The 69,888-nt window shown below is 54.4% G+C and overlaps 1 protein-coding gene across 6 annotated transcripts; it reads left to right on the plus strand.

The window, feature by feature from the left end:
* The first annotated feature begins 25,820 nt into the window (after nt 1–25,820).
* On the plus strand, nt 25,821–50,059 carry CDK18 (cyclin dependent kinase 18). Of its 6 annotated transcripts, none has more exons than XM_045536532.1 (17): nt 26,007–26,051; nt 30,808–30,935; nt 40,498–40,648; nt 40,807–40,949; nt 41,866–41,991; nt 42,826–42,882; nt 43,700–43,814; nt 44,004–44,098; nt 44,401–44,463; nt 45,108–45,231; nt 45,345–45,465; nt 46,239–46,336; nt 46,512–46,617; nt 46,734–46,776; nt 47,319–47,481; nt 47,823–47,900; nt 48,531–50,059. In XM_045536532.1, the coding sequence occupies exons 3-17, from the start codon at nt 40,525–40,527 to the stop codon at nt 48,563–48,565; spliced, it is 1,491 nt and encodes a 496-aa protein (XP_045392488.1). In that variant the 5' UTR covers nt 26,007–26,051; nt 30,808–30,935; nt 40,498–40,524; the 3' UTR covers nt 48,566–50,059. The 6 variants fall into 6 exon arrangements, 5 of the variants coding, with proteins under 5 accessions (XP_045392486.1, XP_045392488.1, XP_045392487.1 ...); XR_006731139.1 differs by lacking the exons at nt 26,007–26,051; nt 30,808–30,935 and adding an exon at nt 31,744–31,827 and having other exon boundaries at nt 48,531–48,815; nt 49,923–50,059; XM_045536530.1 differs by lacking the exon at nt 30,808–30,935 and having other exon boundaries at nt 25,821–26,051.
* Nucleotides 50,060–69,888: the final 19,829 nt, after the last annotated feature.

Here is a 69,888-nt window from a genome sequence, read left to right on the forward strand (position 1 = left end):
TTCTTAGAAGAGGTGCGCAATTAGCCAAGCTCATGAATTCTGCATGTCTAACTGACTTTCATCCACCTCCCCCTGCTCCCCTCAGACGGAGCCCTCTGCTCCCTGGGACATAATTACAATATCTGGCCTGCTTTAATGAAGGTGAAAATATTCAGTATTTGTATGTGGCTTCTCCTGTGTTGGAGAGGGCTGGAGGGGGCAGGGCGGGAGGCGGTGCTTTGGGAGGATGAGAGACTCATACCCTCACCTCACACTTCTACCAAGCCTCTCAGCTCACAGAGCCCGTTCACACACATTTTTTCTTTGCCTCTCCAGCCCTCTCACGGTGGCCATGTGTTTTAGAACCACTTCTGCCAGCAAGGGGGGCCTGCAAGGTTTTTAAAATGATGTTGACATCACGTCAGCTCAAGTAAATCAGTATTTCCATCTCAACCGACTCATTTAGCTGCGGGTTCACATACCAGGATCTGGGTTAACTTACACGATTCCACCATCCAAAATGCTTCATCGGGGAGTCAGTGTTTATTTCTTATTGTTCATAGTGATAGTCACTGACCTATGCCTAGCACATTATACTAACCTTGAACCCCTTGAACCCCAATTATTTTATAAATCATTAAGAAAATAAAGAGCGTTGCCAATTACCATACAACCATGGGTTGTAAGGTACCAGTTTCAAAGACACTGAAATTTGAAAAAAAAATGCACGTTAAGATCAGTAAAATGTTCTAAATGACAAAGGACACAACAAATAGACATTAGTCCACCTGACTGTGGCATATGAATCTTTTTATTGAACATTGATCCCAAATCCAATAGCAAATGGGAAGGAGGGACAGAAAGAGAGATGAGAGGCCATTTCTGCTTCATCAACTAGAGAGGACTGTGGATCATTTCTCTTATGCTCTAAAAGACACTAGAGATTTAAAATTTTACAGATGAAAGTGTCAAGGCTCAAACACATACCTGGCTGCTCAAGGCCACACGGGTAGGAGTGGCGTAGAACTCAACCCCAGGGCTTCTGTTTCAAAATTCAGTGTCCTAGGCAACCCGAATGTCCTTCAACTAATGAATGAATTGATGCACAACACATGGTATAACCCGACAGTGGAATATTATTCAGCTGGAAAGGGCAATGGAGTGCTGACACACGCTGCGACACGGAGGATCCTTGACGACATTCTGCGAAGTGTAAGAAGCCAGACATAAAAAGCCACATGTATGATTCCGTCCATGTGAAATATCCAGGCTAGGCAAGTCCACGACACAGAAGGCAGATGACCGGTTGCCAGGGCCTGAGAGGAACGGGACACGGGGAGTGACTGCTGATGGGGATGAGGTTTCCTTCTGGGGTAATGAATTGTCCTGGAACGAGATGGTAGTGATGATGCACAACATTGTGAATGCACTAAGTGTCGCTAATGGTGAATTTTATGTCATGTGTATTTCACCACAATTGAAGGAAAGAACAAAGGAAGGAAGGGAGAGAGGGAAGGAAGGAAGGGAGAGAGGGAAGGAAGGAAGGAAAGGAAAGGAAGGACAGAAGAAAGAAAAAATCAGGGAAAATGAAAAATTCCACGTCCTCTCTCCCCCCTGGTACTGCCGCAGGCACAGTCTGCAGCTGGCACGGGGAGTGCCCACCGTAGAGTGAGTCCTCAACAGACTGTGGACAGAACGGTGGGGCGATGGGGCGGCTGCTGTTCAGAGAGTTGTCAGGGGGCAGGAAATCCCCAGAGAAGAGGCCACGTGTTGCTCTGGAGGTCGGTCAGGAAGCTGGGGCAGGGGTGGCCAGAGAAGGAGAGAAATGAGAATGGGAGCTTGGGCCGGGCGCGGTGGCTCACGCTTGTAATCCTAGCACTCTGGGAGGCCGAGGCGGGTGGATCATTTGAGGTCAGGAGATCGAGACCAACCTGAGCAAGAGCAAGACCCCATCTCTACTAAAAATAGGAAGAAATTATATGGACAACTAAAAATATATATATAGAAAAAATTAGCCAGGCATGGTGGTGCATGCCTGTAGTCCCAGCTACTCGGAAGGCTGAGGCAGGAGGATCGCTTGAGCCCAGGAGTCTGACGTTGTTGTGAGCCAGGCTGACGCCATGGCACTCTAGCCCGGGCAACAGAGTGAGACTCTGTCTCAAAAAAAAAAAAGAAAAAAAAGAAAGAAAGAAAGTAAAGGGAGAATGGGAGCTTGGGAAAGCCAGCCAACAGAGAGAGATGGGGAAGAGAGAAGAAAGAAGACAGAAAAGTGGGGAAAGGGGAAAGCAGGGCAGGAAGGAGAGATGAGGGTGGACTAAGGTGAGAGGAGGGAGGAGGGACAGCCGGGGAGAAGCTGGGGGCAGCAGGACAGCCAAGATGCCAGAGGAGAGGGCACAGCAGGCACTTGGCAAGCCCACCTCCCCGCCCCTGGCCCGGGTTGTGACTCCTCTCCTCCCGCAGGAGATGAGCAGAGCTGGCCTGGACTCATCTGTCTTCATTACACCAGCCCCACCAGCCCCGTCACTTCTTGCCAGAAAACTCATCAATATTCCCCTGTGGCTTGGCAGACCCACCCCTCTCCTCCCCTACCCCCACCCAGCCCCTCCTCCCCCTCCCAGGCTGTGTGCCTGGACCAGCTGATGAGCACACCCCGTCCTTGTCCTCCGCTCTGGGGCTCCTGCTCTCCTCTCCCGCCACGGGAGATCCATCCATGGTCCTCTTCCCTTGGCTGCAGAGTCCCTGCTAGGGAAGTGGGGAGGGGGCTTCCCGGGAGCCAGCCAGGCTGAGAGGTGCTGCCTCAGTGTTGTCAGCCCCTTGGGGAAACCATCCCTGACCCCTGTGTTTGAAATTTCAAAGCACCCCCCAGCACTCTGTATCCCTTGTGTCTGTTCATTTTTCTCCAGTCTAAAGCCATGATCATTTTCTAATATGGGCTCTATGTTTATAACCTACAGTACATAATTAGGTTGTTTATTCATCTCCTCCTGTCTGAATGCTCCATGAGGACAGGGCTTATGTCAGACGTGTTCACGGCTGCATACCCAGCGCCTGGAACAGTGCCTGGAACATAACAAGTGGAATAAATGAATGCTGGGGTGTCAGTGTTAGCACCTTCTGGGGGCCTACCAGGCTCGCCAAAGGTTGGAGCAGGGAAGTTTCAGTACTTCTGAAATCCAGTGGCTTCAATAGCAAGAAACAGAAGCAGAAACCAGCCTGGAAACTCCCCTGCTCTCACCAACCCAGTGGCAGCTGTTACCTTTAGAAGAAAATTCAAACCATTTCCCAACTTGGTGGAACGTGACAAGGCCCCTGGCTGCGTCTCTGATCTCATTTCCTAGGATACTCTGCCTTGTTCACTCTGCATGAGCCACCTGGACCTCTTGCAGTTGCTCCAACCCGCCAAGAGTATTCTCTGCTCAGTGCCTTACACTTGCTGTTCCCACAGCCCAGATTGTAATACAGACACGCAACTGGCTTCAGACAGCCTGTCCCCATCTCACTTAGGTCTCAGCTGGGATCTCCTCTCCTCAGAGATGCCTGCCATGACCACGTAAGCTAATGGGGCATCCCACATCCCCCTCCATCCCCTGATCCTGCCTGTTTCCCTAATGGTGCTGTCTGTATAGTCCATGTTTGTTTACAGCTCTCTCGTTAGAATGTAAGCTCCCTGAGGGCAGGAACTTTGTGGCAGGTGCTGTTGGTGCCCGCTCCCCTCCTCTGCCCTGGCCACAGAGCACAGCAGCTGAACTGCTTCTGCAAGCATCTGCATCCCTTCGCCAGATGGCTTTCGCCTGCTGCGCCTGCTTCTCTCGCCTTGGCATCAGTGGAAAAGGAATTGACAGGAAATTAACACACGAGCCCAGGAGCCCTCAATCGGTGGCTGCCCCCTTGCTCCTCAGGTGGAAGAACGCTGAAGGGCAAGTTCTCTGCTGGCTCCCAGAGGTGCTCGGTGGCCCTGAGCTTCGATTACCTTCAGTGGTAACTCGCCTGATAATGATCCTTCTTTGGCTTCCTTCCCTTCCCTGTCTCCCTGCCCTACTTCCCTGCTGGTGTTTCCTGCGATCACTTCCTAAACACAATTCTGCAGTTAAAACCTTATCTCAAACTGGAACGCTTCAGGCATTGCTGGTTGGAATGTGAAATGGTGCAGTTTCTTTGGAACATTGTTTGGCAGGTTCTCAAAATGTGAAATTACCATATGACCCAATATTTCTATACCGAGGTATATACCTGAAAGAATTGAAAACATATGTCCACACAAAAACTTGTACATAAATGTTTATGGCAGCATAATCCATAATAGCCAACAACCCAAATGTCCATCAAATGATGAATGGACAAGCTGAATGTGGGACATCCCCCAGTGGAATAGTATTCAGCCATAAAAAGGAATGAAAAACTGACATGTGACCACATGGATGACCCTTGAAAACATTACGCCAGGTAAAAGAAGCCAGTCACAAAGGGTCATATGAGTCCATTGACATGAAATGTCTAGAATAAGTAAATTTATAGAGATGAAAAGCAGGTTCTTGATTGCCAGGGGTCGGGGACTAGGAGAATGGGAATGACTACTAATCGGTACGGGGTTTCTTTAAAGGGTGATGAAAATATTCTAAAATTGTGGTAACGGTTGCACAACTCTGTTAATAAGCTAAAAATCACCAAAGTACATAGTTAAAGGGGTAAATCACATAGTATGCGAATTATAAATAATCACAAAGCTTTTAAAATTTTTCTGCTTCTTAGGAACCGCAAACTAAGATCCCCAGGACTTAGACTTGTGCCTAGCACATAGTAGGGGCTCAGTCAACACGGGAACGCATGTTGAATGACGAGATGGATGGTGAACACCTGCAAGCACAGGCTTAATGACAGTCACACAAACAGCTTCAAACAGAACTACAATCCCCAGCCGCGAGGCGCTGAGCAGGCCCCTTCCCACCTGGGCCCCCGTTTCCTCCCCGTGGGGTGAGGGCAGGGGCTGGGCATCTGCTGGCATTCCGTCCTGGCCTGGCCAGCCACCCCATCCATTCTGCAGGGCCATGTGGACGCTCCCTCTAGCTGTCCCCAGTCCAGGCGCTCAGTGGCAGAAGAGTAAATCCTCTAGGCTGGCTCTGGACTCTGCCTCCCTGGGCACCTGCCTCGGAGGACGTGCCTGCCGTTTGTGGCCCCGGCAGATGGCCACTGCACCCTTGGGACCTGCGAGGAGGAAAAGAAACAAGGCACCTGGACCCAGCATCCCCTGACCCAGTCTCCTGCAACCCCGGCGTCCTCCCTCGGACCCCTTTGCAAACAGAGGAGCCCCACCCACCCAGGTAGCGTTGGCTCTGGCCCCAGCCCATCCTGGTGCTCACTTTGACTGTTTAGTCAGCTGTCACTCAGCAAACATTTTTGGCCTGCCTGCTCTGAGCCAGGCACTGGGCCAGGCCCTGGGGATGCCAAGATGAATGAGGAAGTTGGAGGGTCCCTGCCCGTAAGGATGTTGGGAGAGGAAGACAACAAAGAATGCAATGTGGTCAAAGCAAGCACAGTGCTCACAAGACGCAGAGCACTAACTGTGCTCAAGCACTGTTGTGAGCACTTTACAGATACTGGCGTGGAATCCACAGCCCCGTAATGTGGATATTGTCACAAACTTGGGAAATGAGGCTCAGAGAGGTTAGGCAACTTGTTCAAAGTCACCCAGCTAGAAAAAGATTGAGTGGGATTCAAACCCAGGCTGTCTAGCTCCAGAGTGGAGCTTTTAGACAACGTGAAATAAACAGGGGAGAGGCCTTGTCAGCCTCCCCACCCCAGGACTGCCCTCTGCTCATGTGGGTGATGCTGGTGCCAAAGACATGGTGTCTCGTAGTCTCTCGTGGGCATAGATTCCTGGCACCCCCATTTGTTCAATTCATTCCCATTATACTCTGTACTGTCTTGATCAGAACTCACCACACTTCAGCTGCCCGTTTCACTGCCTGTCTGTCTCACAACTCTCCACGTTCCCCGGGAGCAGGGGCTGCGTGTGTCCTAACCAAGGTCGTGTTCCTTGCAACTAGTGCCATGCCTGGCACGGAAGACAACAACTTAACAAAGTTATTGAAAGAATGGATGGTGGGTGAAGAACGTGAGTGGGTGAATGTGAGCCTGAAGCCACCCGGGGAGTAGGGCAGCAACTATCCCATGGGATGGGCTCTGGGCAATGGCACGGCAGAGCGGTGGGACCAGGCCCTTGTTCCGACTCCAGCCCAGGGAACACTGTTGGGTCACACTAGGGGCAGGTCCCCAGGGTCATAAGAACACTGAAAGCCCAAGGAAAGTTGGGGACAGCAGACATCTCGCTACGCCAGATCCGAATTCCTTCTCCTTCGCCTCCTCCCTTTGCTGTCCCCCAGGGAGCCGTGGTCCCTTCCCCTGGCCTGGCCCATCATTGTGTGCTTGATGCCCATAGCAGTGGAGCACACGTGGCCTGGGGGAGGGACAAGAATGTTAAGGTGTATCCCCAAGACTTTGGTGACACCCGCAAAATCCTCTTACATTGCATCGGAGATCCAAACCCGGAACTCTCAGTGAGTAATATTTCATTCACTCATTGCACACTTATTTATTGAGGGGCTACTGTATGCCATGCAGAATTTAGGCACCAGGGACCCAGACCGGCCCTCAGGGAGCTGTCGGTCCAGCAGGGGAGACAGATGAGAAGCGGCAGCCACAATCTGGGGAGACAGAGCTGGGGTACGAGACACCAGGGCTCTATGCGTGTGCGCTGAGGAGGGTGGGAGGAAGGCATCCCTCTGAGGGGCCCAGGCCCGGAGCTGAGAAATGGCATAATTTGTAGAGAGAGGATTACAAGAAAAGCTGGGCAGCTGAAGTAACCAGGGAGGGGCAGGAAAGAAAGCTGGGAGTGGGGGTAGTCACGATCCCAGTTCTAACTGCTTTTACCCCCCAAAATTCATTTAATATTCACAACAAGCTATGAGGCAGGTACTCTTAAAATTCTGGCTTCATAGATGAGAAAACAGTGGCACAGAGAGGGCCAGTAACTTCCCCTCTGGACACAGCTAGAAAGGAGCAGGCAGGATTCGAACCCAGGAGATCCAGTCCAGCACCTGTGCTTCTAACCACTGTACTGCACAGCCGTCATAAGCAAGAGTCACACCACCCTTCGACCATAGTAAGGAGCCTCTTCATCACATGCTCCCCCAGGAAATGGGACAGAGAGCTGGTCAGACTGGCCCTGGGGGGCACAGCCTGGGGGCTGCGTGGAGGACAGGTTTTGGGTTTCGGGAGCAAGGCAGGAGAGCTGCCAGGAGGCGGTGGCTGCAACCGGGTGAGAAGAGGGCCAAGGGAGCTGGTGGGAGGGGAGGGTATGGATTTGAGAACAGCTGAGAAGGGGAACTTGGCAAAAGGTGAGACAGCAGGCGATGCAGGGTTGGGAGGAGGGAGGGACAAAGAGGGGCTTCCCGGTTTCTGGCTGGGTGCTGGGGGGAGGGTGCACCACCAGCCAGGCCACAGAACCCAGGGGAGTAGGCTGTGGGGAGCGACAGTGAGCTCAGGTTGGGACATGCTGCCTCAGAGGCCCCTGTGGGATGCACAGCAGTTACTAAGAGCCCCCCAGCCCACCGCCTCTCAGGTCCCACCTTCTCCCTGCCCTCCTGCCCCCTCCCCAGCCCCATCTTCCTCAGTCCCCTTGCAGCTCCACCCAGAGCCACCAGAGCTAGATTCCCAAAGCCCTGCAGTCCCCAACCCCTGCCCCCTACATGGCACAGGGCCTCCGCCCTATAGCAGCAGGGCATCTCCTGCAGAGGGGGCATGGCAGTCCACGCCCACTTCCTGCCTGCCCCTAAGGTCCTCAGACGGTGGAAAGGGACTTTTCCACTCTGTTTTCCCCTGGCAGCTGTGGGGACATTATCTCCCTCCATGTGATGTGACCTTGGCCTGTGAGTCCACATGGAGGAAGACCCCGTGCCAGTCTGCACATGGGGTTGCAAGTTCCCCCATCAGGGCTCCTAGCGGGCAGCACCTTGTCTGTGGGGGGGGAGGGAGGAAGAACCGAGCGTGTAGGGGAAGGAGGAGGGGGACACGTGGCAGGCCGCAGTGTGCTTGGGATGGGATGGGACCCAAGGTTCTTGGGAGAGACCTCTCTCTGGGGGTCAGAAAACCCTGACGCTACTCCTGGCCCTGTAGCCCACCTGCCGTGTGACCCTGGGCTTGTCGTGCACCTGCACGGGTCTCCTCTGTGACATTTAGGCTGCAGGACACCACCTGTCAGCCGTATACTCCGGCTCTCCACCTCCCTGCTCCTGTCCCACCCCTCCCGCCACCAGGGGAGGGGATGCGCCAGAGCTGAGGGCTCAGCTCCGGAGGGGGAGGGCTCGTGGCAGAGAGCAAGGTGTTGTAGCAACAAGCGGGACAATGGGGCGGCTTAGCGCTGGGAGCGCATTCTGCTTATTTTCCCGTCTGTGTGTCGGGACATGCCAGGCTGGGCGTCTGCATTTCAGTAAGCCTCTTGCTACAATAGCATTCTCGGCAGCTTCAGTCACTTAGACCACAGCGGTAATCCGCTCAGGAAGGGGCCGGCCCTCGCCGCAGCCCAGGGGCCCCGCCCGCCTCTGCAGCTTCAGCCTCTCCTGCGTCTGCCTCCCTCCCTGCCCCTGCCCAGAGTGTCACCTTCACACGCCCTAGAGCCCCACCAACCAGGACGGGTCAGGGCAGGGCTGCAGGGAATTGAGTTAGACACTAGGGAAGAACTGTCCCAGCGTTAGGGTGCTGAGTGGAGGCATGTGGTTTCTTTTTGCCTAAATAGTTTTAAAAACATGAGATATTTTCTTATCTGCCATAGAAATTAGGTGAGTTTGGCATGGGAGCAGGGAGGTGGCCACTGAAACCTCCGGAATTTTCTGGAAAGGAGTTGAGTGGGGAACTGCACCAAAGACGTAAGCAAGGAAGACCCCGGGAAATAGCTCCCCAAGACACAGCTCCCCTTTCCCCCTCCAGGTACCGGATCAGACTGTGAGTTTGGAGTCCTGAGTGTAGGGGCTGCCTGATTCTAGAAGCCCTTCTGGCCTCCAGATTCCTCTTCTGTCACAGTTTTTGGACTATAAAATGTCTCTGACCTGACACTCTCAGCATTTGATACCATTCACCCCTCCTTCCATTCTGAAATGTTCTCCCTAAATACTGAAAAGAGACATTCTCCATATGAGTCTGGAACCTGCCATTTGCAGGGAACAGAAAACTCTACCTGACTGGCTTAAACACTAAAGGACATCTGTTCACTCAGCAAAGGTCCAGGCAACGGCTGATGGTGCAACTCAGGGATGTCCCCAAGGGCCAGGTTTCTTCCCATCCACCCCCCTCTGTCTTCCCAGGCTGGCTCCCCTGTGGTCCCAGGGGGGTCAGCTGCTCTTGCTCCTGCTCCTTCAGGTGCTGACGGCAAGAGCTTCTTCATCCCAGCATGTCCACCAGAAGTCCTGCGGTGCTCTGATGGGCAGGTCCTGGGAGAAGTGTCCCCTTGACCCAACATGGCGCCATGTGCTCTACTCCAGAGCCAGAGGTGCCTTCACTCCCCAGATTTGCCAGGGCCTTCCAAGTGGAGATGGCAGCTGTTGGCATGAAGGGGATTAGCTACTGGGGGGACCCCTCCTTGCCACTGGGACCTCCCGCCTCTAGTCCTCTTCCTGCCGGTCTCGGCCTCTGTCTCACACGGTTCACTTGGCGTCCATATTCCCTCTCGCGGCTACATGACCACGCCACATGGTTGGTTCCTTCCTCATCCACATCTTCAGTCCTGACTCTTCCAACATCCCGCCTGTATTTTGATCTGTTCACAGAGCGTTTCTACTTGATGTCCTCAAATCTACCCTCATATAACAAGAACTAATCACCCTATCCCTGACATTACACCCCTGCCCCCACACATACACACACACTGCTCCAGTCTCCAGTCATCACCACCTTGGACTTGTCCTTCTCCGTCACCCCATGTCACACCAGACTGGACACCCTGGCAGCTCCCCACTGTGTCTACAGTGACCGTAAACCTGGACCATTCAGACCTCCTCCTCTGCTTCCTTCCCACGCACCCGGTCTCCTCCTCACTTGCACAGCTGCCTTCCCGAAACGCCACTGCTTCCTGTCCCCCTTCCCTAAAAAACCTTCAATGACTCCCCATTGTCCACGTGACCAAATCCTCCTCCCATCACCTGGCATTCCAGGCCCTTTGAGAACCAGCGTCCTCTGACTTTATGGGCTCCCATTTTGCCCTCCACTCTGCTGTCTGTTACAGATGCGTGTCTGGTCCACTGTGCACCCTGAAAGACCCTGAGCACCCCGGCCGCCCCATGCCCCTGTGGCTTCCCAAGGGCCCCCATCCTCCTGGCAGCCTTCCCTGTCCACTTCAGCCCCACAGCCTCTCTGTCACCAGGCGAGCCGTCTGGCCCTCACACCCACTGCCTAGCGTCCCACCTGTGTGTATGTGCCCGTCACCTGACTGTGCTCCCAGCTGCATCCAGAGCCCCTTGAGACAACAGTTGCTGTCCTCAACTCACCTGAGGGAGACTGTTCTTGGGGAAACGAGCTCACGTGCATGGAAGCATCTTACAACACTGCGAGTTCTATTGGGGTAGAAGGGGCGGTTTGATGTGGCAGTCGGGAGCAGGAGCACTGACAGAAACTGCAGAAGTTGGAGCCTCCTCAGGGCCATGTGGTCATTAACAGCAGCCTGCTGTGCAGGAGAGAGCTGCAGTCTGGCTCCAGAAGACACCACCCTGCTCACCAGCTGTGGGACCTTGGCCAAGTCACTTAACCTCTCTGAGCTCTGGATTCCTCACCTGGAAGAGAGGCGTCATCCCACCTGGTCTGCCTGTATCCCAGGGTCGCTGGAGGATGCATGAGGCGATGTGCAGGGAAGGGCTTTGCAAAACTGTGCAAACAGACTGGCCAAGGAGTGTTTGCCCGGTGACCTGGCCTCAGTCGGCCCTGCCCAGGGGGGAGGGAGAAAGGGCAAGAAGGAAGCCTGGCCCGTCCCCAGCGGGAAGCTCTGCACCAGGCTGGCCCTCAGCAGGCCATGAGCAGAACAAGAGCTGATCAAAGGCCAGGGCTGTAAACAGCAGGGGAGGGCACCTCTCCCCAGGCGCGGGGACCTGCAGGCCAGCTCCATCTGACACCCTGCGGGCCGCCAGCGGGGCCTTCCCGCCCTCTAGTGGACACACTTGGGAGGTGCACTCATTTCCGTAGCGCGCTGCCGCCGGGGCTGCCTAGCCTGTTGGGCAGCGAGGTCTGCGGGTTGCAGCACGCCTCTTTGCACAGCTGCCGTGTGACCTTTGTTATCTTACGGAATTGTCAACAGCCCTTGAAGGATCGCATTATTACCCTCGTCTTACAGGCGGAGAGCCTAAGGCTGAGAGGTTACGGACCTGCTCACAGCCACACAGTTCATCACGGTGGAGCTGGGATTCCTCTCCAGGCCAGCAGGTGTGTGGAGGGGTCTGGGCCCCTCCAGGTTCCCCACTGGGGAGCCAGGCCCGGTTTCCTGCAGCCAGGCTGGGAGGACGCAGGTTCGTCGTCAGGGAGTTTTGTCACGGGAAAACCAGGGCAGTGGGTTCTGGCAAAGGCCTCAGAGAGCCCACCCCCTTCTGCTCCTTTGTCCCTGGCTGCAGCTTGGACTCACCCAGGTGGCTCCCCTGAGAACCGAGTAAGGAGCAGGAGACCCGGGGTCGGGCTCCAGCTCTGCACTTCGCAGCCCTGCGACTGGCGGGCAGTTACAGGGGGTGGAGGGCTCGAGCCGTTTGCATCAGATAGAGCTGGATTTCAAAAGAGAGAAAGATTTGGGAGTCAACAGCATATAGATGGTGACATGGCCATGGGTGAGGATGACATCTCCCGGGCAGTGAGAAGGGCAGGATCCTGAAATACACCCACAGGGCCGGTCTTAACCTCTGTGGCCACGAGGTGGCAGCATAGGCCATTAAGGGGTGTTCTGAGGGGCAGGAGAGCGAAGCAGCTCTCCCAAGCTTAATTTCTTACTTTTTCTTTTCTTTCTTTTCTTTTCTTTTCTTTTTTGAGAGACAGGGTCTCACTTTGCCACCCAGGCTGGAGCACAGTGCTGTGATCATAGTTCACTGCAGCCTTGAACTTCTGGGCTTAAGTGATTCTCCCACCTCTGACTTCCAAAGCACTAGGATTGCAGGCATGAGATCCCACACCGGGCCCTCTCAAGCTTTAGATTTATCTCCTGGTTGGGCAACAGGGCCTGGGACCCAGCCGTGTGTGTGTGTGTGTGTGTGTGTGTGTGTGTGTGTGTGTGTGTGTGTGTGTTGGCAGGAGCTAAATCAGAGAGGAGTAGAAGTGTATGTAGCTTTTTCCATCTAAAAACTCCCTGGATGGGGATCAGGAAGATATTATATTGCCAAAAGCACTTAACTAGGAGCCCAAAGGGTAGCACTCCTTTGGGAGGGGAGGGGCCGGAGGAACATAGACTACCCACTCTCAGGGTGTCTAGGTTCAAATCCCAATTCTATTTACTAGCTGTGTGGCCTTGGGCAAGTGACTTGACCTCTCTGTGTTTCAGTTTCTTCAACTATAAACTAGGGACAATGATAGTATCTATCTCTATTGGGTTGTGTGAGTATTAGATGAATGAATGAACAAGAAAAGTTTTTAGAACAGCATTTGGCACGTAGAAAGTGTTTATTAATATTAGCAATTAATATTATTATCTTTAAAATCATTCCTGAATGGGAAACCCTCCAGGTCCCTCCTTCCCATGAGTTCCCTTAGGGTCCCAAGAGCTAAGCCTGGGACTCAGAAAGGTAGCAGTCATGTCAGATCAGCCACTGGGAAAAGGGTCCCGGAGGAAGCATGCCACATCGTGTCACCCCAAGAGCCTCAGATTCCAGAGGCCATCCCAGCGGAATGGGAGGATCAGAGAGCACATGCCTCCTTACCTTGATGCCCTTTTTACCTGGCCGGGGATTACCGCCTCCCTTTCACCAGTCTCCAGGAGGACTTAGGGCCAGAATAGACAGGTGTGTGTGTGTGTGTGTGTGTGTGTGTGTGTGTGTGTGTGTGTTGCAGGGGGAGGGGGACTGGGGCGGGGAAAGAAGACTTTTCCCCTCACTACCGCGGCTCGTCTCTGGTTGTGAAGTCAAATGCGGAAGTGAAAGACCCCTGGGCTGGGCATTAGGTGACCCAGGTTCCAGTCCTGGCTCTGTGACTTTGGGTGATGTACTTTCCCTCTCCCAGTTCCCTTCTAGCTCAGCTGTTTCGTGACTTTTGGGTTGGCTTACGATTCTTCTCCCCAGCCCTGCAGCTCACCTCGCACCCCTCCTCCACCCACACTCCCCACTTCCCATCCCATGTCCTCATGAAAGGCTCCTAGATCTAGGATTGGCTTAAATCTTCTTTGAGAGAGAGAGAGCGGGCGGAGACAGAGAGCCTCTTGGCCTCTGAGTTTCTACTTCCCCTGCAGCGATGCTCCTCAGGGGTCAGCAGATGGGCTGGGACAGCCCAACAGTGGACTGAGCTACACCTGGGGCCCTGGGAACAGAGGTGGGAAAACAGCTAAGGGGCAGACGCTGTGGAGGTCGGATGCTGTCGAGCAGTCTGCACTGGAGGGAGATGTCGGGTTTGGCCCCAGCTCCTGGAATGCCTGCCCAGGGGTCATTGCCTGACCTTCCTGCCCAGTGCTCTGTGTCTGCCCTGGCCTGCAGCCCTCACCCCAGTGGCCGGGGAGGGGGCCACACCACACTGCTGGGCCCCAGCGGAGGAAGTGAGTCCCCGGTAAGGAGGCTCCCAGCCCTGTGAGGCGTTTATTATAACACCTAACTGGGCTGGCGGCATCAACGAAACCTCCCTGCGTTGCCAGGAACCAAGGCTCAAGATTCTCTCCCAAAAGTCCCTCTGCTCAGAACAAGCAGGGGTGTGATGCTCTGTTGCCACCCTGGAGATGCTGGAAGCCAAAGGAGAGACGTGGTTCTGTCTGGCTCACTCGGATTTCTTGTGAGCAACAGCAAGATGCTTGGAGGATGAGCAGAGACGCATTTCCTGGGCAATGAATCTCAGGAAATGATGAAATAAATGGTGGCTTGTTTCAGAGTGTGGGGCACAGTGAATTCTTTCTGGATCTGGGGAACTGAACTCAAACCCATAACCGGAATTGGCTAGATAATACGCAGGGCCCAGCGCACAATGAAAACGCAGGGCTTAATACCTTGTTCAAAAGGTATTAAGAATTTTAAGAAGGCAATAGTGAGCACTAAAGCCAGCACGGGGCCTTCCGAGCATGGGGCCCTTCTGGGCACAGGCCCTGGAGACTGCACGGTGACACAGCTGTGCGCCAGCCCTGCCGAGAACGATCACTTCTTAGGCATCTCCTGTGTGCTAGATGTGTTACATGCATCGTCTCATCTAATCATGAGACAGCCCTGTGCAGTAGGCATGATTAGGTTCTCTTTATGGATGAGGAAACTTAAACTCAGAGAAATGCAACTGCTTGCCCAAGGTCACATTTGCTAGGAGTGGCATCTGAGTCCAGGTTCTTCTGAGGTCAGAGCCTGTGTTCCCTTGAGTGGTGCGCAGGGTCTCTGGGGGACGCCAGGGAGCTTGGCCTCTGGGTGGGCACTGTGAGGTGTGGCAGGGACTCCCTCCCAAGTTTAACCTACCGTGTGCCGGGCCGCTGGGGTCTGGAGAGGACCAGGAGCCTGTCTTGAGCATTGAGACGTTACAGAAGGCACACGCGACCTAGACCCAGACAGACCTGGGTTTGGATTAGCTTTGCCTCACACTGAGTGACCAGGAAAGTCACTCAGACAGTTGGGGCTTTCCTGTCTTAGGGGGTGGTTTGGGTTCCGGACACTCCTGGCTGAGGCTCTTCATCTACTGGGCTTTCTCCCCTCCCAGGGACAGTCCCCCTGGAATAAAGTCCCCTTCCAGTCCCTCCCGTGCCAGGAAGAGGGGGTAGATGATGGGTGGGGGACATCTAAGGTCTGAGAATCCCCGTGGTGCCAAAGAAAAGAGCAAATTCTCCCTTCCCCTCCCCCAGGACCCAGCCAACTGCGGCTTCAGGCCTGCCCGGCTGACGCCTGCCCCTTTGCCCTCTCTCCAGGAGTAAATATTGGATCAGGTTCAGTCACCAGCTGTTTAGCTAAGAGCGAAGTCGGTCGCGGGTTGGTGAATGGCTGGGATGCTGGGGAAGACATGCCCAGTGACATCAATGCCCGGGGGTGCCCGGGCAAGCTCCCTGGGGCACACAGTAGGCCTGGAAGTACCCACTCCAGGTGACACAGCCCCTCCTTCCCCAGCCACACTGGGCACTGCAGATACCAACATGTGGAGCTAGGCCGGCCCCTGGCGGAGCTGGCCCCGTGGAACGGGTCTTTCTTGCCAGGCCATTTGGCACACTGGTCTGATGTGGCATATTGAGGTATCGTACCTGGTCACACCTGTTCACTCAGGTAGACTTACCACCACTGCCTGGCCACTCATGTGTATCTTCACCTGGCAGTAACTGACACATTCAGATGCATTTTGATTGGACACACCTGTTCACTCGGGTGTAGGGTCCTGGACCAAGCTGATCATTCAGGTGTGTCCGAGCTGAGCAGGCCTGGTGTCCGCCCCATGGCTCAGTCGGGCTGTGTTCCTGGAGGCCCTGCTAACCCACACCATCCCGGTCACGGGGCTCACCCTAGAGGGAAAGGGATTGGGAGTCTAACTCACTACCTCTCCACCCCTCCAGAGGTGCTCCCCACCCCGTCCTGGTCCAGACTGCTCTCAGTTCCTGATCCCTTCTGACCTCCCTGTTCTCCCAGGCCCACTCCCATCCCTCAGGCCACACCTGGCTGCTCTGGGGCCCCAGCCCTCCCCAGGCTGCAGAGAAAGGGGAAGCTGGTCTGGGAGGAAATTAGGGAAATTAGCTGTGACTCCAGGGAACAACATCCCTTGGGCTGGGTTCACTGGGTGTGGTGGCAAAGGACGCCCTACTGGTTCCAGGGACTTGGTTCCTCTTGGGTAAGGTGGGGGTGTGACAGCTGCTTCCCCTCCGCCCTGGGCACATGCCCCCAGCCTGGCCAACGGCAGCTCCATGAGCTGAGATTTTGAGCAAGGGGTGCGAGGAGCACAGCCTGCCCGGGCATTTCTCTGGGCTCTGCTAACCTCAGAGGACAGCACCATGAGTCACCACTGCAAGGCTGTCCTCATCCCTCCCTCCCCAGATTGGGGGGTGGGGGTGGCGGGCAAGATCTGGGGCCAAAAATCACAGTGCTGGCCTGGGGCCAATCGGAGCCAGAATAACCCCCGGGGACAGGGGCAGGGGCTGGAGGGAGCTCTGTGCGCTTGCTTTTCTGACTCTGTCAGCAGAGTCCATTCCCTGGGCTGCAGCTGGATGCTGGCCACCAATCCAGCAGCTCAGTTTTAGCATGAAACTCGATTCGCATGTCTGCCAAACAGCATCCCCATCTTCCACCCGTGCCCTGGCCTCTGCACCTCCCCTGTCTGTCTCCAGTAAACTCGCCTTCTTGTCTGTGCAGAACGATTTGCTACGTGGCACTGTCCCTCCCCAGCAGGCCCCAGCTGCAGGAGCTGGCGCATGGCATCGTCCAGGCCCAAGCCTCGCAGGCTGGGGGACTAGGAAACTCGGGGACGGGGGGTGCCCCCCTCCCCAGGCCGCAGGCAGCTGTCCTCTCTCCTGCTCCCATCCTCACACTTGGCCCGGGCAGCAGCAGCTGGGTAGGGTTTAGAAGCCCTTAAGTACCTTCTCTATCCTCCAACTATCAGTCGTGGCTGGCTGGAGACGTGTGGCCAGGGGTGGTGGGGTGGGCAGAGACCTGCCAGGGCCAGCCTTGTTTAGCCAGCCCCACTATCTTGTCACTAAAGTCTTAACAGTAAAGGAGCTCACCTGTGGCCCGAGGTGAGCCACGAGGCTCGTCAGATGCTTTCTCCTATCACGCATCTTGCTACATTCCCAGAGGCGCTCTGTGCACCTGCCAGCTGGCCCGCCGCTTACCCCAGTTCTGGCTACAAGGACCTCTGGGGGGTGTCTTGTCCAGCCCTCTGACACCCCCCAGCACCCACCTGTCAGCCTGGTCTGGTTCCGCAGCACTGGAACCTGTGTGTGTGCGGTAGGTGGCGGGATGCTCAAATCATAACCCCTCTCTTTCTAGGACCTCACTTCCCAAAGTCAAACCTCAGAATCTCCTGCAGAAGCCAGTGCGGCCCATGTGCTCACCTTTGGTCCCAGGTGTCCAGCTGGGAAGGAGGTGGGTCCTCTCCTTTCACTCCAAGCTCTTCCACTTCCTTTCCCAAGTCTCCGGGGTCTGGGTCGGGAGGGCCCTGGAGGCGCTGCTCCCAACTCACCCCTCTCTACTTCCCTTTCCCCGAGCAGGGCCTGAGCCAGGCTTCACCTTTGCTCTGTCCTCCCCGCCCCCACCGCCACCCTGTCCCCCGCAGGCGGGGCGGGGGGCGGGTGCCTCGTGAGGTTGGGATTTTGCGTTTAATTATGGAGCAGGAACTTGGCAATGAGTCGGCTCCCAGCAGGGCATGCGGTGTCTCTCGGCATCCCGGCTAATGAGACAGCGCAGAGCGGCTGACAGAGGCAGGCTCTGTAATTTGCGGGCGTCTAATTGCTGTGGGGGCTACTGCTTTTAATGCGATCAAGAGCAAAGGCCTTCTTTTTTTTTTTTTTTCCAACCCGTCCAGTTGGAGGAAATGGAGGTCTGGTCTCTCTCCTAACATGTGCCAAGCTGAGACCCTACTCGGGGGCACAGGGCGTCAATTCGAACGGTTTTTGCTCCCCAGTGGCTGTTTAGAGCAGGGTTCTGAGCCCCTTGGGCCTCTGGAGATGCAGGGAGGACGGTCAAGGTGCGTCAGCTGCACGTCTGACCAACCCCCCTGAGCCCCTGTCGCAGTGCGGTGCCACGGACGCAGACGGGTCTGTCCCACCCGCTGGGCCCGTGGCCATCTGAGCAACTCACAAAAGCTCCTCTCTTTTACTCTCTCAAAAAGAACAACAGCCAACATTACTTGTCCTCTTAGTGTGTTCCAAGAGCTACGTTATGATGTTAAGTTATATACATATGTGTGTATATATATCTCTACGTGTGTGTGTGTATATGTTTATATATCCTATCTAACCCTCACCATGACCCTGAGAAGGGTGCTCTGTTATTCCCATTTTACAAATTAGGAAATCGAGGTATAGAGTGGTAAATAATTTCCCCATATTACACAGATGTGATTGATTCCACTTGAACATGTCAATTTGTAGCAACTCTGTAGAAACACAGTCTGTGTCTCTCGCGTGTCACACACACACTTGCGGTCAATGCTGGCTGTCCTGTTATGATATGCCCGACCCCCGAAGGCCTGCCCGCCCTCTCCTGCCGCTCTGGGGTACAAACTCCCCAGCTTAGGAGGCCCAAACCCAGAGCAGGAGATGCCTGAGGGCGGGAACTGCCGCTGTCAACTCCACCACTGAATAAGCAGCACTTAATTAGTGTTTACCGAAGGAACACAGGGGGAGAGAGGGGGAGAGGGAGGCGGGGAGGGAGGGCAGGATCTCTGCTTCTAACAAGTTCGGAATTGGATTAGTCGGACAATCTATACAACGTGAAATGAGACTTTTAAATAACAGTTCAAACGAAGGGAGGAGCTGCCCCCAGTCCAAGCAGGATCCACCGCGCCAACTGGATCAAACACACGGATACTCGCCGCAGGTCAGGGCTGCGGTCCGCTGGGCCCAGGGCTGGCAGGAGGACTAGCTGAGTGACCCAGGTGGCGGGCTTGGAGCCCTTCAGGAAGAAGTCATTAAAGGTGAACGCAGTGTTCCTGACGTTGGCTTTGTTTGCTTTCTCTCCAGCGGGAGGGGTGGGGGCAGGAGAGATGGGCCAGGAGCCTGGCACAGTCCTTAGCCTCCTTGGGCACAGCCCAGCAGCTCAGCAGTCACCAGTATTCCCCGTCTGCCTCCCTCCCTTCCAACCGCCCCTCAGCCCACCACATGCAGGCTTCTGCATGCCCTTGTTAAGGTCACAATCTGGGGCGACCAGCCATCTCCGTTTGCCCAGGACTTTCAATGCCAGAACTGGGAGAGTCCCGGGCAAATAGGGTCAGTTGATCACCCTACCAATGGCTTCTCAGTTGCCAAATTCAATGATGGTTTTCTTCAAATTCAGTGATGGTTTCCTTAACAACCTTGACCTCCCCCCACTGCCTCCCCTCTCCTTCTTGATACTCTCCTTGTCCTGGCTCACGCCCTAACTTCTGGTCTGCTTGTTCTCCTCCTCCTTTGTTAGCTCTGCCTCCTCTGCCAGTTCAGTTCTGCCATTTCGGTCCTCTAGACCCTAGTGAGCACCTGTTATTATATATACCAGGTGCTGGGGATATAAAAGCTGCAGACGTGTCTCTGGCCTCAGGAAGCCCACAGCTCAGTGAAGGAGAGACACAGAACCCCCGTGCACTGGGAGACACACAATGAGAGAAGCATGTAGAACAGAAGTGCTTTAGACTGGGGGTGATCAAGCCTGTCTGGACAGCAACAAGGACTATGTGTATCAAGGAGGTAGTTACTCCTAAACTGGGTCTTACTCTGTTACCCTGGGTAGCGTGCCATGGCGTCAGTCTAGCTCACTGCAACCTCAAACTCTTAGGCTCAAGCGATCCTCCTGCTTCAGCCTCCTGAGTAGCTGGGACTACAGGTGTGCACCACCATGCCTGGCTAATTTTTTCTATTTTTAGTAGAGACGGGGGTCTCACTCTTGCTCAGGCTGGTCTTGAACTCCTGACCTCAAGCCATCCTCCCACCTTAGCCTCCCAGAGTGTTAGGATTACAGGCGTGAGCCACCGCGCCCAGCCTCAACAAACACTTTCTGCACCTCTTATGTGCCAAATAGTAGCCAGGGCTCTGGGCACAAAAGATGAATAAAACACAATCCCTACCCTCTGGTGCCTGACTGAAGGGAGAGCTCTGGGGTGTGGAGGCTGGATGCCAGTGTGCCAGTGGGGCCGGCAGGGTTCAGCCTCAGCCTTCTTCCCTGGTCCTTAGCAAAGTCTCTCCCAGGCTGCCACCTGTCTTCAGGCCTATCCAGTAGGCCTCCTGACATGCCCAAAAGTCTCACCAAGGTGTCCTCCTGGCCCCTCACAGTCTACCTGGCCCTAGCTGAAATCAACTCTCTTTTACCCAAAGTCTCAAAAATCTTAAGGTTTTCTGAAAAGAATATCTATGCTTCCTATCCTCATCTATTAGTTGAAAAGTATTAATAGTATAATTGCATGCTCCAAGCACATACTATAATACAGGTAGAAGTCTTTCTTTCTTTCTTTCTTTCTTCTTTTATTTTTTATTTTTATTTTTTTTCAGACAGAGTCTCACTCTGTTGCCCGGGCTAGAGTGCCATGGCATCAACCTAGCTCACAGCAACCTCAAACTCCTGGGCTCGAGCGATCCTCCTGCCTCAGCCTCCCAGAGTGCTAGGATTACAGGCGTGAGCCACCGCACCCAGCCCAAGTAGAAGTCTTTGACCCCATTTCCATGGTGAGCAAACTGAGACCCAGGACTGAAAAGTGGGCATAGAAAGCCCAGGTGAACCAGCTTTCTCTGTCCTCCCTGCACGGGGATCCTCTCAGTGGCTATCCCAGCCAGTGCATTCTCACCCCAGTGATTGCTCCAGTTTGTTGCTAAAGGCCACTTTCCCATCTGCTCCAGCTCCATGTGGTGGTTTTGTTGTCATGGAAATGCATCAACCTGAAGGGTGTGTGTGTGTGGTGTGGTGTGCAGTGTGGTGTGTGTATCTGCGTGCATGTGTGTGTGACAAGTTTGGAAGGCACTGCTGGACGCAGGGGTGGGGTTCTAATTGGTTTGATGGTTGCTAGGGTCAACAGGTCTGTGATTGGAAGACTCTGTTTATGTGCCCACCCTGTCCTAGAACCCTCTGGGGATGCAGCTGTTGCCTCATCTGAAGTCTAGAGTGGTCGTGTGGTGTGTGTGTGTGCACACGTGTGTGCATGTGAGTGCATACATGCCTGTGCATTTATCACAAATGATACAGAGAGGATGTGACTCTTGGTGCAGTGATAATGCAGAAAGTCCCAGGCTCTCTGCTGGAATCACATGCAACCGGGTCAATGACTTTTTCCTAGTCAACCCCACTCCCCATAAATTACTGGCAAACAATGGCTTAGGTTTCGCCAGAGGAGGAGTAAGAATTGGCTCAGTCCAGCCGAGTCCTGCTGTCCCCACTGACTCATAGGCCTCTGACCAGTCAGGCCACAGTGGGTCGGTCCATCCTCAGGTCTCTGCTGCCAATCCCCCTCCTGCCTGCCAAGGACATTCATGCTCTTGGGGTGAGTTTCTCTGTTCTTGGTGAGCTTCCCATTTCTCATGTCTTCACTTGACTCCTAGAACCCTAAGAAGGGCCCTTTGGCCAAACACTAATGATCTCATACACATGCAGATCACGGCACAGTTCACAAAGCACTCTCACACTCACAGTCTCGTTTAATTCTCCATCCCAAGAGGCAGGCATTTGCACTATTCCGATTTTGCTGAAGAGGAAAACTGAGGCCTGATGAATGCGGTAACTTCCACGCCCTAGGGGCAGAGTCAGGTCTCTGGCCTCCCGGTCTTCCCTGCAGTGCTTTCCAAGACTGGCCTGCTGGAGTGTGGGTGGGACCAGTGAGGAGGATGCGCGGAAAGGAGGCTGCTGGCTGAGCTCTCCCAGTCTGGATGCCGGGCCTCCCGGAGGAAAGTGGGGCAGGCTTGAACTCTGGTTTTTCAGAAGCTATTCCAATGTGCTGCCCACACAGTCTGTGAGGCAGTGCTGTTTCCAGCTTCCCCGACCAGCCCTCGGGCGCCCGGGGACGCCTGTCCTATCTGCAGAGCAGTGGCATCTCGCTGGCAGCAGGCAGGAGAGACAGGAGCAGAGCTGGGAGCAGCTGAGCTGCTGCTGGGGCCCCCCGTTGTCACGCTGCTCAGGCCTGCCAGCACCACACTGCTGCACGGCTAGGGCAACCGGGCGCCCAGGGTGCAGGAGGAAGGGGGCTGCAGGCCCGCAGGGGCCAGGGGGCCAGGGGGCCGGAACCCCCAGCTGAGAGTCTCTTGTCTGACCCTCTGTAAGGAGGGAGTTAGTGGGCTGCAGAGAAGGGAAAGGGCATTGATTGGGCGCCAAGTTTACCTCTCACTGAAACCTCGCAATAACCCCATGAGAGAGGGCCTATTACCATCTCCCTGTTACACACAGGACACAAGTCAGAGGTGTGAGTAGCTGCCCAAGGTCATACGGTCTACGTGGCTTGTCGAGAGATGCATGGGAAGGAAGCTGGCATGGGAGGAGGGTAGGGGACACCAAAGGGTCCAGAGGGAATTTTTGGAAGGGCACAGACGGGGAGCAGAGAAATCACGCTGGCCCAAACGGCACAGACACACACAGGCTGCACATCCCGTGCTCCCTGTCTAGCCAGCAAGCCCTGCACACATGCACACACGGCCACTCCCACCTGGTTCCCCGCTCTACCTGCCCATCTGTGGTCGGCCTTCCCGGGGCTGCCAAGGCTCCACGTGCCATCCTCTGGGTTCCATACAGACACCCCTCTGCAGCCCATCCTCTTTCCTGAGCCCAGAGAAGCAAGACAATGCTTCAAAACTAAACGTTTCAGAGATTCTGAAATGTAATCCCGTGTGTGGGGGTGGGGATGATATGACAGTCTCCCAGCAGGTGGCTGGCCCAACATTGTTTAAGCTGTCACCTCTCCCCTGTGAAGTTGTCTCTGATTCTCTTGGGCAGACTTAAGGGCTTCCTCCTCTGCCCCAGCCCATATGGCCTTGGTATGTGACTGTTCCTCTCCACGTCTCTCTCCTACTGGACAGTGAGCTGCACGAGAATAGGGGCTGCGACTTACAGTCATCCATACAGCCCAGCGATCTGGTACAGTCCTTGGCACAAAGCAGGTGCTCCGCAAATGTTTGTTGAATGGACAGATGATGGTAATTATATCTACTATTTATTGAGTCCCTGTTATGAACCAAGCCCTACGCTAGGCTCTTAATACATTATTTCTAATATGCACAACAACCACGCAAGATTGATTTTAGCATCTTTGTTCTATAGATTGCAAAACTAGGCTCAGAAAGGTTAAGTCACTTGCCCTGCCAGGGTCACGTGGCAATACAAGAAGATGCACCTAAGAAGCTCCAAGGCCCCCCTCAGCCTCTCACCCCAGTGTTTCCAACCTCAACACTCCTGGCTCCCTTACCTTCTAGAATCAAACAGGTATAAAGTCCCATGACCCTGTCTCCTAACTCTCTCTCAAATCAGTGCCTTCCTGTCCTCCCTGCTGCCGCTGCTGTCATCTAAGCCTGCAGCAATTTTCCACTAGGATTAGCCTCCAAATTGGGGTTCCTGTCTCCAGCTTTGCCCCCCACCATCAATCCCCCACTCAGCTGCCAGAAGGATCACGCCAAATCACAGGCCTGGTGATATCTCTTTCCTCTTAAATGTCCCATGTTGCCCCATGTTTTCAGGATAGAGTCCTGGCAGGTTAGTCACGGTGTATGCAGAAGGGTCTTTAGGATCCAGCACCTGCCTCCCTCCACAGTGTCATCCCCACCCCAGACTTTAAGCTCTGGCCTCACGGAACTGGGGGGCCGTATTCTCTCACCCTTGTGCTTTGCACGTGGTATTACCCTCCTGGAAAAATGGCGAAACCCTTCCTGCCCTCCCTTGTCCTCTTATCCAGTAACCCTAAACTCAAGCAGAACAACTCCTGCAGGATGGCCACAGCACTAACGTCCGTCCTGTAGCATCCTAACTGCTTACTTACCTGCCCCATTAGTCAGTCCACAGCTCTTTGCGGGTAGGGATTGCGTTTTATTTATCTTTTGTGCCCAGAGCCCTGCCTACTATTTGGCACATAAGAGGTGCAGAAAGTGTTTGTTGAGGCTGGGTGGGGTGGCTCACACCTGTAATCCTAACACTCTGGGAGGCTGAGGTGGGAGGATCGCTTGAGCTCAGGAGTATGAGACCAGCCTGAACAAGAGTGAGACCCCCGTCTCTACTAAAAATAGAACAAATTAGCTGGGCGTGGTGGTGCCCACCTGTAGTCCCAGCTACTCAGGAGGCTGAAGCAGGAGGATTGCTTGAGCCTAAGAGTTTGAGGTTGCAGTGAGCTAGGCTGACACCATGGCACTCTAGCCAGGGTAACAGAGTAAGACTCTGTCTCAAGAAAAAAAAAAAAAAAGAATTGTTTGTTGAGACCTCTTGACCTCATCCCCCTGGTTCCTTGAAACTCTGCCCTTTGGCCCCAGTCTCTCTAATCCTCTAGTAAATAGTTCCTTAGCTGCAGCCCTTTACTCCTGCCCTCCCTCCCCCTTCTCTGCCTCTGCCTGGCCTCCCTGCTCCGCAGTATTCTTACCACACATACAGGGATCATGGAGCCAAGCAGGTTGCCTCCTCTCCCCAGCGCCTGGAGGCTCTGTATCCATCCACTCTTTGTGCCCCTACAATACTTGGCAGTTTCATTTTTATAAAGTGCTTGCACCCAGGAAATCTGCAAGCCCTGGCAGAGAAAACAGAGGTAGCAGAGTTGGCAGGCCCTTTGTGGGATGTCCCTGCGGACTAGCCACAGGTCACTTTGATGCAGGGGCCTGGTGTCTTCCTTCTTTCTCTAGCCAAAGGTGCAACCTCAGGCCAATGTCTTCCAGAAGGAAATTGATCTATTCTCAACAACTCATTCTTCCCAGGGAAAGGGTTCAGGCAGAAGCACATGCACACTGTGGACCACCCGCTCCTCAAGAAACCTTCCCTGTCTGGGCCCCCAGACTGCAGCAGCCAAGCCCACTGGCAGGGCAGAGGACACAGACCTCCTTGATTTGGTGCCCATAGACCTGAGCCCTCAGGAGGAAGCAGAGCTGAGAGGGGCCCAGCTGGGGACACCGTGCCCTTCATTCACCCCACCCCAGATTCTTTCTTTCTTTCTTGTTTTTGTTTGTCTGTTTGTTGTGTTCTGTTTTTTGTTTTTTTTCAATCCTTGAAGTCAGCTGGTGTGGGTAGAATGGCATGGCCTGGGTTCTAATGACAGCTCACCTCTAACGCCTTGTGGGACTTCGGGCCAGTTCAGTCTCCTTTCTGGACCTCAGTCCCCACTTCTGCAAAATGACAGCTGAACTAGCCCTGGCTGTTCTTGGATGATTCTCAGTTGTCCTGTGGGGTTTAAGTCCAAAAGGACAGACAGAATTATCCTTCAGGGAGAGGAGTGAGACGATGGCTGGTAGCAAAGCCTTCACTGGGTCCTGCCCTGACCAGGTGGGAATGTGTCCGGAAAGGTGAGTGAAGCCCCACTGGAGAGGGTGGAGGGAGAGCCCAGGGCCTACTGCTGTCGAGCAAATGACCCGCAGAACCTGTTGCACGCACATCAGCTCCCAGGGTGCCGGGTGCAAGGCCCAGGCTCAGAAGGCAGGAGAGCAGCCTCTAGAGACAGCAGAATCCCGCGCGGTGCCCTGGGCCCTGTCCTGGGGTCATCCGGTCCAGAGGGCCTCATTCCCTAGTCGAGGCTCTCAGGCCAGCCCTAGAAACAAAACAGGAAGAGGCTCTTGGACCCCGGTTCCCAGAGTGGGAGAAAGGGGTGGGCACCGGGCAGAGGGAGCCCTGGGGATTGGCAGCGGCTGTGGGCAGGGCGGCAGGGGCGGGGGCGGAGTCAACTTGTCCATGTGAAAAACTCCGGCGGGGGCCGGGCTTTTCCCTTCCTCCTCCTCCTCCTCCTCCTCTCTCTTCCCCACCTTCCTCCACTCCCTCCCTTCCCCTCCCCTTCTTCCACCTCCTCCTCCTCTTCCTCCCTCCTCCTCCTCCTCCCACCTCCCTCCTCCACCTCTGCCACCTCCTCCTCCTCCTCCTCCTCCTCGGCCAGCTCAGGTTGCAGCCCCTGTGGGGAGCCGCTCACCTTCCCGGAGCCGGCGGGGACCCCGCGGCAGGCCGGCCGTCCGGGCGGGAGCGGGCGCCCCGCGGCCCCCGGGACGCGCGCGGCGAGCCCGCGGGCGGCGCCGGGCGGGAAGGGGGAGGTCGCCGGAGGGGGCACCGCGGCGCCGCGCGAACGGAGCAAAGGTAAGCGGAGCGGCTCTTAAAGGCGCAGTTCTGCGTTTGCCCTGGGGCGAGAGGTTGGAGGGAAATACCGGAGCGACGAGGGGAGATCGGCGATCGCGAGGCGCGTACTGTACGTGTGTTGGGGGGTGGAGGATGCCCTGGAAAGGCCTCTCCTAAGTTCCAGGTGCTGGGGGGGGGGCTATTTTGCATTCCCAGGGCTCCCACCCCGCCCCCAGGGAGTCTCCATCTGGGACTCACTTTGGCCCCCGGGCGCCCGTCTGGGCCCCGCCAGGCAAACTGTTCCACCCAGACACGAGCCAGGCGCTTTCCAGGCGCCCTAATTTATGGGAAGGGCAAGGGTCAGGAGTCCCGGGGGCGAGAGGAACCGACAGTGTGGGGCCGGATCGCCGCCTTGAGCTTTCTGGGCTCCGGTGAACTTTCCAGAGCGGCAGGCTGGGGGGTGGAGGCCAGAGCCCTGGGGAGAACGTGGAGGGACCCGCGAAGCCCTGCCCTGCGGGTCTCGGCGCCGGGGGTGTGTTGGGGGCTCTGGGGAATGCTGTCCCTTCTCTCTGCCCACCCCGGAAGACCGAAGGGGCAGTGGCCCCACCCCTCATCAGCAGGGACAAAGGGTTAACGCAGCGGTGGGAAGGGAGGGTGGGAGGCCGGTTGGGCTAAGGAGATGTGCCCTGAGGATTCCGGTGTTATTGGGGGAGACAATTAGGAATCTGAAATCCGAAAGCGGGTATGGGCCGGAGGCCTCTGTTTTTTCCCTGTTGGGGGCCGGCGGGAGGGGGGTTCCCTGGAGCTGTCTGCAGACCTTGTGCTGAGTGGGAGTTGAGCAGCCAGACAGTGAGGGATTTTCCATCCTGCAGGATCGACACCGTCCTAGGCACCAGCCTCCCCTCTGCCTTCTCTGGGCCCATTCCTGGCAGAAGGGCTGGAGAGTTGAGGCCGTGGGAGTAGAAGGGCAGCTCCCTAGAACATCCGCAGCTCTGGCTCTTGCTGTGCCCCTCGTTCCCCCACCCCCAGCCCTTTGCAGTTCCCCAACTGTGGCCTGGGCCCTGTGACTCACCGACACCACCAGCTTGCCCCTCTGTCAGCACCCTGTGAGATTCAGCATGTCCGTGTGGCATTCCCCACGCGGGCATGGGCATGCAGCTCATTTCTGGACACTGGCCCGAGGGAGCAGAATCCTCGAGGATACCTGGAATGGCTGGCCGACTGGCACATCCTCCAAGGTCCCTTATCTGGCCTGGCCTCCAGAGGAGCCTGGGAAAACCGTGCTTGGGTGCTTTGGGTCCAGGGAATGCAAGGCAATGCTGGCTCCAGGTTTGGGTTTGCATCCTGAAGGTGCTCTCGTGAGAGGGTCACCTTGCCACAGCAAAGCTACTGTCTCAGGTTACCCTGTCCCAGCCACCTCCTGTGCAGCTGATGAGCCTGTGAGGCTGACCTCCCCCCACCCTGGCAACCTGGGAGTGTACCTGATCGTTAGGTTCCTAGGAGAGGTAGCTGCCTTTCTGGCTGCATTTGTTTCCCCTACAGACCCAGACTCTGTCCTCTGCCTACTTGGGCCTTCCAGTGCCCAGGGGACCAGGCCCACGCTGTAGGGCAGATCCTGGCTTGGCTCTTCCCAGCTCCTACCCCAACCAGCCTTCTCCTTTCTGGGGTCACTCTGGGACTTTTGTCCAGCACCTCCCTCTACCTCTCTGATTTCTTCTTTCCTTGCCTAACTGAGCTCAGGACCTACAGGGGAGGGCAAACCTAGGGCCTTGTTGGAATCTAGCTCCAACATATACTAGCCATGTGAGTCCCCTCGCCCCAGCAAAGTCCTGAACTTCTCCTGGCCTCAGTTTCCTCATCTGTAAAATGGGGATCATAATAGGGAGGGTTGTTGTGCGAATTAAATGAAATAATGCGCAGGGCCTGGTGTGTAACAGAGACTGAATAACTGGTGGCTGTAGTGGTTGGTGGTGGTGGTTTGGAGAGGGAATTTCCTAGGGATTGCACCATGGCTGGCTTTGGGGTAGAGACCAAGGTGGGGTTTCCTAACCCCATCAGGCCAGGGCCTTAGAATCTTTTCTTCTCTTCCAAGTTGGGATAAGGGGACTGTGCAGGGGAGTGGTGGTGGTGGCCGGGGCAGGAGGTGGAGGGGAGGGGGTTTGATGGATGAAAACCTTCCAGGAGGGGCCAGGAGTCTGTGCTGTGGGGCTTTACCCTCTAGTTTCCAGGGTAGGAGTGAGGTGGACGCTGGGAGCTGGAGAAGGAACAGCCTCCTGCCCTGAGGGGCCTCTGGCAGAGCCTTCCTTCCCTGGGGCAAGACGACCCTCCCCTGGTACTTAATGCAGCCCAGGTTCTGCTCTGTTGCCCACAAGGGAGTGGCTGGCCTGTAGCCAGGCCTACCTGATTAATTTTCCCCCTTTGGGAATAAGTCGCATTCCTTTTCCTTGGCCCTGTGTCCCTTCATAACCCCTCTCTTCCTGACCCTGGACCCTTTGCCTTTGCCCTCCAGGCATTCGCTGCTGAGTGCACACTTTTCTATCTCCAGGGGGTGGGAACAGACCGGGGTTAATTTCATCCTGGCCCCCACAGCTGCACACGCGCGTGCACGCACACACACACACACGCACACACACACGCACACACGCACATGCAGAACCCAGCTCTCAGGCTGGGCTCACAGCAGCTCAGGAGGAAGATCTGGGACCCAGGATCCCGGAGCTGGTGGCTGGGCCTGGCGGGAGCTGGCCAGCGGTGCCGCGCCAGGTCTGGAAGAGGAAAAGCCGTGGGCGCGTCTCAGCCAGACCTGCTGTCGGAAGGAGAGCCCATCTGCTCCTGAAATCTCCACAGCTCCGTCTGCAGAGGAGGGGGGTAGGGAGGCAAGTGTGAGGTTTGATTTTGAACTAAAAGGAGTCTGGAAGCTTCCAGGCAGCATGAGTGACCCAGGTGAGACAGGACACCCTGCCCTGAGAGACGCTGGCCAGAACTTCTGAAGGGCCCATGGGGACAGCTGCTCCCCTGGAACTCTTGGTGATGGCCCCGCCCTGTGCGCCCCTAGAAATGGAGGGTTGGGGCAGGCAAGACCACCCAGTAACGGCCGGCTGACACGGTCACACGTGATCTATACGTTGAGTGTACATCTCTCGTCCGCCATGGCTGGAGGCCCTTTATGGACTTTGGGGTGAGTTCAAATCCTGCATCTGCCGCTCAATAACCGGTTGCCTTAGGTTAAGTCATTTGCTCCCCCGAGTTTCAGTTTCCTCATTTATAAAATGAGAGGATAACACCTCCTGTGGCTGTGGGGACTCCAGTGAGATAATGTCCATGACAGCTTTTTGCCCCACCTGGTATCATCGTTGAAGGCAGGGGCAGACGGCACTCATGGGCTACCTTTGGCAGTTCTCGGCACCTTTGGCCTCCACTGGATGTTTTTTCCTGAAGTCAGATGCCTGCAGATGTCAGGGCTCTGGCCCCAAATTGCGACGGGAACTCTATTCTTCAAATGTTTCTGCCTTCTCTCACGCTGAACGGCCTCTCCATTGCATCACCCTCCAGGGAAATTCTGACAAAACTCTAGAACGATTTCTGCTCTCACACCTTGTTTCCCTAAAGAAGCCTTCCGTTTTCTGCCTGGGAGTCCCCACAGGAATCAAGCCTTCTTCTCTTCTGTGTCCCTTGCAGGGGTGCCCAGGCCCAGGAGGGGACGTGGCTGGCCTTTCTGTGTCCTGGCAGGTGGGAGGTGTTGTGTTGGAGGGTGTCACTCATGACTGAAGCCGTGCTGGGTCCCCAGACCAACTCTGCCAGGAGCATGGGAAGAGGCCAGGAAAGGGGTCACAGAGCCCCTCCCTGACCCTGGCATGGAGCCCAGCTGGCACCATCCGCTGCCATGGCCGGGCTGGATGCCATGTTCTGTGCTGATGCCAAACCTGACATGGCTCCTTCCCCCATGTGTGGGCTGTGGATTTCCCTGGCTGTGGTGCCCGGTGGAGGGAGTGCCGCCTCTGGACATGCCTTGAAGTCCCTTCCCCAATACTTAAGTCTGCTTCAGGGGGAGCAGAAAGGGCATTGAGCTCAGAGTCACAAGCCCACAGGGTGGTCTCAGCTCTGCCCTGTCACCCTGAGTGGACTGGGGCAAGTCACTCTCCTTTCTGAGTTTTGCCTTCTTTTCCTGAAAAATGAGAGCACAGACCTAGGGATTTCTAAAGCCCCCTCCAGGACTGCTGGTTTGTGGCTCCAACTTTTGCCAGTCCTGCCAACAAGGTGGGCTGCGCTCAGGCCCCAGGAGGGACTCAGCCTTCTGTCCTTCCAAACATCAGAGCCAGGGGCTTCCCCCAGCTCAGGCCTGGGTACCTAGTGGGCAAGGAGACACTAGAAGGCCTCACCTCTCTCAGGTAGGAGGGAAAAAAAGTACCTCCCAAAGACACAGATGCTGGATTCAAATGCCACATAGGTACTGGATGCCCTAGGCGAAGGGTTGGCGAGCCACAGCTCTTGGCCAAACCCTGCCTGTTTTTCTATGGCCCATGAGCTAAGGATGGTTTTTACATTTTTTAAGTGGTTAGAGAAAAGTCAAAAGAAGAAAATAATATTTTTTAACACTTAAAAATTATATAAAAATTCAAATTTTAGTGTCCTTAGTAAAGTTTTACTGGAACACGGCCAGACTCATTTGTGTACCTCTGTCTGTGGGTACCTGTGTACCACAAGGGCAGAGTTAGATAGTTGCAACAGAAACTATGGCCTGCAAAGCCTGAAACATCGGCTGTCTTGCCTCTTACAGAAAAGGTTTGCTGACCCTGGCTCAAGATAATCACAGTTCTCTGAGGCTTTGCACCAAGCCATTCTGGAATCTCAATTTAAAAGTACTCTCTTTTCATTTAAAAAGAAGTGTTGCTGTTTTCTTATTACGTAAGTAATAAATGTTCATTATGGAAATAGAAGATGCAGATAAGCATTAAAACTACCCATAATTTTACCACCTAGGGGTAATTACTGTTAACATTTTCACTTACTGCCTTCTGGATTACCTACGATGCACTTGTGTTTATATGTGTATGTATGCGATATGTATGTATATCTTGTACACACACGGCTTTTACAGATTGTGTGCATCTACTGTCTTCACTTAAAAACACATCTCAGCTGGGCATGGTGACTCATGCCTATAATTCTAACACTTCAGGAGGCCAAGGTGGAAGGATCACTTGAGGCCAGGAGTTTCAGACCAGGCTGGGCAACATAGTGAGATTCTCGTTTCTATAAAAAAAAAAAAAATTAGCCGGGCATGGTGGCACACCTGTAGTCCCAGCTACTCGGGAGGCTGAGCCAGGAGGATCACTTAAGCCCAGGATTTTGAGGTTGCAGGGAGCTATGATTGCACCACTGCACTCTAGCCTGGGCAACAGAGTGAGACGACCTTGTCTCTTAAAAAAAATTAAAAAAATCTCAAAACTGAACCACTGGGGAACGTGCAGGCAGAGGTGCCCGGCAGGCAGTCGGAGCTGTGCATCTGAGGCACAGAGGCTTGGTGGGGCCAGAGCTGTAGATCTGGGAGTCATCAGCATGTGCTGGTGGTTTCTGCCACGTGAGGGGATGAGGTCACCCAGGAAGCATGCAGAGAGGGGAAGAGCGAGCGGCCAGAGAGGGAACTCCGGGAGTGTTGTCATTCAGGGGACAGGTAGAAGAAATGAGTCCACCGGACCCGGGAGGGAGAAGGAGACCCAGGAGGCCAAGTTGTCATGGAGGCTGAGGGGGCAGAGTCTGAGGCACAGAGCCTGGGATGGTGCCTGGTGCTGAGCAGGTGCCTGTCAAATGAGTGAGTGACTGGAAGACACCAGCACCTCCTCATGAGCTTCCTGAGCCCAGCCTGGCGGGAGGGAGCCCATGTGTCGCATGCAGAGGGAGAGGAGGCGCAATCCAATGGCCAGAGGCCGGGGGCTGGTCAGAGGAGTCGGGGGATCGCTGTTGGAGAGAAGACGAAGCTGCTCTTTTGGAGCAGTCACTCCGATGGGAATGAGGAAGGCTGGAGAGGATTGGCCAGGGGTTCCTGTCAGAACACGGGCATGGGGTGGTGCGGGCCAGACGGGGGGATGGAGTATAAATAGGAATATGGTTCAGAGATGCTGGGAAATCCTCCCCCCACCCCCACTCATGAGACTGAGATGTCCCCAGGGATGCCAGGCCTTAAAGGCCCCTGCAGTTCTGCTGCTAAAGTTGGGCATGGAGAGAAAACCAGAGATGTGAATAAAAATCCCATGACAGGCCACCAGGAAAGCTGGCGTCTGATATCTGGCCGAGGGAGGGCTAAAGCCTGGGGGAACTTAATGGTCTTAATGCTCAGCTGTGTTGGGTAAAAGATGGTGGGCATCAGCGTCTGTCCTAAAGCAAACAGAGGGGACAGATGGGAGTCTGTTTCCTTTGGAATTTAAGGAAGAACTAGGGAAAAGTTCCAGACTGTGGGATCTTGAGAATGCTGGGCAAGGTAGAAGGAGGACCTCCGTTGAGGTTCTTTAAAGGGGGCTGCTGACAGGAGGGGAGAGGCTGTCCTCTGGCTGGGAGGGTCAGGCGGCCTTGTCTGGAGGCAGGAGGAGGTGGGGGATGGAGGCCAGGCCTGCCCTGGCCCCTTGCTCCTGCCTCTGGGATGTTCTGAACTCCTAGGAGCAGAGCTGATATCGGGGCACCTTGTCCCTTCTTATCACTTGGAAATCCAGAGCCTCCCCAAAGATTGCAGACCAGCTTTAGCAGGTCCCCAAAAAGGTCAGAAAGAAAACACCAGAAGATGCTATCTGACCTCTATTCCTTGATCCTCAGGAGGCCGGCGAGCAGCAGTGTGGACGTCAGTGGGCTGACGCGGGGCCACACAGAGGGGCGAGAAGCGAGGCAGTGAGTGGTCAGCAGGGGCCGTCTGCAGGGGTCGAGGCCAGAGTCTGAGCCTGGTAGTGCCCCTGCCCTGTGGGGCCCTGGGAATCCACTCTGAGTGAGCCCAGGAGGACAGACCCAGGTCCCCGCTAACCCCTTCCCCACAAGCCCTGGAGGCCCCAGCTCAACACATGAAAACCCTCTCCTTAGGGTTTTTCTCATGTAGCCCAGAGACCTCCGCAGACCTCACTTGGGGAGCTGCTGCTGGGCCGGAAGCTGCCCCCACCGCCCCAGGTCCCCACCCCCACTGATGTCAGGCCGTGAGCTGGCCGGGGAGGAGGGTTGAGTTTCAGCTGAGGCCTTGAGCCCAGCTCTCATGGATTCTTCGCTGGTCATCCCAGGTGCACTCTGTGTCAGGCTCTGGGGGTGTGACAATGAGTCAGACCCGGCCCTTGCCCTTAACAAGCTCACGGGCAAACCAGGGAAACAGACAAGTGAACAATTACAGTGCGGGGAGCGTAGAGCAGCGGCCCTCACCTGGCTGGGGATGGCGGAGTTTCAGGCTGGAGGAGACTTGAGGGGCACGTGGAAGGCATCCGAGAAGAGGTCACAGTCATGCCCAAATTAAGCCTTGGTGATGAGTGGCACTTGTCTGGCTTCCCCCAGTCCCCAGCCCGCTTCCCTGCATTCCAGTTCTCTCTGAGACCCAAGAGAACTGAGGGGGAAAGACGCCCAGGGTGTCTAGGGCTGGGGACTGGACAGCCCAGGCTTGCTCCGGTGTGCCCAGGGCAGGGCCAGGCCCAGCGGCGCGCAAGCCCTAACGAGACTGGAGCCGGCCCAGGGAGGAGAGGATACACCTAGAAACACGGGCCTGGTCCGCCTGGAAGTGGCAGGAAGGGCACCAGCATTTATTGCACATGACAGTGTGTCCTAGATACAGCAGAGGTCTCCAACCTTTCTGGCACCAGGGACCGGTTTCATGGAAGACAGTTTTTTCCATGGCCGGGGGGTGGGGTAGGGGATGGTTTCAGGATGATTCAAGGGCATTACATTTATCATGCACTTTATTTCTATTACATTGTAATATATGATGAAATAATTATACAACTCACCATAATGCAGAATCAGGGGGAGCCTTGAGCTTGTTTTCCTGCAACTAGACGGTCCCTGCCGGGGCTGATGGGAGACAGTGACTGATGTGACGGGAGGCGGAGCTCAGGCGGTGATGGAGTGATGGAACATCTGTAAATGCAGGTGAAGCTGAGCTTTCTCGCCTGCCGCTCCCCTGCTGCTGTGCAGCCTGGCTCCTAACAGCCCACTGACTGGTACCTGTCTGCGGCCTGGGGCTTGGGGACCGCAGTCCCAGAGCTTAAAGGTGACTAAGATACGGTCTTTGTCCTTGAGGGGTCTAATGTTTATTTATCTTTAGAGGAAAGAGGCTCAAATAAGTCATTATGATACAGTGGCTCAAGTTCATTCATTCCACAGACACTGAGTACCTAGCGGGTTCCTTACACTGTGTAAGGCCCCAGGGAAACAAAAATGTTAACACCCCGTTCTTGTCCTGAAGGACATCACAGTCTCGTTATGAGGCTGCTATGGAAATGACAAGGAGGAAGCGTCTAATTTTACCTAGAAGAAGGAGGTGTGGTCATTCATGCATAGCTTCTCAGGGGAAGTGACACTTGAGTTGAGTTTGGGAGTGGTTTTACCCAGGGAAAAAGTGAGGAAGGGCATCCCGGGCCAGATGAATGGCGTGTGCGAAGCCGTGGGGTGTGCATGTGGTTTGCTCTGGGAATGCCAAGTACGTTCGATGAAACCAGACCCTCTGGGGAGGGCGAGAGCTGACACTCAAGAAAAAGTCAGGGACCCAAACACGAGAGTCCCGGTCTGCCCGGCCCTGGAGCTCAGACTTTTTCCTAAGGGCAGTGTTAGCTTTGAGGGATTTTAAACAGGAGAGTGACATCATCAGAAAGCAGCTGAGAAAGTTGAGTCTAGCAGCCTGGTGGCAGCTGGATTGGAGGTTAAGTATCGTTCCCACTTAGCAGCAGGGAAACTGAGGCATGGGGTGTCTTTCCAGGTCACAGTGCTAGCAGATGGGGTTTCTTCCGGATACCAAACGGTAGGGAATTTTGGAGAGCAGGGCTGACAGCATGTGGCCCTCACTGTAGGACGTCTCTGGTCAGAGTGAGACACTGCAGGGGACAATGATGCACTTGTCCACAGCAGGGGTGACCCTGAGCCCCAGACACTGCCCCCTGACCAGGCTTCCTGCAGGTTTACCCAGCTCGCTCCCGGAAGGCCTTCCCCGCCTACTTCCTGCATTCCCAACAGAGGCTGTGGGAATCTTCTCCAAGCTCCGTCACTGTTCGGAGCGTCTGTTCGTTGGCAGGGTGACTGCAGGCCTGGCTATCTTCCTCAGCTCTGGCCACCCTGAGGGTTCCAAGCCCACAGCCTCTCCCATCCAGGCTGGGGCAGGGTGAGGTCAGTGAGGAGGGCTCCAGGCAGCCCAGGGGTGACTGGCCTCCCCTGAGGTTTGTCGGGGGCTCCAAAGCCTCCAGCTGTGCAGAACGGGGTCAGTTAGAGGGTGAAGGCAGCGATGGTATCTGCGAGCCACCTGCAGGCACAGTTCTCCCTGGGGGGAGGGAGTGTCTCCGAGGTCCCAGCTGATGACGTCTGCAGACTTGCTCATCCATGGCCTCTAGTTCTCTGAAACTCACCCAAGGCCCAGAGTGGCTGAGGGACCCAGCTGGGGGCAGGGAGTGGGAGGCAGAGGGTGTCAGCCCTGGCTGGCAGGCAGTCCTTGGGACTGAAGGTCACACCCTCTGGGCTTCAGAAAGTGGGCACTTGCAAGTTATATCTCTCGACCCCTTCCCTTGGGCCTGCAGAGACCAAGATCAAACAGAAGAGAAAACAAAACAAAAAGAGACTTGGGGAGGCATTTAACACGGGCCTGGAACATGGTAGGTGCTCCCCATGTGCTTGCAAAGCAGGTGCCTGCTGGATGCCACCAGCCCCAGGCATAGGAACCAAAGTGCTCCCGGGGAGGCAGACAGGTGCAAAGTGGTGCCCATCAGAGGCGGGGCACCTGGCGGGGAAGCTTCTGTAGACCCAAGAGACCTGAACAGCATGTGAGGGGCTTGCCTGGAACAGAGCCAGTGTGGCGGGGGGTCGGGAGAGGTGCAGCCAGCCAGGAAGGGGCCCCAGATCTTGAAGGGCCTTGGTGCAGGCTGGGGGACTGGGGCTTTGTGCAAGAGGGAGGCACAGGGGCGTCTTGAAGGGGTTTGCGGAGAGGAGTCTCCAAGCCTGGCCCCTGGAGGTTAGGAAGTGAAGCTGCCCCTCCTGCCCTCCGCCCCAGTCTGCAGTCAGAACTCCTGGGAGGTAGAGGCTACTTCCCAGGTCCCCTCGATGCTCTGCCAACCTCCTCACAGTCTGTTCTCAACACGGCAGCCTATTAAAATCTCAGTGGGATCATGTCACTCATCTGCTCAAACCCTCCTGTGCACCACGAGGACCAACGCAGGTGCTCCATGATCCCCTCTGGCCTCCTCTCGGGCCAGCTGCCCTTCCTAGATCATAGCAGACGCACTTCTGCCCCAGGACCTCTGCACCTGCTGCACTCTCACTGCCCTGCTTCCCGCATTCTGCACGGGGGCTCCCTGACTGTGCTGCTCTGGCCTTTCCTGGCTGCCCCATTGAAACTTGCCACGCAGCCCCCTCACACCGTCCCCCTCCCTGCTCGCCATCATTGTGGTTGCCACTGTCAGAGGGCAGGAGTTAACATCTGTTTCACTCACCTGTGGATCGTCAGGGCCGGCAACGGTGCCTGGTAGGTAGCCCGTGTTCAGTAATCGTTGAATGAATTAGAGCCCAGCCTGAGAGGGATTATACACCTTGACTGCAGTCACACAGCCGGCTGGTGGAGCATCGGAGTTTGAACCTGAGTTTGTCAACTTTTACTGTAGTTCAGGGTGGGAGTGGGGGCCCCTGGAGGAGAAAGCACGTAGAGCCCAGGCCACGGAGCGGGCAGGGCTGGGGAGGGCTCCGGTTAGGAGAAGAAGGGAGCGATGTGGGCACAGTTTGTGCACTTGGCAACAACCAGGAAACGGCTGTGTGATTCTGAGCAGTCAGTTCCCCTCTCGGAGCCTCAGCGTCCTCACTGAGCAAGGGATGGAGCGGAGGCTCCGGAAGCGCCTGCCCTTTCTCGCTGGGAGCCCAGCAGCCCCTGGCAAGTGCCGGGTTTCCTCCCGGCCTGGCTCCTCCTTCCTCCTCCTGTGGCACCCGCTTCTCTGGCACCAGGAGGAAGTTCTGGGCTGGCTGGTGTGTGCCCAGGAGGAAGTGACAGGAGGCAGGCTGATGGCCTCTCTGGCCTACGTGGGCAGGGAGGCAGGAGGGGAGGCAGGAGGGAAGGCAGGCCGGGGTCCACCTGCCCACCCCTGGAGCTCCACAGGGGAACTCTGCTCCTTCAACCTCCCCCGCCCGACCCCTGCCAGGCCAGCATCCCTGCGTGCCCACTGCCCTCTTCCCCTGGCACCAGTTGCACGGGGACAGCCCCAGATGGCTCCCTGGCCTGGGGACAAAGGCTGCACTGTGCCCGGCCCTCGGCTGGCCTCAGGCTGGGTCACACTGAGCCCTTCTGTCCATGGTTGGGGGTGAGGGGCAGACAGCACCAAGGTGACAGGCCTCTTTCCTGTCTCCCTTCCCCCTCTACCCCATATCTGAGGAGCTGACTCTCCCAAGGGAAAAGTGACAGAGGCATCTTGTGTCTTGACCTAGGGAACAACAGACTATTCACTGCCCAGTCTGCCCTGTCACACCCAAGACCCTGCTGGGTTCAATGCCCCGATTGTCCCCAGCAGAGAGAGGCATCCACTCTCTGCCGTGGTTACCACCCCCGCCGCCCGCCCCTCTGTCACCATCAGGAAGTCCATCCCTACATCTGACCTCCAAACCTCCTGCTGCAGTGACAGCCACTTCCTCTGGGTCTCTTCTCCTGCGGGCGGACAACAGCTGGTCCCCGTCCCTCTGCATCACTTGGCCCCACATGGTTGCTCAAGTCTGCTCCCCTAGTTTTACCCTCTCTCTGGCTCCCTGTCCCACCGGCCACCCCACCCCAGGCACAAGCTGGTGGTCTTTGCTCCTAATGGAACCATGGAGAGAGCAGGTGTCACTCGGGCTGGTTCTCCTTTGTCTTGCAGAAATTGGGGGCCTCCCTCCCAGAAGGCTTTTAATGAGCTCCCTCCCCCTCCCGCACAAGCAAGAGCAAGGGTGTGAGATTTATGGCAGCTACTGATAGATTCCTGAGCCAGGAACCCAACATGCCATCCCATAAATCCCAGACTGCAGGACAGTTTTATGGGGAAGCCCTGTTTTTAGAAAGGGGTGTGGCTGGTCCCTCCTGCAGAGCTCAAACCCCAGGGAGCCCAGTGCCTGCCTCCCCTGACCCCCACTAGGGTAACCAGGACCAGGCCCTGGGGTAGCAGTTTGTGCCGAGCAGATGAGTCTCTTCCTGTTTCCAGGGCAGAGCCGTGTCCTCTCCTGAAGGGGGTCTCCTGCTTCACTCAGGAGAAGCGAAGCCCCCTCCCCAGCTCCCCACACCAGCACAGCAGGGCCATCTGGAAACCTGGGCGGACAAACATCCCTTACCTGGACCTCTGATGCCTCCAATCATGGCTCCAGGTGCCGATCATTGTGCTTTTTAAAACTGAGTTTTCCCAGGCATCATCCTCAGAGCCTTGGTGACAGAATCTGAGGGTGAGACCAGCCACGAAGGAGTGGCTGAGGTTGGCTGGTGGGGATGAGTTTGGGGACAGAGAATCAGGAAAGACCAAGGCCGGTGGGCTATGCCAGGGAGGCTGGAAGAAGTGCTCTCAGCTACCTGCTCATCAAAGCAGGCGTCCCCAGCCCCTGACTTCCTTGAGAACAGGGACCACACTTGCCTCTGTAGCCCCAGTGCCTAGCACAACGCTGGCACATAGTAGGTGCTCAATTCTTGTTTGTTGAGCTGAACTCAGTGAGACTTCAGGGCCCACTGACAGAGATGGGCCCGGCTGGCAGTGCAGACTGAGGCCTCTACTCTGACACATGCCAGCCGGATGAAGGAGGGCCTGGGCACACCCAGTCTCTGGGCTTGGGAGCTGGGGAGGGCCACAGCCGAGCTGCATTTGGGGTAGCTTGGAGCGTGCAGAGCTGGGGAGATGACCCTTTCCAGGCTGGCTAAGGACAGAAGGAGGTGATCATTTAGTAAAGCAAACATGTTACTGGCCCATAATCCCTTAAACTGGGAGGACTCAGGAGGGGCCTGGTTACCTTGGCAACGAGGTGCTGGCCAGTGGCAGGGCTGAGAGCATCTTCCAGGAGTGGGCTGTGCCTGGTGCGTGGGTAACGGCTGGGAGGGGGTGTAGGGTGCTCCCTTCCCATCACTGGGCTGGCCCTGGTGCCTTCTTGGTGGGTGTGGGTGGGGGCCCCTGAGAGGCCTCTTGGTCCTGGCCCCCGCTGCAGCCAAGGGCAGCGTAGGCAGAGCAGGATGGGGGGCGGCTGCACAGAGCTCCTATGGAAACCCTGGAGGGGCGTGGAGGGAGGGCAGGACCCACTGTGGGTTTTCAGGGCAGGAGGGAGAAGGCAGGGTCTGTGGGAAGAAGCAGTTGCACGTGTTTCCCGGGGCGGGGGGGTGGCCAGCAGGGTGTCCTCTCATTCAGAAGGAAGAGGAGCTGAGTTGCTGGTGGAGAAAACCTTTTCTATCTGGGGAAGGGGCCCTGCGGTGAGCAGAGCAGCTCTGCCCTCCCTTTGGTGTTCTCGGGCAGAGGACACCCTGCCTGTTTGCTTGGAGGGCTCGTGCATGGGAGGGGCTGGCGGGGCTCAGGCCCCCCTTCCCTGGGCCCGTCTCTTTCTGGCAAACTTCCGTGTTTACCCTGAGAAACTTCCACTGCTCCTGACCTCCCACATTTCAGCTGGAGAGGAGATGGGGCTAGGCTAGTTCCTATGCACACTTCCCCTCTCTCATCGTTTTTCTCTTTTCCTGCCTTCTGGGGACCCAGGCCAAGCCAGAAAGGGGACCTCCGGGTGTCAGTATCAGGGTGAAATGGGAGTGGGACCAGACTGTGTCCCAAGGGTGTAATGGGCCTGGATCAGTAAGGCTTACTGGCTGGTGACACATCAAGCTCTCGCACACAAGTTGGTAAAGGGCTGCTTGTCCGAGGACCACCCGGTTCTGGTCCTCCACCCCCACCCTGCCACCCCAGCCCTTCTCCCAGAACTCTCTAGACCTCCAGTAGCTAAAGAGTTAATATGGGGGGGGGGCTCCAGGATCCTCTTTGTACATTGTACCCACCATTATGGTCAGTACTTTGCGGGACTAGTTGTTGCACATTGGGACCATCTCCCCAGGGAAGGGGATTTGGGGGTGGCTCAGTGCTGAGAGTCCATGGGCAGAAGAGGGGCAGGACCTACCCTCAGGGGGCTTGAACTCTGGAGGAGACACAACCCTGGCCCCAGGTGGCATGTAGGGCCACAGAGCTTGATGGGAGACGAGCTGAATTCCCAGTGGGTACACACTGGGACCTGTGGCCTTGTTCTTCTCACCTGCTGTTGTCACACCTCCCGCCCGTCCCAGGACCCAGCCACCTGCTCCCTGACGATCATGAACAAGATGAAGAACTTCAAGCGCCGTTTCTCCCTGTCAGTGCCCCGCACCGAGACCATTGAGGAGTCCCTGGCTGAATTCACAGAGCAGTTCAACCAGCTCCACAACCGGAGGAACGAGGGTGAGGGGTCCGGGCCTGCCCCAGGCCTCTCCCACCCCGACATCCCCCAGGCCCCTTCCCCACTGGCCTTAGGGGAGGGGATGAGTGGGGGAGTGGGCTGCCTGCCTCTCCCTTGGGGCAGAGTGGCAGGGAGGGCAGCTGATGCCTGTCCCTCTCAGACCTGCAGCTCGGTCCTCTTGGCAGAGACCCCCCGCCGGAGCCCGGCACCTTCTCCCCCACAGACAGCGGGGAGGAGCCCGGGCAGCCGTCCCCTGGCATGCAGTACCGGCGACGGCAGAACCAGCGTCGCTTCTCCATGGAGGTGAGGGGCTCCAGAGAGGGTGGCAGGACGCATCCAGGGTGTGTGCACAGGAGGGCAGTCGCCTTGGGGCCAGACTTCATGGGTTCAGACTCCAGCTCTGTGCCTTTGAGCAAGTTACTCAACCTCTGTGGACCACCGTCTCTTTGTCTTTAAAATAGTCATTGAGGCTGTGCTTGGTGACTCACGCCTGCAATCCTAGCCCTCTGGGAGACCAAGGCGGGAGGATCACTTGAGGTCAGGAGTTAGAGACCAGCCTCAGCAAGAGTGAGACACAGTCTCTACTAAAAATAGAAAAAATTAGCCGGACAACTAAAAATAGAAAAAATTAGACAGGTGTGGTGTTGCACACCTATAGTCCCAGCTCCTTGGGATGCTGAGGCAGGAGGATCGCTTGAGCCCAGGAGTTTGAGGCTGTTGTGAGTTAGGCTGACACCACAGCTCTCTAGCCCAGGCAACAGAGCGAGACTCTGTCTCAAATAAAATAAAATATAAATAAAAAAGTAAAACAGTCATTGTGAGGATTAAATGAGTTAGTTTATGCCAAGTGCTTAGAACATTCCTAGAACATAGCAAAGGCTAGACAGCTTGACTGTAATCTTTATGATCCATGTACATGTGCCCAAGTATATTAAAAATACGCTTATAGAATCACAGTGTCTGTAAGGGCATGAGATTTATGTTGCACAGATGGAGACACTGTGGCCCAGAGAGGGGAAGGAACCTCCTAAGGTCACACAGCCACTCCAGGTGTGCATGTGTATGTCTCTGAGCACAACCTTGAAGTGCAGCCTGTGGTTTGGCCCTGCTGGGGTTGTTCTACAGGGAAAGCTAGGTCCAGAGTGAGAGGTGAGGGCCCCACAGCCCTAGCTACCCTGGAGCCAACAATGGTGTCCCCATCTCATCCCGGTCACCCCAGGACATCAGCAAGAGGCTCTCTCTGCCCATGGATATCCGCCTGCCCCAGGAATTCTTGCAGAAACTACAGCTGGAGAGCCCAGACTTCCCCAAGCCACTCAGCCGCATGTCCCGCCGCGCCTCCCTGGTGAGTCCCAAGAGGGTCAGAGGTCGTGAGGGTGGGACGCCCCCTTCCCAGCTTGGACAAATCCGTCCTGGCTTTGCCTGTCCCAGCTGAGGCGTGCAGGGCTTTCCGGGAGGATTCCCGGGCCTCTGGCGCCACCTGGTGGCCTCAGTGAATTCAAATAGCTCCTCCTAGATCAACTTCCATTCCCTAGATGGGTCCCACCTGGGCTGGAGCTGAGCTAAGTCTTGGTCTCCACCCGGTTAAGGTCAATAAACCAGCTGGCATGTGCTTTCCAGTCCTCGCTACCTGTCAGAGTTGCTTGGGAGCATCTTACAAAAGAGACTCTGGGTCCCACTCCAGACACCTACAGAATCAGCCTCTCTGGGTGGGGTCCAGGAATCTGTCTTTTTAAGGATTGGGTACACCTGAGGGAGAAGAAGTGTGCTCATGAGACAGACTGCAGGGAGGTGGGTTCTGAACTGGACCCTCGAGGTACAATGGAGACAAAGACACAGCGCCTGCCCTGGAGGAGCTAGCAGTCTGAGTAAGACCAACGACAGCTTCTTTGTCAAACAAAGATAGTAATTGTCCTACTCACAGGGTAGAACCAAGGTGTGCAGCAGTCCCGGGTGCCACAGCTCTGAGCTGCACACGTTGGCTGCTGTGGGAGGAAGCAGCTCACATGCCCAGGAGCTCCTTCCTTTGCCGCAGGGATAAAGGGGAAAGGAGAGGAGGAAGGACCCCTTTTCAGGGTGGGGGTCTCATTCCCCTCCCCCCTGAGGCTGGAGGGGGAGAGTCGTGTCTGTGGGCTGGTGGGCCTCCAAGCTCACGGCACCCCACGTCTCTCCCTCTCAGTCGGATATCGGCTTTGGGAAACTGGAGACATACGTGAAACTGGACAAACTGGGGGAGGTAAGAGGCTGGGCTTGGTGGGAGGGCAGCCATGCAGGATGGTTCCCAGGAGGCGCAGGGCCTCTGGACCCTCCCCAGTCTGCCCCTCCTGGCCTCTGTCCCACAGAGAGAGGCGCATGGTCTTGCCCGGCCTTGGCGGGTGCTGAGTAGACCCCGACGCTGGGCGAGCGCGTGAGGGTAGTGCAGCCCCTGGGCCCGGGGCAGAATCCAGTCTTTTTTCCTACGAGTACTTCCTGCCTGGGTTTAAATCCCAGCTCCACCCTTTACTAGCTCCGTGACCTTCGGCGAATTACACGACCTTTCTCTGTGCCTCAGTTTCTTCTTTAGTCAAACGAAGATAGTGATTGTTCTCCCTCATTGGGTTGTTGTGCGGATTGAATAGGTTACTAGAATACGCTTATGTACAGCACGTAGACATGCCTGGCACGTGTTGTAGTAGGTGCTGTGTCACCAAGATACTTGCATCGTCACTGTGTCTGGCTTTGTGTTAGAGGCCTGGGGTGGGTGAAGGTTTACAGAGGAAACTCCCTGGAGGAGCTGAAAGGGTAGACCTATGCGTAAACATAGCACAGCATAAGGAAGAAGGAGACTGGTGCTATGACAGAGGGGCGCCCAGCGTGCTGGGGAGAGGGAGGGAGCAGTTCGTTCTCACTTCCCAAGGAGAGCAGTGGGCTTTGGGGAAACACAGCGTTTCAGTGAAGGGAGGAAGGGCACTCAGGCCCAAGTCACAGCCCACACTGAGGCACACAAGGGAGGCACTGGACAGAGGACAGCAGGACCTGAATGTGCCCCGCGCCAATCGGGCTCTTCATCCCAGGGCACCTACGCCACAGTCTTCAAAGGGCGCAGCAAACTGACCGAGAACCTCGTGGCCCTGAAGGAGATCCGGCTGGAGCATGAGGAGGGGGCGCCCTGCACTGCCATCCGAGAGGGTACAGCGTCCTGGGGTCCCACACTCCCCCCGGGGGCATCTGGAGGAGGGGCTCATCGGCCTGGGCCCCAGTGGGAACCTGGGGTGGAGTGTCATTGCTGAAACAGGGACTCCTGGGGGTGACCCCTTGAAGAAAGGGTACAAGGGACATGTGGGGTCCCACGGACCCAGGCGGGCCATCTCCCCACAGTGTCTCTCCTGAAGAACCTGAAGCACGCCAATATCGTGACCCTGCACGACCTCATCCATACCGACCGGTCCCTCACCCTGGTGTTTGAGTACCTGGTAAGCGGGGCTGGGGCTCCCCTGGGGGAGAGCTGGGGTGGGAGGACAGGAGAGTAGGCGGCTGAGGAGTGGGAGAGGTGGGGTGGGGGTGGCCCAGGCCCTGTTCTAGAATCAGGTTCTCAGATGCGCCCATGCAGGATGGGCCAAGAGCTCGGGCTTAGGGGCGGCTCGGAGCCAGGGACCCATCCCACTGGTGGGCTTGGGCCCTGCCCAGGGCAGGGCTTCCTCCTCAGCCTGTGTCTGGGCTTCTCCTCAGCCAGGGGTCAGGCCAGGGTGGGACTGAGCCAGGCTCTGTGTTCCAGGACAGCGACCTGAAGCAGTACCTGGACCACTGTGGAAACCTCATGAGCATGCACAATGTCAAGGTGAGGGCCTCGGCACCAGGGACCCCCAGCCATTGTTGCAGCTCCCTGTCCTGAAGCCCAGCATGGAAACCCACTCTTGCCACCAGGACCCGGCTGCTGGGGCTGCTCAGACTTTGCAGAGTAGGATGGAGGGAAAGGGGACTGCCATTCAGTGAACCCAGGACCTGCACTGAGCACCTCACCCCAGGCAGGCACACACACACACACACACACACACACGCACTCTCTGCCACCATCTAGATGTTGGTATAAACCCCCTCCCTGACTCTGAGCATCAGTTTCCCCATCGGTCAGATGGAAGCACGAGCTGCCAGATTGAAAGGAGCTTCCGGGCCAGCTCGGCGGGATGGGCGGCCTCTTCCGGTGTTTGTTAAAGAATCAGGCACACGTACCCTGCACAGGCAGGCTTCCTGACACTGCCGCCTGCCATGCCTCCTGCACACTCACGCCCCCACATGCCTGCTGTCCTCCCCTCTGGGTGGGACTCCCTGGTGTGACGGGGCCCAGGACGGGGCTGCTGGGTGGGCAGGAGAGTCAGGGACTTGTGCTGATCCCCCAGGTCCCTGCCCCCCTCCATGTCCCAGCCTTGGGGCAGAGGCTCAGGGCCACCCTCCACTTCACCATTCTCTTCCCCCGTCCCCCAGATTTTCATGTTCCAGCTGCTCCGGGGCCTCGCCTACTGCCACCGCCGCAAGATCCTGCACCGGGACCTGAAACCCCAGAACCTGCTCATCAATGAGCGCGGGGAGCTGAAGCTGGCCGACTTCGGTGAGGCCGGGGCTAGAGTGGGGGTCCGACGCTGTTGGGGTGCGGTGGGGTAGGGCTTCTTGGTCAACCCCAAAGCACCTGTGGCAGCGATTCAGTGACACATCTGTCCCTAGGACTGGCCCGGGCCAAGTCAGTGCCCACAAAGACCTACTCTAATGAGGTGGTGACCCTGTGGTACAGGCCCCCAGACGTGCTGCTGGGATCCACCGAGTACTCCACCCCCATTGACATGTGGTGAGTGAGCACTGGACCAATGGGGGGAGAAGGGGCCTGTCCACACTTCCACACTCTTTCGCTGTCCCCAAGGGCCTCCGAGAAGAACCACCTAACCTCTTTTGACTAAAAGCCACGTGGCATCCTGCTGCACTGCATGTTAAAAACTGGGGTTTCTCCAGCTTAGTCAGACCTTCCACGGCTGTGTTTCTCAAGTATCCACCCCAGGAGCCACCCCCAGGGTGGGTACCAGAGCCCCAGAGGGGACAGGGGGGCCCCTACAGTGAATGTGATGAATCTTCCCCAAGCATCAGTTCGAGTGAAAATTTTGGAAGGGAAACATTATTTTTATGTTAAAATTAACAGGTATATGATTTGGTGTGAAATAAAAAAATCAGCCCAAATTTAAAGCTAAAACACAGGTTTCTGATGACGGGCTGCTGTGTCTACACCCCAGTGTTCCCTAGGAGAATGGACCTCTGTACTTCTCTCTTCCAGTGGGGCACACATGGAAAGAGTTTGAGACCACACTGCCGAAAGAATTGCCACCTGGGCGCTGGCTATGCGGAGCCAGACCGCACGCAGTGACAGGGGAGAGGCCATGTCTTCCTAGAGCCCAGGGAAGCCCCCAGAGAAGGGCTGTAGTGGGGGCTGGGCGGTCCTAGGAGCCTCCCACCCCAGGGCCACGACCCCTCCAGCCACCTGTGGCGGACGTCACGGGTGCCCTGGTGGGGCAGGCCCGGGAAGGGCGGCCGCCTCTGCCTGACGCCGCCGCTGCCCCTTGCTCCCTGCAGGGGCGTGGGCTGCATCCACTACGAGATGGCCACGGGGAGGCCCCTGTTCCCCGGCTCCACGGTCAAGGAGGAGCTGCACCTCATCTTCCGCCTCCTCGGTCAGTGTCCTGCCGCCCTCCCGCTCGCCGCCAGGGGCGCCAGAGCTCCGTGCTCAGCAGGGCGGGCCCCCTGCGGCCGGGGCCGGCTCCTGCTCCCGCCTCCTATATGGTACCCCCGCCAAGTCGCCTGGGCCCGGCCCCTCACCGCGCCCTCCCCACCCCTGTCGCCTCCCAGGGACCCCTACAGAAGAGACGTGGCCCGGCGTGACCGCCCTCTCTGAGTTCCGGGCCTACAACTTCCCCCGGTACCTCCCGCAGCCGCTCATCAGCCACGCCCCCAGGTAGCCCCGCTCCTGCTCCTGCTGGGGTCCCCGCCGTCCCCGCTGTCCCCGCTGGAGGTGGCCTCCCTCCCCGCCCCCAATCTGGCCAAGCCCGTGTCAGCGCCTCCTTCTTGCAGGTTGGATCCTGATGGCATCAGCCTCCTGACCGGCCTCCTCCTGGTGAGTATCCTCACACCCTGGGCCCAACTTCCACATGCCCACAAGTCTCTGAGACATCTGCCCTGAGCTCTCTGCACCCCTGAGCCCCGAGAGGAGTGCTGCTGTCCCTATGTAACCTTGGGAGCCCGAGCGGTGTGAGCCCAAACCCCAGTTCAGACCCACTTGCTCGCTGTGCAGCTTTGGCTTAGCTACTCTTCCACGCTTCAGTGTCCTCGGCTCCATGGTGGAATTAATAATTCATATTATATAAGATGGTCACGAGGATAAATTGAGATTGTGAGACATACTTACTGTGGTGTCTGTCTTGAAATTCACACAAAAAGGGTAGTTATTGGCATTATATATTAATATTACTGACATTCATGTTATTAACATGGTGGCTTTAGCATCTGTATTTCCATCCCAAGAGGAAGTGATTTCTGGTTTTTCCCGGTGGGTAGAGACCTGGGAGCATTGACCCTGAGGCTGCCTGGGGTTGGGCTGGAGGTGGGGGCTGGTACCTGTTAAACTCAGGTCCCTCCCACCTTGGCCATCTGACCTAGCAGGGGAGTCGTGCTGTCCAGAGGCATCCCTGGCCCCAGCCAGGGCCCAACAACCCACCTTGTGCCTTTCAGTACGAATCCAAGAGTCGTATGTCGGCAGAGGCTGCCCTGAGTCACCCCTACTTCCGGTCTTTGGGAGAGCGTGTGCATCAGCTTGAAGACAGTGAGTGCTTGGAGGGGTGGGCAGGGCCACCCCAGAACCAAGGAAAGGCAGTGTCAGGTGTGGGTGGAACAGCTGTAATAAAGAGGCCAGAGACCCCGGGTCCAGCTGAGCAGCCTTGGGCACAAGGCTTCCCCTCCTTGAGTTCTTACTCAGAACTAAGGGGGCAGACTCTGCAGAAATGAGGTGCTGCCAGAAAGGCCCAGGTAGGTCCTCCTGGGCCACTGCTTCCTGAAAGGCCCCCCAGCTGTGCAGCTGTGCGTGCAGTGGGCGTGGGGGCAGCAGGCTCCAGGAGCAGGGCCAGCTCCACACAGCCCTCTCTCCACCTTGTTCTCTCACCCCAGCCGCCTCCGTCTTCTCCCTGAAGGAGATCCAGCTCCAGAAGGACCCAGGCTACCGCAGCTTGGCCTTCCAGCAGCCAGGTAGGGACTTGTGCTCCCTGGCTCCCTCCCCTTGTTAGAGGAGCCAGGGCAGACTATTCTTCCCCAGTGGGGACTCCCGTGGTCCCTCACCCATCTCCCCCCTGACACTGGCTTCCCTTCGGGGGGCCCATGGCAGGCAGGGAAGGGGTTAGTTTCTCCTGCCCAGGCCGCCTCTTCCAGTCCCTCCCTCCTTAACCCCCACCCTAGACAGAACAGGACATTTGACATTGGCCTGGCAAAGATGCATGCTCTCTGCAAACCCTGAGCTCTACCCAGTCTCCATCCCGGGAGAATGGTACTTTGTCCCTAGAACAGCTCATGGCCTTGGATGTAACAAGTGCTTTCCATGTTTCATCTCCTTTAATCCTCAAAACGCCCCTTGCAGTTGGTACTGTGAATGTTCTCCATTTCACAGTCAGTGAAACCAAGGCTCTGGGAGTTAAGTCACAGGTCCATACAGCCAGTAGGCAGCAGAGATGGAATTTGACCCCAGGGCTGACTGGCTCCTGAGCACATGCCCTTGCTGGCTCTGTCAGAGTGGCTATGGGGGATAACTGTCCCTGCTGATCTTGGACACCCTTTGGCCCAGCCTCCTCCCTGCAGCCCCACCCCCTCCCCTCCATTCTCCAGGACGAGGGAAGAGCCGGCGGCAGAGCATCTTCTGAGCGGGGGCCACCCTGCTGCAGCCTGAGGGACAAGGGGTCACAACAAGCACAAATTTGGGTAGGATGGGGCCTGTGTGGCCCTCAGAGGACTGAGGCACCGGAGCTGACTGCTGGCCCGGAAGACTGCTCTGCAGCCCTGCTGGCCACGGCTGTTTCTCCTCTCTGCGCCCCACATGCCTCCCCGTGGCCTGTACCTGGAGTCCAACCCCTCCGTCACCGGGCTGGGCACAAGCTGCTTCCCTGGGAGAAGGTGAGGGGGCAGGGAGGGACCTTGGACTCTCGTCCACCCTGAAGTGCCCAGGCACCAGCGCGGGACGCACATGGGCAGGAAAATCCAGGCACCAGGCGGGACGCCGTGCCCTGATACAGGCTCCACCATGCCTCCCTCCAGGGCCTGCCTGCCTCGCTAGTCTGGCAGACCCTCCCCCTTTGGCCCCTTGGAGCCCACACTTCCCCTTTGAGAGCAGGGAGGGATATGGCATTTTCTCTGGGATCCCATAATCCTGTCCCACCTGTGTGACAAAGCCCACCCCCACCTGAGGGGCAGGTGTCCCCAGAGCAAAGGAGGAATAGCAGCCCCGCCTCCTCTTTCCATCAGCCCTAGCCTGCTCCCTTCCCCTCCATGCCAGAGGCCCTGTGCGCCCTCTGGCTTGAGCCAGGCTGAGCGGTGCTGGCGTGCTGCGGACGCCCAGCTGTGTCTCAGCCAGCCCCCACCCGTGTCCCCAGTCTGAATGGAGTTGCCTTAAATTGGCAGGTGGTAGAGTGCCCACTGCCCTTGGAGCTCTGACCCAGCTCCTGCCTGTCCACCCCTCCTGAGAGTGGCTCCTGCTTATCTAATCATCCCTGTGGCTGATTAGCCAGCCCTGGGTCAGGATCCTAAGGACGGCCCTGGATATGATATGCAGGTCACCGTGACACTGGTACCAAGCCAACCTCAGCTCCCTGGGGCAGGCACAGCCTCCCCTGTCCCCTCCTTCCCAGCCCTCGGGTCTGTTCACCTGATCCTGGTACCAGCCTCCCCCTGCCCCCGCCTCCCCAGAGATTGGTCAGGACAGGGAGGTAGAGGAAGGTGGGACAGCAGGCTTTGTTCCTGAGAGCCCCACTCCTGGGGGCTGGGAGCCTGAGGGGCCAGGCTGCTGAAGAAGGCTCCCCTCTGTGTTCCCAAGGTCTCCTCCACACTTAGTGACCTTGAATGGCCAAGGCCAAGGGGAGGCCAGGCCCAGCCCACTCCTTGGCCTGGGAAGTAGCCCTGAAGAGCCTGGGGCTCCCCAGCCCTCCCCTCCTCCCCCACCCCATACTGTGAACGTCCTGTGACTCAGCACAAAGACAGATAATATATTTAATTCATGTTGTACAGAAAGGACCGAGCAGTCTCGTGCAGAAAAGCTGATTTTGATAGATTGATGCCAAAGATGGAGACCAGAGGCCCTACTCCAGGCCTAATGAGCATGGCTGGGCCTGCTTGTACATGTGTACATATATACAGTGACGAGAGAGTTGCCTGTGTGTGTCTCTGGAGCCGCCTGGGCTGCTGCGTTCTGGAGGCTGCTGCGTTCGGGGCCATCAGTCACCCCTGGGGGAGCAGCGCCGATGGTGGTTGTGGGTGGGCGGAGGAGACCCAGGTCCGGAGTCGCGTCTGTGGCCTGGCCTTGGCCCAAGTTGGTGCCTATGGCCAGGAGAGCGGAGGGAGTCCTGGGCAGGGCCTGGGGTCTGGCTGCGGCGACTGACCCCTGTGTTCCCCGCACCAGATGGCTCCCTGACTCCTCGGGAGGGAGGGGGGAGGATCCAAGCAGGGTTGACCTGGCGGACAGCCAAAGCCAGGGCGGCAGCAGCAGGGTGCAGACCTCGCTGTAATTCAGGCCCCACAATAATTGCTTCAGACCTCGAGTCCACCTCCTGCCGCTGCCCAGACTGCCGCTTCCCCGGGGCCTGGGCCTGTCACACACAGCTCCCACGGTCCTCAGAATGTGATCAGGTTTGTTCTCCCCAGCCCACTCGGAGAATGCCAAGCCCCAGGCCACACCTCTGACCTTACCTGTCCAGGGGTCGCAAGCCTGGCCTCAGGAGCTTTGCGACTTGCTGGCATACTCGAGGGGTAGCTGGTCCAGCAGAGGAAGCCAAGGTTGCTCCCAACCTTGCTCCCTCCCAATCTGGAAGAGTCTTCCTGGGGGCAGCTGTCCTTGCTGCCGCAGCTGTGGCCCTGCTGCGGAGCCATCTAGGGGCTCCCAGGGTCCACGTGGAGGCCTCGGGGGCTCGGAGCTTCTGCCCTAGAAAGCTGTCAGGGCCTGGGGTACGGGCCAGGCTGGGTGGGGGGACTCAGCTGGACAGGCTCACACCAGGCCTTGTACATAGTTGGTGCTCAAGGGCTTTTGATGGAAAATGATGGATTTGGGAGTGAAAAGGGGCTGAGCCACTGGGTGGGAGCTGCTGCTGGGCTCCCAAGGGACCACGCTAAGCCACAGCACAGCCCTGTGTCCTGAAGCCCTCGGTTTCCTGGGCACCCCTGCAATCATTTCCTTTCTCCTGTGGCTGTCACAAACAGGAGCCCATCCTGTCCGCTGGAATCCCTGGCGGTAGGTACCCCTGAGCAAGTCATGTCCCCTTTCCGCTGTCTGTCTGCCCCTGGGATGGGTCAGGAAAGCCCAGGGCCCTGACTGCACTTCCCCTTCCTCGGGCCACTTGGCAGGGGCATTGTGGTTCATAGCAGCCCTGCAGCTGCTGACAAAAGTCATATTTGATGACCTCTCCAGGGTGAGGGTGGCACCTGCTCCCATGCTTGGCGCTACTCACATCAGCACCCACCCTGGCAGGACCTGAGCCTGGCTCTTCCCGCCCTTCCTGTGGGCTCCCAGTCACCCTGCCCCTACCGTCTGCGTCCGGTGGTCAGGGCCACCACTCCTGTGCCCTGCGAGTCTCCCTGGGCCAGCTAGTGCCAAGGCACTGAGGCGGACCTGCCTCTTGCCTCCCTGCATGAAGCAGCCTGGCCTCTTTTGGCCCATGTCCCCACCGTCATCTCTGCTTGGACCCTTGCTTCCAGTCGTGACACTCCACAGCACCCCCACGAGCCCCTCTGTCTCCAGAGCAAATCATCAGGACCATGAATTGGTCACAGCCTCCATGCCTGGCCCTGTGCTGGACACTAGGGCACCAAGACGCATGACCCTCCACCCCTGCCTTCCAGAAGCTCAGACCTGCCCGCGGAGGTGGCCTTGCCTGCAACAGATTTTTATCAAGCACCCACTGTGCGCCTGGCACCGTGCCAGGCACTGAGGATACAGCACTGAGCAAGACGGCTGAGCCCCTCCTGGCTCACATTCCGGTGGGCAGGAAAGACGTCACCCAGATGAACCCAAGGCACATCAAGCAGGTCGTAGTGTGATGAAGCTAAATAAAGTAGGTGGGAGATGTGGTGGCACAGGGTTGGAGCTGCCACAGCAGCACGGTCAGGGGCCTCTCTGATAGGACCGCGGTGAGCTATGACATGTAAGGGACAGCCAGGTGGACAGCCAGGGACCCAGTATTCCAGCAAAGACCCTGGAGGGAACGTGCTTGAGGACACTCTAGAGGCTGTGAGGCTGGAGCAGAGTGAGCGGGGCGGGGTGGCAGTAGGGCCGGATCACATGGGGTGGTGGCTCTGCCCATTAGAGCCCCCGGGGAGCGTTTAGGATGCACTGCTGCCTGGCTGCAGCTCAGATCGATTCAATCGGGTTTTCCAGCGGTGGAACCAGGCGTCAGTAGTTTTTTTAAACTCCCCAGACGACCGTAATGTGTAGCCGGGGTTGAGAACCGCTCACTCATGTGGGTCTTGTGGGCCCTGGTAGGGGTTCTGAATTTCGTTCTGAGATGGGAAGCCACTGACCTCGGTTTTCAAAGGCTCAGAGCAAACGGGAGATGCCAGGCCCCAGGAGGAGGGTGCTGTGATGGGAGGGAACGGTCCCCCTCCAAGTGGTGGGGGAGCCTGTGCTTTCCTGTGCGGCTGCAAGACTACGGGACTATGAGACAAAGGGGCTGTCATCCCATTTCCTGGGGACACAGCAGAGGCTCTGGGATTAGGTGACTGGCCTGGTCACAGACAGTAAGGCGGATTGCAGAATTCGAACCCAGCTCTGCCCACCTGAGCAGCACCGTGCTCTGCGCCACACCAGCTGCCTCCTGGGCAGGCACGGGTGCCCACATGGGAGGCTCTGCCTCGCTCTTTTTCATGGAGGACGGGCGTCTGGATTTCTGGGGACAGGGAGTAACACCCTTGGCCTCCGGTCACCTACAAGCATGGCTGACAGGCACCAGAGGATTGGCCAAAGTCACTGTCCCTCCCATACCAAGTGCCCCTGCCATCATCCAGCCCCTCCTCTGCACCTCTGGACCTCCCACCATCTGCCAGTGACAGCAGGGGGCCCTGGCTCCTGCTCCGGTCGCTGTGGCTCTAGTCGCTGTGGCTGGTGCCATTTCTGATGGTCAGTGCCCAGCTCCGGCTGAGTACGTGCCAATTATCCCTGGACAGGACAGACGGGGCTGAGGGCAGCTCTGATGGGACTGCAGACGCCACTCAGCCGCTCTGTTCCACGCCCACCACCGTTTCCTCCTCTCCCTTCTTCCCTTCCTCTTCCCTTCTCTGTTCTCTGCCTCTCTCCTCTCTGGGGTGCTAGGTACTACTCGGTGGGTGGCCCTGCGTAACATTTCAACACAGAGGTCAATACTGTGACCAGGCCTCTTCCCTAAGGAAGAAGGTCCCGCAGCCTTTCCTGTCACCCGAGCCTCAAATCCCTGAGATGCTGTCCTCACATCAAGTGCCAGCCCTTGTTCCTGCACCCTCGTCCCCTTCCTCGATGTCCACATGAGCCACGGGGCGCTGTGGCAGGGGGTGCCCAGCCAGAGCACGGAAGCTAGAATCTGCCCTGCAAGCGGTCAGCACTCCCCCCTGCTCCTTTCTGGGCTAGAACCTTCTAGCCCAGTTCCTCATCTTCCTGTCTTCTCCTGAACTCCTCCCTCCCTAATTCACTCATTATCTGGATGATTCCAGACTATGTGCCTGGCTCTGTTTTCAAATACCCAGGATACAGACTTGACCCTGACTTAGACCCTACTCTCGGGAGCTCAGCGTCTCAGCAATGGCTGGGATGTAGTCTCCGTCTCTTCTCATGAGGTCCCGGCCCCTTGGGGAAGGGGAGTTGGCCATTAGTCATTCTTTTAAAATTTACCATGTTTTTTTGTTTCAGACACAACAGAAATCTTTTATGCCATCTATGTTTTCCTCGGAGGGGGGACTGGCTAGGTCCTGGCTTCCTGGGGAGAAAGAGTCTTATAAACCCAGGAAACAACACGCAGGCTCCAAAATCACGTGGACCTGGATTCAAATCCCAGCTGTACTGCTGGCAGGCTGTGTCACCTTGGGCATGTTCCTTAACCTCTCTGTGCCCCAGTTTCTTTCTCTGTAAAATAGAGGTAGTGATAGCACCTTTTGCACAGGATTCGAGAGAGAATGTTCAAAAGGGGCCTGACAAACAGAGTGGAAGCCCAGTGTCATCACCCTGCTCACTGCGACCCCCCCTCACCCACAGGAATTCCAGCTCCTTCCTCCCCAGGGATCCTAGTCCTGGAATTAAAATTGGAAATCATACTCTTTTTTTTTTGCCCCTTGTATTCTTCAACCTTGATAAGATCTCACTCAGCAAGAATGTATTAAGTACATTCTACTTAAAAGATTTATGCAAGGCTTTTTAAAAAGATGACCTCAGCCCACAGTTTTGTCTCCATATAGCTTTAAATGTAGCTGGGGAAGTAAACATGGAAAGAGAATTTATGATAAAAGGCACTGGGTCACAGGTGTCACTCGAAGTGGATCGGCTGCTTCCTGAGGTAGTGAGCACACCATCCCTGGAAGCATTCAAGCAGAGGCTGGCAGACCACTTGTTGGGAATTCCAGGGGCACCACTGCCTCTGAAAAGTCTCGCCAGGTTGCTGAGGAAGAGGCAGCCGGATCTGCATCTGGTCTGACCCGAACCCACAGGCCTCTCCTCTTAGCCACGCAGGGCAGTGAGGTGTAACTGGTGGATGAAAGGTCCTCAGAGAAGCCGAAAGAAATGTGGCAAACCATGACCCTGGCTTGCAAACACCCTTCCCCCTAGATTCCTGGAGGCCTGGGGCATCCTCTCAGCCATGCCGCTGGCTTCCAGGCCTTTCAGGACCTGGGACTGATTCTGGGGTGTGGGGATGAACTAATCAGGGATTCCTAAAGCGGGGTTGAGGAGGGTACGAGAGCCACCTCAGGGAAGAGCGGAGGGGGCCGGGGGTTAGGGCCCAGCACTGTCTCCTCCTGCCTGGGGCAGATGCCTGTGGTTACCCAGATTCTGCACCTCTGGCCAAGGTTCCACCTGGTCATGGAACTGACTAACCAGCTTCACTGCACAAGGGGAGTGGGGTGGGACAGGGGTGAGGCTGGGACTTGCAAGCAATAGAGGCCCTGCTGCGCCAGGCTGCCTCCACCTGCATCTGACCACCGCATCCCAGTAGTGTGGCCTTAGCCACATAACATGGCTTCCCTGTGGCTCCATTTCCCCAGCTGCAAAATGGGGCGATCACAGGATGAATGTGGGCATTAAATGAATGAGTACATGAAAAGCACTCAGATATTTGCCTAAGATCCAGACCCCCCCCTTCCAAAAAAAAAGCCCTCAGAAGTTCCTGGCCACATAGGAAGCATCACATAAGTGTTACCTGTTACGTCACCTGTCCCTGAGGTGGAAGCAGGTATCACCCAGCTTCTCTGTTTTGCTGTGAGGGCTGTCCCAGAAGCCCAAGGTTTCTCACTAGAAAGAGGAAGGGTTGTATGGGGCGCAGGAGTGGGTAAAAGCCCTTCTGTCCACGGAGAACCACCTGTCTTCCCAAAATGCCACTGCAGTTTGGGAATTCCATGTCCCTTATTCTAACAGAGACGTGCATTAGGCAAAGTGCTATGAACCTAAGCAGACATTACCTAAATTTTAAGTTTTTTTTTTTAATTTAATAGACATTTATTTAAAAATCTCCTTAGCTCACACCAATCTCTGAAACACCAGAGATTCAGTTCTCTCCTCAAGGAACTCACAGTCTGGTCAAGGAGAGAGAAGTAACTGCCTACAGTCCGCACTCCCGTACCTGGGTTGTTGGTGTCTGAGGTCTTTTTCTTGGGTTTAGGCATAAGCTGCCTGGGATGAAGAGGGCCATGCCTTCTAATTTTTGGCTGTGACCTCTCCCAGGTGTGCCCCTGCCCCAGTTGCTTTGTCAGGGTAATGACACCACTTGGCGACCAAGCATTTCATTTATAATTATTGAGGTGCTTTCACGCACAGCAACTCTTGTGGCATCACATTCCGAGAGGTACACAGCACGTGCACATGCAATGGATGTGGAAACTGAGGCTTGGCTGAACACCTTGCACGTGGTCAAGTGTCAGAGCAGGCCGCACACCAGGGACGCCTGCCTGCATCCCTGCGCTGCACACACATGGCTGACTCTGAACTGCTTTATCTGCCAGCTCAGGTTTTAATCCATTCCAGGGTCAGGGCCGTGAGCAGTGGCCCGGGGCTGGCAGGGGAGCCAGAATAAGCAGATTTCACTTCTAATCTGACCCACCCAGCTGGTTCAGAAACCAGCCAAACTGGGGAAATTTGGTTGTGTTCCCCCTCCCACGCCCCCTTGCTTCCAGGGCTGTCCTCCAGCCCCTCTCTGCACCCCTCACCCCTCCCTCCCAGCCTCTGGGAGCCCACAGAGGGGTGGGGTCCCAGGAGGATGTGAGCCTGTGGTCTGGCGGGATGTTTTTCCCACTCAGCATTGTTCTGCCCGTGCCCATTGTACGTGCTGAGAGCAGGATGTCACCTAGTCGCCTGGCAGGCTCTCAGCAGAGCTGGGGAACGTTTCCGGAGGGGCCTGACCCATTATGAACAAGGCTGAAACTGTTCAAAAGCTCTGGCATTTCTTTGGATCACCAGACTGGGCGAGCTAAGAAGGAGGGACTCGGAGCCTCCTGGCCATGAGGCTAAGAGTCCCCCGGACCTGGCAGACCTGTGGTTGCCAAGAGAGGGCCTTTCAGACTGGGCCTGCCGCCCAGAGAGGGGGTTGGGAATGTAAAGCAGAGGGGAAATGGGGGGGCCCTGGGGATGGAGGGCTCAGCTGGGGGCGTGGAGGGAGCCGGTATTGCATTGTATTTTGTTTACAACACCTGACCCCAACTTGCGATGGCTCACACCTGAGTATGGGAAAGGAACCAGTCACCTTTAAAAGCTTCACTGAGCTCACCCCAGAGGAAATGGAAAGTCAGAATTGTTTTGAAGCTGCTCATTGTTTGCCACGGGATGAGTAATGCTCCGTGTTCTTAACTGGCTCATAGCTCTTCTCTCCCAGAGAAGGTATTTATTTAAGCATCTCTGTCTTTACCATGAGGCTGGGTGTGCCCACGTTTCCTAGGTGCCAGGTGCTTTGCATACACTTTCTCACGGTTTGATTGGGCTCCCTGTGAGGATTAACTGCTTTGTGCCAGGGCTGACATTTGAACCCAGGGCTGCGACACTCCAAAGTCCATGTTCTACAACAGGATTTCTCAAACATTGGTGTACATAAGAGATGACTGGGGTGCTGAGTAAGAGTGTAGATTCCTGGACCCTGTCCGCTCTCTGCCATTCTAATTCCATACATCAGAGTGGGGGCAGGGATCTGCACGTTCAACAAATAACACCGGTGATTCTGAAGCCTTCGTGCCACAGGTTGAGGGACACCGCCTTGGGGGCTCTGTTATATGACCTCAGCCGAGAGCAGCAACCTGGTCTGCAAACATCCGTGCAGCCCAAGGCCCTTCCCAGCTCTCAGGGGGCAGAGCTCTCCCCTCCCTCCTCCTTTGCCTAAGGAATGAAACCCAGAGAGACAGCCTGGACCCTCTGGAGACAGAAGGACACATCTTCAGCCTACAAAATCTTCCATTGCATTTTATAACATATTAAATCCCCAAGAGAGAAACTTGAACAACAAAATCAGAAGTGAAGGGACACTGATTCATCCCTTAGATGTTTCTGGGCCCCCTGCCATGAGTAAGGGCTTGGACACCTGTGAGATCGCTTGTAGAGCAGGTTCCTCAGAGCTGGGTGCATCAGGAACCCCCTGCTTCAGAATTATCTGGGGGTTGTCTGCGGCCACACCACCCTGAATGTGCCCAATCTCTTCTGATCTCGGAAGCTAAGCAGGGTTGGGCCTGGTTAGTACTTGGATGGGAGAATTATCTGGGGGTTTGCTAAGAATGCAAAATCCTGGGCCCCACCCCAGACTTCCATAGTGAGAATCTCAGGGTGGAGGGTGGTGAACTCTGGGAATCTTCATTTTAAATACTCTTCTCAAGCAATTCTGTAGCAAATACTAGTAGAAGTTTGAAAAGCAGGTCCCCGAGAGTCTAGGAAGGATAGGAACCTAGGAATACTGTAGCTTTGGGGTCCTGAAGGTTAAGGACCCTGGTAGGACCCCAAAGCTATAGCATTTGCCAGCCAGGAGTCCCTGGGGTGCAGCTGTGGATTGTGAAAGGGGAGCCATGCATGGCATATAGAGGTTTGGCTTTGAATCCTGGCTTGGCCACGCCGTGATCCTGGGCTAGTGAATCTGCCAAAAGGCAAACAACAGTCTCAAATCCTCTAGCAAAAGAGACAGATTGGGGTCTGCTTCAGTCACTCCCCCTGCTCCTGTCTCCTCTCCTCCCACCCAATGTCCCTCTGGATAGGGCCAGGCAAGACTGGAAAGGTTACCTGGTCTCCCAGTCCCACCTTCTCTAAGGGACTAACCAGGTGTGAGAAAACGACCCACCCCTTCCCTCCCCCTTGGGCAGACCAGCCGTCCCCAAGAGCCCCTTTCTCTCCTACTGAACAACTGCGGGCTGGGCCATTACCCATCCTTGGTCTGGAAGATGCGGCTCTGTCTGAAGAATGCCACTAAGTAGAGGCCCCATGAGCCAGGAGCAAGGACTGCGCCACGTCAGGCAGAACACCAAAGGCACACCCCAGAAACGCCGGCACACGGAAAGGAGACACCGAGGCGAAGTGAGGACTGTGGCCAACTGCGACTCTCTGAATGCAGCCGTCTCACCGAAGGTGGAGGAAGCACCAGGGCGTGGCCACTCAGCCCACACAGGCTGGCACTCGTTGTGCGTTAGGGCCGGGACTGACCCCAGCAGCACAGGACTCAGAAGACGAGGCCCACACATACCAGGGATCCAGGCCAGAGTGAAACAGCCGGTTACCTGGGCACGAAGGAGGGAGCCACTGATTCTGTCTGGAAGGGGGTGACACTTGAGCTGGACAGTGAAGGCTGGGTTGCATTTCTGCAAGACAACAGAGAACCACTGAGGGGCCATGTTCAGAAACCACCAGTCCTGCTGTGTGTGTGTGTGTGTGTGTGTGTGTGTGTGTGTGTGTGTGTGTGCACGCGCGCGTGTGCATGTGTGCGTGTGCGTGTGTGTGTGCATGTGTGTGTATGCGTGTGTGTGTGTGCTGGAAGTGCATCATGAAGACACCGAGCTTGATCCTGTGGACCATGCAGGGGAGGGGAGGATGTGTTATTTTTTACAGACTATTAGAAACAACATGTGTTTATCATAAAAAATTTGGGGAGAAACAGAAATAGTACAGAGAAGAAAATTAAAATCACTCGTATGCCAACTACCCATAAGTAACCACTGTTAATTAACATTTTGATGCTTTCCTTTCAGATTCTTTTATAAAGAGACCTTAAAAAAGAGAGTATATGTATTATAGATATAATCTATAATATATAAACATGTTAATACATCAAAATACATATTTCATATTAAAGGATTATGTTACATTAGAATATATTCTGAATTCAGTGTATATATAGGTTAACATACAAATTATTTTATAATAATTTAGTATAATATGTGTGCTTTTTAAAAACATTAAATTGGGATAATATAAAGGGGGAGTTTTAAATTTTATTTGCTTAAAATAGACAACAAATTCATCCCTCCATAATTCAAAAAGTGCAAGAGCATACAGTGAAAATGTCCCTTTCATTCTGTCCCCCATCTCTTGCCCCTGGTTGGACTCAGTAGACAGTGTTGTAACCTCCCAGGAATTTTATGCATAGACAAGAAGATAAATATATTATATTCTCCTTTTTTTTTTTTACATAAGTGTTACACAGGTTAGCCACTTAGTCCGCATCCTTCAGTTTTTACTTAATCTTAGGTATTATTTCTTATCAATACTCCAAAGCGTTTTCTCATTTTTTGTGACTACATAACATTCCATTGTGTGAATATATCCCAATTGATCTAGCAAGTCTCTACTAATAGTCATTTGGGTTGCCTACCATTTTTTGCTTGTATCAACAGTGCTGCAATAAATAACTTGGAACACATGTTATGTGTACACAAAACAAAATGACATGTTATGTCATTTTGTGCACATACAAGTCTGTATGCAGGAGGATGTCCTAGAAGTGGAATGGCAAGTCCAAGGGCAGGTGCAGTTATAATTTTGACAGATGTTGCTGAATAGCCCTCCATAGAAGTGATACTCATTGCATTAAAATGTCCCCCTTTTGATGTAAATCAGAGACATAATCAAGTGTGAGTTTAGAGCCTGCGGGTGCTGGATTAGGGCAGGGCAGGCCGGGAGTTAGGAGGCTGCCGCAGTAGCAGAGGAGAAACTGCCTGGAACTAAACAGTGGGCCAGAAGCCCCGGGCAGAGGCAGCAATGGGGCTGGAGCCGTGAATCCAGGAAACATGTGGGACGGAGAATTGACAGGACAGAGACACAAACTGGCACTTGGAGGTGAGGGTGCCAAGGTCTGTGACAGGGGTGACTGAGAAGCCTTGTCTGAAATGAGGAACCCAGGTGGAGAAACAAAGGCAGCTCAACAGAGAGGGAAGGAGCCTTCACTTCCCAGAGGGATAGATATTTATTATGATGCCCAAACTCTTAATTTGTTTCATTCCCCTATGTCAGGAGCATGACCTTCATTCTGAAAAAAGCACAACAGACACATCAAGAGGGAACTGAAAGTTTCCAAAGACAGACTATTGGCTGCATGTGTCTTCCCTCCCTCCTTCCCTGATCCCACTAAAATGATAATAAGGCAGTGAGGAAAAGTATATTCCCTAATGATGAGGAGACAGGGGGGAAGCCACCTGCAAATAAACATTTTCAGCAAATACATAAGAGCTGGGAAATGGAGAGCGGTGTGGCCACTGGCAAAGCCAGGAGGACAGTGAGCTGGTGGGGGCGGGTGGCAGCTGGGAAGGACCGCAGGGCTGGACAGCAGAGAGGAGGCAGGAGATGGCTGGAAAGAGGACTGGCCAATGGCATGTGGAGAAGTCAAGTCCCACACAACACAGTGGAGGGTTCCATGGCCCAAAGAAGGGGCTTCCACTTCTATTGCTTGGAGTCCCCCATGTGATGCTGGCTCCCTGCCCTCATGAAATGACATGAAATCTGCCAACTAACCAGCCTGACTCAGTTTTAAATATGAAAAAACAAATATTAGACATTTGGAAAGACAAAGATGAATGGAGGTGGGGGGAGTGCTCCGTAAGAAAGAGAAATAATTTAGGAAATAGAAGATAAGAGAGAATTTTAAATATTTAATTGGAATCCTTGGAGAGATTTGAGAAAGTGTTGCAGCCCTAAGCAACAACAGGGCGCTATGAAAAGTAGCAGTCAGAGGGTAAGTGTGACTGCTGGAAATTAAAGATAGGATCATGCCATAAAAATTTCATTAGATGGTGTTGGAAGGTAAGAGAATTAGTTTAATGTCTGAAAAATAGTGTATCCAGATCCTAAAAATTTCCTTAGAGGGGAATAAAAAAAGGTTACCTCTAAAAATGTAAGAATCAGACAGGCCTCAGGATTCCTTCCCATCAGCAACGGCTAGAACAAGGCCTTCAACATTCTATGACAAAGCAACTTTCAACCAAAAATTTTATATCCATCTAAATTACCATTCAAACGTGAGGGTAGAACAATGACATTTCCAGACACCAGGGACTCAAGATCTACATACCACGCACGCCTTCTGGAGAAATTACTTAAAGATGTGGTACAACAAAATGAGAGCATAGATAAAGAAGAAAAAGAGAGGAAGGACGAAAGGGAGAGAGGGAGGGATGGAGGGAGAGAGGAACAGCTGCCAGGCCTGGGGCAGCACTGGAAAGAAGTCCCAGGCCAACAGCTGGGTGGCAGAAGGGCAGGGCTCTGTGTGACAAGTCCCCAGAAAATAGGGGACCTCCGTCTACATGCTGGAGAAGTGGAAACAGACTTCAGGAAATGACCAGGGCACATACTGATAAGAAAAACAGAATAAAGAGGGAAACTGGAAGGAGAAGAAGAAAGGCAACTCGAAACTCTATGAAAAGCTAAAAGAAACGAAATCAATTATAGGACTTTGTGTGGCTCTGCAATAAACAATATTTACATGGTCACAAAACGTGAACACTATTTATTGAATTTAAACTTTTAGAACCAACCTATAGGCAAAGCACAGGAGACCTAATTATGGTTAGAAAATTAGCATATAAATATTATCAACATTGACCATGTACAATAAATGTTTAGAAGACAGAAGGTGGGAAGGGAAGCCAGAAAGGAAAGGTAACAGTGATGGTATCTTTTATCCTACAAAATAATGATTCAAACCTACTATCAGCAGCTGGTGCAACCAAAAGTAAAGATGTAAATATGTTACTTAAAGCAATAAAGGTAATCAACAGATTTATTTTTATTTTATTTAGAGGAATGAAACAAAAACTGCCACATAATTATGTTTGGGAGTAGGGTGAGGGGAGGGTTGTTTGGATGATGTATGTGAACTAAATCCTCATTTTCCATAGTTATAAATCAAAAGGGGGTGTTTAAACTTGAAAAACCAAGGAACAGCAGCATTAGCATATTATTTAGAGATCTGGAAGTTTCTCCCAGAATAAAGAGCTAAAACAGAAGCAGTTCCTCTGAGAGCAGGACTAGAGGTGGGAGGGATGAGTTTGGGGACTTATTGCTGTAGGCTCTTCTGTTCTAGTTTATTTTTAACCACGTGCATGAATTTCTTTGATATAAAAAATTCCAAGTACATCACAAGATAGATGAGAAGGTAGATGGCGAGAGCTTTCACGGCCGAGGATGAGTTCTGCAGGCCCCATTCAGACGAGACACGAGGGTCATGAAATACCTTGCAGGTAGGACTGAAAAACAACCCAGATAAATCACAAGGACATTGGAGATAAGAAAATTTTCGCAAGGAGACAGAAGGTATTTCTGGGAACTATAGACCAAGTCAGCTCAATATAGAATCCTGGCAAAATCCTCGCACAGATTATTAAACAGATGGCTGGGGAGTGCTTTGTGATTTATTTATTTATTTATTTATACTCTGCCTCATCCAAAAGGAGAGATTTGCAGTGGCTTACAGAGATACATACAACAGGACAAAAACATTTATTTAAATGTGAGGAAAAGACCTGAAAATGTTAAACAGAGAGAGTTATTATATGACCCAGCAAACCAATCCTAGGTATAAGCCCAAGAGAACTGACGCATCTTCACCTAAAACCTGGTACATGCATGTTTTTAGCAGCATAACTTATAATAGCCAAAAATTGGAAACCCAAATGTCCATCAGCTGAGGAATGGATAAACAAAATGTGGTACATCCATACAATGGAATAGTATTCAGCCATAAAAGGAATAAAGTACTGATATGTGCAACAACACGGATGAACCTTGAACACATTATGCTGGGCCAGGCGTGGTGGCTCACACCTGTAATCCCAGCACCTGGGATAACTTGAGGCCAGGAGTTTAAGACCAGCCTGGACAACACAGCGAGAGATTGTCTCTACAAAAAATAAAAAAATTAGTTGGGCACGATGGTGCACACCTGTAGTCCCAGCTACTCGGGAGGCTGAGGCAAGAGGATCACTTGAGCCCAGCAGTTCAAGGTTGCAGTGAGCTATGATCAGGCCACTAGTGGATATGGAGTTTCTTTTTGGGGTGATGACAATGTTCTGGAATTAGGTAGTGGTGACGGTCACACAATCTTGTAAAATACACTAAAAACCACTGGATTATACCCTTTAAAAGGGTAAATTTTATGGTATGTGAATGATCTCCATTAAAAAGCATTATTATGGAAAAAAGTGAGGAAAGGAGATTAAAGAGGAAAGGACACAAATAAAGAGGAACCAAGTCGATACATAACACATACACCATAAAATTCTATGTAGTGGATAAAGAGGGACCATGACTTTGAGCATGAGCTTTCCAGCAGCTACCACATGCTTGGAAAATAGTGTTACGTCAGTGATTCCCAGCATCTATAAGATAAACGCGAACAGGTTGCTCAAGAGGAGCACAGCTTTTTTTGGTGCCGATGCCCAGTAGAAATCTCTCCTGTGCATCTTCACAAACGGGACCTCAACACAGTAAAGGCTACCTATGAAAACCCACAGCTGACATCATATGAATGGGGCAAAGATGAAAGCCTTTCCCCTGAGAACTGGAACAAGACAAGGATGCCCACTTTCACCACTTGTATACAACATAGTACTGGAAGCCCTAGCCAGAGCAATTAGGCAAGAGAAAGAAATAAAAGGCATCCAGATTGGAATACAGGAGTCAAATTGTCCCTCTTTGCAGACAACATGATCTTATAAATAGAAAAACCTAAAGATTCCACCAAAAAAAAAAAACTCTTAGAACTGATAACGAATTGAATAAAGTTGTAGGATACAAAATCAACATACAAAAATCAGTAGCATTTCTAACACACAATAATGAACTAGCTGAAAAAGAAATCAAGAAACAACCTCATTTACAGTAGCCACAAAGAAATAAAATACCGAGGAGGTAGCCAGGTATTAAATGTAACCAAGGAGGTAAAAGATCTCTACAGTGAAAACTATAAAACACTGAGGAAAGAAATCGAAGAGGACACAAAAACATGGAACAACATTCCATGCTCATGGGTTAGAAGAGTTAATGTTAAAATGATCATACTACCAAAAGCAATCTACAATGCAATCCCTATCAAAACACCAATGATAGTCTTCACAGAAATAGAAAAAAAAAATCCTAAAATTTATATGGAACCACAAAAGACCCTGAATAGCCAAAGCAATCCTGAGCAAAAAGAACAAAGCTGGAGGCATCACACTACCTGATTTCCAAATATACTACAAAGCTATAGTAACCAAAACAACATGGTTTTGGTGTAAAAACAGATACATAGACTTATTGGTCTACATGAGACCACAGAAGTAAACCCAGAAATAAATCCACATATTTATAGCCAACTACAGTCTCATAATATAATGTTGAGGCAGTACACTACTGTTGCCGGTGTGGGTGCTGGAAATGTTCTATATTTTGCTCTGGATGGTGGTCAAATAGGTGTGTACACATGTAAGAATTCATCAAGCGTGCTATTTAGTTAAGGCTTGTGTGCTTTAATATATTTTAAGTTAATATATTTTAAGTTTAACCTCAATCAAAAAAGCAAACTAAAAAGTACTGTAAGTCATGTGCGTGGCATATAGTAGGCACTCAATAAATAGCTGTCAGAATTTATAGAGTAGAGGAGGTAGCAACCCCACTGCACTGTGCGCTACTCAGACCACTTGGGAGTCCTGGGTGCAGTGCTGGGAGCCGTCCTTCGTAAGAGGGTCGCTGACCATCAGAGTGCGGCTCGACAGCGAGGGAACACATGGTAACTGAGGAGCAGCTGCAGGGAGTGGAGAGGATGATGCTGGGAACAATGCGGCATAGGAAGAACACAGAGTGTCTCCAAATACACACTCTCTCCGTACAATGGGAATGAGACTGTTTCCCGGTGGCTCTGCATCTGTGATTCTCAAACTGTAGCGGCATGTGAATCCCCTGGAGGGCTTGTTAAAAAACAGATGACTGAGCCTCACTCCTAGAATTTCTGATTCAGCTGGTCTGGGGCAAGACTGAGAATCTACATTTCTAACGAATTCCCTGGACGTGCTGCTGCTGCTGCCGCAGGGACAGTATTTGCTGGTCACTGTTCTAGCATACAAAACTGGGATGGCAGCTTGTGTTGTTAACACCAATAACAAGAATTTATTAGGAACCTGGTGTGCCAGTTTCTGTGACACACACTATCTGCATTTTCTTACAGCGGGTGAGTTATTACTCTCCCTGTTTTAGAGAGGAGGGAACTGTGGCTCCGTTTCTCACAGATGTCGCAGCCTGGGCACGCTCAGGCTGAGGCTGGGCTGCTACCTGCAGGGATGCTAGACGTGGAATCCGGTTTCTGAGTGGGAGGTTGCACTAGATAATTTCAGAGTCCTTCCAACTCTCAGTTAGACTAGCTTCAACTAGCACTTTTAAGCACTAGCACGTATTAAGCACCAACTAAATGCCAGATACTATGCAACATCTTTCCAAGGTGTTTGTGGCCACCGGTCAAAGTCTAAGACTTTGGGGTCATCTTGCTTCCTCCTGTCCCTCCTGTCCTCCTTGGCACCTGCAGTGACCACTCCCCTTACCCTCCAGGCAGGCTGAGCACGGAGTTCATCCGGATATTTAGTAAAGGAGGCTCTGTGTACACATATCCACCTCTGCTATTTGCATTCATGTGTGCTAAAGTACCTGGGTCATCCAGGTACAGTCCTTGGCACTAAGCTATCTGCCACCCGCCACATGCCAACCCCAGACAGAGCCTGAAAATCCACTCTCCACACCCTGGCCAGCAGGGCAGTGATGTGGAGGCTGAGAAGACATAATCCGGAAGTTGGAGAGGAGCGCCTCATGCCACAGAATGGCCAAAGGAACTGCAAGATGTGCCCAATGACTTTGAACTGGAGACTTCCCTCTACTGCTCCTGCCTGGCCTCCTGAGAATCTGGGAAACAGAGACTCGAGGGCTGTGGGGACCGAGGGCAGACCAGAAGTCACTGAGAGGATCCTGCCAGGCATGAAATCAGGCCCGCATCCTAGCGACCATCCTCTAGGCTAGCAATAATCAGGCCTTTTCCCTTTGTACATTTTTTTTCATATTTAAGGTTTTCAATTCTAACAGAAACAGTAACAAAAACAAAATGTACAACATGAGTTTACACACTAAGGAATTTCCACAGCTGTGATGCATGCAAAAGGATAGTAGTAAAGATATCTAGCTCTTATTTCACTGTGTTATATTATCCTGTTTACCTTCTCCTGTGTATTTCCAGGATGTAAATTACCTACAGATGGTCCAAGATGTGCAGTCGATTTGATTTTTGGCTTCTCAACTTCCAGGTGCAAGAGCGGGAGTTCAGTGGAATGCAAACACATCTCACCAAGGAGTCAGAAATCTGGGCACCCAGTGATGAACAATCCCCATAGTCCTTGCCTTGGAACAGCAGCAGTAAACAGATAATTAGCACTGGGATAGGCTAGGAGCCCCACGGAAGGAGGCTAGGAAGGTCAGAGAAAATTCTGGAGAGGTGATCTTTGAGGCAATGAATAGATTTCTATCTCTAAGAGCTTGAGAACCCTTCACTCCTACAGATCCTTTCTTCTAATCAATTTGATCTTTCCATATATTGGGGTCTCAAACCACTTTCCAGAGCTTGATGGAGATAAATTCCCTTTCAATTTATAAGGAGAGAAATCAGGAGTTAAGCAACCATCCAAGGTCTAATCTTTCAAATTTAAGAATGACCACAAGATGCCCAGCCAAGAAGACACATTTGAATACTCAGCACATAGGAAAGGCTGGACAGCCTCTGCCCGTGGGGAACTTGGTGTTGGGAGATAAGACATGTAAACGTAAAACCGAAAGTAATTGTAAAGGTGTTGTACAAATAAATGTATCCAGGATTTGCTATCTGCAAGGCATTCTGTGGTATGAGGTGTATGCGTAGGGGCGGAGAGAGCTAGAACATAGGTAAATATAGTCCCAGCCCTTAAGAACTCGCAGTTTGACTGGCTGCGGTGAGGGGTGGGGAGACAGGAAGAGGAACAGTCTGTGAAGTGTAATACCTGGCCCTGTGGAGACGTCGTAGGGTACAGAAGTGGATCTGGGTCTGGCTGGAATTGAGGGCTGGATAGAATTTATCCAGGAAAGATTCCTAGAGGAGGGGGACAATGTGTGACGCTAGAAAATAGAAGAGACAGAGAAAGAGATAAGAGTAAGCAAAACCTTTTCACATGTGTACTCATCTTGCAGACCCAGCTCAGAAGTTACCTCTTCCTGGTAGAATTAGACACTTCCCTCTCCAGGCTCTCAAGCCACCCCTGTTACAGAATATATCTCGTTGCTGTTGCTGTGTACAGCTGACCCTCTGGACCTGCAGGTTTTGTATCTGTCAATGCGACCAAACACAGATCAAAAATACTTGAAAAAAAAATCGCCTCTGTACTAAACATGTACAGACTTCTTTATCATTAATCCCTAAAAAACACAATGTAACAATTATTTACCTAGCAGTTACATTGTATTAGGTATTATAAATAATCTAGAGATAATTTAAAGTATGCAGGATGGGGCTGGGCACAATGGCTCACGCCTGTGTAATCCCAACACTTTGAGAAGTCAAGGCGGGCGAATCACTCGAGGCCAGGAAGTCGAGACTAGCCTGGCCAACTTAGCAAGACACCATATGTAGAAAAAATAAAAATTAGCTGGGCGTGGTGGCTTGCATTCATAGCCCCAGCTACTCAGGAGGCTGAGGCAGGAGGATTGCTTGAGCCCAGGAGTTCGAGGTTGCAATGAGCTATGATTGTGTCAGTGCACTCCAGCCCCAGTAACAGAGCAAGAATTTAGCTCTAAAAATAAATAAATAAATATGAAGGAGGATGTGCATAGGTTAAATGCAAATACTACACCATTTTATATCAGAGACTTGAGCATCTTCGGATATTGGTATTTGCAGGGGGTCCTGGAACCAATCCCACATGGATATGAAAGACTATACTTGTTGCCCTACCTGCTCATCTCAATCCTAGGGCCTCACAGAATGCCAGTGCCCAAGAGGTCTTTGACTCTACAGGGGCCAAGTATTGTACTCATGGTGGAGTGCCTCACATTTTTAAGTAAGGCGTGCCTTACTTTTTATTTTTACTATTTTATTAAAGTATAACTTACAATAAACCACACAAATCGTTAAGTATACAGTCCAATAAATTTTTACATACATTTACACCTGTGTAACCACCACCCAGATCAAGCTAGAGAATGCTTCGAGCACCCAAGGCACTGGACTGCCTCACTGTACCAGAGTCACTGTCACTGTGGCTGGAGGAGCTGAGCCAGTAGGGTGATATAGCTGGGGAACACCATCTAGGGAAGTGTTGAAAGAATTTTGGGGGTTTGGGCTGGAGAAGCAAAACCACTGGGGCAAGGTCATCATGTGTGAAGGACTGATATGTACAGAGCAATTAGATTTGCTCTCCGTGGGGCCGTGGGCAGCAGTTATAGGGAGGAGCATTTCAGTTGAGCACAAGAACTCTCCTACAACCAGAGCTCACCCGCAAGCAGCCCCCCAAGCAAGCAGCCCCCCGCAAGCAACCCCCCAAGAAAGCATAAATAAGGTCCCCATCAGTAACAGCAATTTAGGGGTGGCTATAGAGGACCCAGTTGGAGGTTATGCCTTCCAACTCTGAGCTTCCATGGTGCTGGAGTTCTGTGATAGCTGCAGAGAGGGTTCAATCAAAAACTTGTGGTTATGATTTGTATTTTCCCAGAGGATAGGACTCCCTTTTCTGGTGCTCACTGTCTAGGGATGGATGGAGCAGATGTCCGGGTGTTCCTGTGAGATGGGACCAGCACTTGCAGACGAAGTTGGTTGACCCCACCTCATGCCAGGTTGTCTTTGGGCCACCCCCTCATGTACCTCCTCGGTCCTTTCAGCCCTGGTCCCCCTGGCAGGCAAGTGGCCATAATGCCATGGCTCCTGCCACTACTAGCACACCCAGGCAGAGGTGACACTGTAGGGTCTTGCTGCTTTTTGCGTCCGGGAACCAGTGTCCTGGCCCCCTTAGGAGCAGGATCACACCGAACCCAGCAGCCGGGGACTGCCTCGTGAAGGGACAGCCAGGGTCAGCCGCAGCTCCATGAGGGACACCCAGTCTGGAGGCTAAACATCCCCCTGGCCCCTGCCCAGGCTTTACCCATTGAAAGGAGAATTTTCCCTAGAACCCGTGATTTATTGATTCTAGAGAATTACTTCAGAATTCAGAATTCTTCCCTGGGGTTCTTCTAGGACACCTCCAACCCCCTCCCGCCCTCCAACTGCAGGAGAGAGACGAGTCTGCAGGCACCGACTCCCTCCCCCTTCCCGCACCTGGCCGG

Source organism: Lemur catta, chromosome 23, assembly GCF_020740605.2.
Source record: "Lemur catta isolate mLemCat1 chromosome 23, mLemCat1.pri, whole genome shotgun sequence".
NCBI lineage: Eukaryota > Metazoa > Chordata > Mammalia > Primates > Lemuridae > Lemur > Lemur catta.

Bases quoted from the DNA above. Each gene is read 5' to 3' on its own strand.
- CDK18 (XM_045536529.1), top strand. From the start codon at position 31,807: ATGGTGCCTGGTGCTGAGCAG. The intron at 40,649-40,806 runs GTGAGGGGTCCG...TGTCCCTCTCAG, and splicing joins CCACAACCGGAGGAACGAGG to ACCTGCAGCTCGGTCCTCTT. The intron at 46,618-46,733 runs GTAGCCCCGCTC...TCCTTCTTGCAG, and splicing joins CTCATCAGCCACGCCCCCAG to GTTGGATCCTGATGGCATCA.